This window comes from Melopsittacus undulatus, chromosome 3 (assembly GCF_012275295.1).
Source record: "Melopsittacus undulatus isolate bMelUnd1 chromosome 3, bMelUnd1.mat.Z, whole genome shotgun sequence".
Classification (NCBI taxonomy): Eukaryota; Metazoa; Chordata; class Aves; order Psittaciformes; family Psittaculidae; genus Melopsittacus; species Melopsittacus undulatus.
In genome coordinates, this window is record NC_047529.1 from 25,524,573 (window position 1) to 25,596,661 (window position 72,089).

At 39.9% G+C, this 72,089-nt stretch overlaps 1 protein-coding gene across 6 annotated transcripts; it reads right to left on the reverse strand.

The window, feature by feature from the left end:
• Positions 1-40,739: 40,739 nt before the first annotated feature.
• On the reverse strand, positions 40,740-46,802 carry MYCN (MYCN proto-oncogene, bHLH transcription factor). Of its 6 annotated transcripts, none has more exons than XM_034061167.1 (3): positions 46,678-46,802; positions 43,296-44,146; positions 40,740-42,235 (listed from the first exon to the last, which is right to left on the reverse strand). In XM_034061167.1, exons 2-3 carry the CDS (start codon positions 44,041-44,043, stop codon positions 41,637-41,639), a joined length of 1,347 nt encoding a protein of 448 aa, XP_033917058.1. In that variant the 5' UTR covers positions 44,044-44,146; positions 46,678-46,802; the 3' UTR covers positions 40,740-41,636. The 6 variants fall into 6 exon arrangements, with proteins under 6 accessions (XP_033917058.1, XP_033917059.1, XP_033917061.1 ...); XM_034061168.1 differs by lacking the exon at positions 46,678-46,802 and adding an exon at positions 45,653-45,715; XM_034061170.1 differs by lacking the exon at positions 46,678-46,802 and adding an exon at positions 45,431-45,627.
• Between the last annotated feature and the right edge of the window lie 25,287 nt (positions 46,803-72,089).

Consider the following 72,089-nt stretch of genomic DNA (forward strand, 5'->3'; position numbering starts at 1 on the left):
CATACTTCTTCCCCCTAAAAACACTGCTTAAAAAGGATGAATGCTCATGAGAGGCATTATAAAATTAGGGTGTCACTTCTGAAAGCTCAAAGGACTTGGCTCAGTTCTGCTTCCACTGAAATGAAAGCTAAAACTCTCACTGACATCAAGGAGAGACAACAACCTCTTCAGCAATGGCAAACATCACATGCTTCAAAAACCCAGACTACTGTAACTACACAGAAAAAAAAAAACCAAAAACAAAAAACAAAAAAACCTGTAAAACCAAAGATTTGAGGCATTTCTTTCAACACATACATATTCTTCCATTCACATATATGTCTTGCAAATGGGAATACAGTCACTTATGCTAGTAGCTAAAATAATGCCTATTAGGTCAGCTCAGCAGCTGAAGATTGGGGCAATAACAGGTAAGATCAAAGGGATTAAATAGCCTCTGCGGTCAGAATGACAAAATGCTTACAGCCTCGAATAGGATGTAGTCATTAGACTGAGGAAATGAACGATTTTGCTGAATGGGCACAATGGTAACTGATTTGGAGTGAAACAATGGGCCTTCACCTCATTGTAAGATCAGGAAGATTTGCTAGGTACACAGGAACACTGCAGCTTCGTTTTGAAGTTAATATGGGATGAATAAAACAATGAGAGAAATGATCCAAGCAGGGCAACATTAGAGCAAGAACACTGATGGGGTCAGGGTATTTTGACCTTTAGGGTTAACCAGATCAAAGGGTTTGCTGATTAGCAAAGTTGCTTTTTTTCTGTTTTTAATTACCGTAAAATTGGCATCTCCATGGTTATTCTTTTAGTTACCTTTGCAGGTAGACATTGTCTATATGAAGCAGAAAATATAACTCATGACAAGCTCTTTGTAATTTGAGAAGGTGCATCCACTACAGAAAAGCAAATGTGTGGAATGTGTTTTCTTAAGGATGATGCTAATTCCTCCTATAACATAAATTCCTGATCAAGGGCACACTGCAGTCAATGGAAAAGCTACTGAATAGCTTCAGAGAAGCTAGTGTCACTCTTTGAAAGAAGTTACCTAGCTTATTTTATCAAGTAACTAGGCCTCTTTTGCTGTTTTTACTCCATAACATTTTAAATGTATGAGAAAATAAATTCATTTTTTTGATTGCAAATATGGTGCTATGCAGAAAGGAGAGCTAAAAAGGCACATTTTTACAAATGAACGTAGTGTCCTACCATGTCAACAGATTATATTTCTATAGTCTTTTTTAATTCTGAAGTATCAGAGGTGGACACACATGCATCTCAATCCATACTTAGGAAGAAAAGTGTGGCCCTTAATGACATGCCAGTAGCCACCAAATTATTCATGTTCCTGCCTCTTCAGAGTTGTTTCAATTATCTTACAAGAAGAAATTGCCCCAGTGTAAACTTCAGTTCTCCTTCTCACTCTCACAGGTAAGGCATTTAAAACAAAGAAATAAATCTGTCACTCTGAGTATTACATTGCTTTCTTGGCTTTTTGGAAGCTGTTTCAAGTTAGAACCAGCTGTACAGAAAAAGAGGGAGCAGATTTAGATGCAAAAACCCAGCTACCATTTAGAAACACCTGGGAACCTTGCAGCAATTCCTCCACTGTATTCTTATTTTGTGCAACTTTATCCTGAAACCTTATATCATTTTCTAATGTTTCAGTGAATGACCTAGAACCTCATTCTCTCTACATCTCCAAGTGACCTGTTGTCCTTCAGAAAATCCTATCAGTTAAAGGTCCGAGGTTCTTGCTCCTTGGCTTTCTGATTCAAACCCAGGCTTTTGACACAGAAATCTCAAAAATCTAAACAAATTTAATATGATTTTGTTACCATTTAGTTGATAAACTGTTTTTTATGGTTTTAACGCAGTTGAAAAAAAGAAAAAAGACCTGCCAAGTTCAGATGAGGACTGTATATCTCCCAGATGTTATTCAGCATAATTTTTGTGCACATTTTGTAGACAACTGCATCTGTGCTTGCCTACTGCAACTGAGAAGAACTGAAAAGAGCACTGAGAAAAGGGGCATGATTTATCAAAGGGTAATAATGCATTCAGTTTACTCTTGAAATGGTAGTTAGAACCCCAACATACCTATGCCTTTTATCCAGAAGTTATTGCTATATAGAGGCAGTCTAAATATCTAGTTCAAAAGACAGATCCATTCTACTGACCTGTTGCTTTAATTTCTATACATGCTCACATACAAGCAATGACTATTAATGGTCATGTGCCTGTGTGATTTTTTTTAAAGACTCCTTATTAGAAATGTCTTCTAAATAGATATCTTACTAGTTAGATAGTCTGGCTTATTATAAGTATGGATTTCAAACTGGCATTTCTCTGGGAGAATTACAGGTTTACAGATCAAAATGGAAGTTTGGAGGGAAGTTATGGAATAAAGAATAAGTGAAAATGTAGTAAGTCTTTACTCAGATATTAAATGTTTTTTAGATATTTTATACTTTGTTCAAGAAAATTATTTATCTGGAATACACTTTCATTAGGATGTAAGAAAAGTGAGAGAAACAAAACTTTATCCTGTATGTTAAACATTTCCTAACTGCATTTTAACAAGCAGATATGTATACTTTAAATATCTATCTTTATGAATTCTAGAATAATTTGTGAAAACACAAGTCATCTCCAAGAAAATTTGCTTTTACAGTCTGTTTCCATTGGAAGGATAGACCAAATTCCACATCAACAGATGACACCAAAAGATGTTCTGAACTGTAAAGTGTATATGCACATATTAGAATTACCACAGACTTTCTACATTAACAGAAAAAAAAAAAAAAGGAAAGCAGGTGTTTTTCCAGAGAAGCTAGGAGAGCAAGCACTGAGATGTACAGCAGTGTCTCATAAATGTTAATGCATCTATCCTGAAGTAAGGAAGTTTGTTATTTCTGCTTTAGAGAAAGAACTGAGCATGGAAGTAGAAATACTAATGCTTAACCTTCAGAGGCCACCTTACTGCTTTGAGTGAGGTCAGTTTCACTTAGAGACACCAAACAGAAACTTTCATTTAATTCCATTTCAACTTCACTAATTTAATTTCTAAGCTCTAAGCCTCAATATTCAACTTCTGATTCTAGATTTTACCAGTGACATAAGACTTTCTGAGGAGCTGAGACTTTATTTTTTATTTATATTTTTTTATTTAATCTCTTGTGATAAACATTTACTCAAATAATTTCCACATGAGCTCTGTGATACTTGCTAGAGACACTGCAGTTGACCAAAGCAACTCAGATGTAATGCTGTGGGAGTGTGCTCCTGGACACTCCTCCTACTCACTGCTCTCCTCCTGCTCAGGAGGACAGTGGTTAGGACATTCTTGGAGATCCTGTGATTGCTTTGATTTTGGAAAGCAGCCTTTATGGAAAATATCTGGAACTCCCTCAGACTGGCATAATTTCAGACCTCAGAGACCAAGAAGGCATTCAAAGCAAAACCCAGCTCCTGAAGGGATAATTTATATGGAAATTTTGCAGTGTTTGGTATTTAGGAAGCTGGATTCTATCCATTGCTAACTTATTATTTTTTTCCTAATTTGCCCAGAAGGTTTATGAAAGGCATTATAAATCCTACATTTGAGAAAAGAGATACTGTTGTATTCTCCCACAGTCGTGCAGTGTAAGTATATGGTTCCCAAAACTATCTCTGCAGTTGTACCCATCCATGTTCTCGACAGGATTTATAAGACAGTCCTATACAAAAGGAATAACACGTCCAAAGATCAAGTTAAATGTGTAGCTCAGCCTCCAGCTTGGCATTCACTGTGTTAGATCCTAAATCAGCTGCTGGAACATACCTGGTGAGCAGCTGCAGACTGCTGCTGAGTTATTGGAGACCTCCCACTTGGTTACTCTCTTTCTCTGCTGTATCTACCTCTACACCGTAATTGTACATGAAGTGTCATGAAAGGGGAATTCCAGTGCTGAGAGAGGAGAGGTGGAGGTTTGCTTTGGGAAAGGACTGTATGACTTGTTGTGCAAGGCACAATAGCTTAAAAAAGCACAGTATCTTGAGTACTGATCACATGAAAATCCCTTACACCAGACAAATAAGAAAACTAAAGTATTGGTGGTTTTAGTGCATGTAAATATTGCAGATTATTTTGCCTTTTAAAGCTGCATTATTTTGATGATTTATTGATTCCAGAGGATGAACATACTTACACAGTAACCAAGCGTCATCGCAGGGAATCATAGAATCAGCGAATCATAGAATAGTTAGGGTCGGAAAAAACCTTAAGATCATCTGGTTCCAACCCCCCTGCCATGGGCAGGGACACCTCACACTAAACCATATCACCCAAGGCTTCATCCAACCTGGCCTTGAACACTGCGAGGGATGGAGCATTCACCACCTCCCCGGGCAACCCATTCCAGTGCCTCACCACCCTAACAGTAAAGAATTTCTTCCTTATATCCAATCTAAACCTCTGCTGTTTAAGTTTCAACCCGTTGTCCTAACACTACAGTCCCTAATGAATAGTCTCTCACCATCATCCCTGTAGGCCCCCTTGTTATGACATACAAAATCTGGGTGTTTGAAACAGAAAAATCTCTTCCTTCCCCCTGCAGTCCCACATATGGTTACAGTTTCTACTACTAGCTTTTGGAAACCTAAAGGAAGTAATACTTGAGACAAAAAACAGTGTTAGAGGCAGCAATGCATATCTTAGTCCCTGACTACTGAAAGCACCGTGAAGGAAATGATCACTCCAAGCTCTGTGCTTTGCCTCAGGAGAAGTTGGTGCAGTGTAAAGACTAAAGAAACAGCTACGTAGTCCCAAGGTGAGCCCAAGAGCAGGCAAGGAGGAAGCACCCACCCCTGCAGTAATCAAAACTCTGGAAAAGCCTCTCGGTGCTGCCCTTTTCATCCTGCCCCAGACCTCAGCCTCACATTCTGCCGGAGACAAACAGCCCTAAAAATCAGGCCCCTTTAAAGAGCTCACGCTAAGCAGTCAAAATCAATTAGCACTCTCGAAGTAGGATGAATGATAATGGATACGGAATTGCCTTGCTACTCAGGGGACTAGGATTCAATTCTTACCTCTCTTAGACTTCCTCTGTGACCTTGGGCAAACCTATCTGTTGCTCTTTTCCTCTAACTCATGTTTTATATATTTTTACCTCATAGAGCTTTTGCAAGGTTTTGATTCCTTCGGTTGCAAAGTACTCAAATTCTATACTTCATGAGTCTAAACAGAGATTTGAAAATGTAAGGTCGTGTGATTTTCTTCTCTAGACACACTGAGCTAATTGCAGAATCTTTGGAGCTGTATTACTATTTCTAAAATAATCATTTAAAAAATAAGAAACAGCTAAAGATGCAGTGAAATAAGATGGGCACAATAATTATATTTTCCTCAATAATATCTGATAAGGGACAGGAAGAGAATAAATAGATATTTCCTTTTTCTTTTTATTTGAGACAGGTGAGCAGCTCAGAAAACTAATCCTTTTAATTTCAGAATCAGCAGCTGATTCATAGGTGTTGATTAAATTTCCAGGATGCAAACAGCAAGGATAAAACTGAACCACTCACCTAGGATGGTGAACTGTTTCAAAGGTAAAAATTATAGTTGTACTTGAAAATCCATACAAGATAGGCAGCTTTGAAATTTACCCTCTATTCACATGTGATGTTTGTAAAGGTACCTATGATAGTGGTAGCTATATATTGACACCTACCATAAGTACTGCACAAGGTAGCAACTTTCTGGATTTAGTCATCAGTAAGTCCTGGATGTTTTCTGGAGAATAAAAAAAAAAAATCAAATAAAATAGCATGTTTCATAAATTCATGACAAACTCTTACAGCAATGTTTTCAAATTTAAAGTATCTAAATGTATTAGAAGGTCCCTACACATGTATGTATGCACACATATGTACACTTTCAGATCCACATAAACAAAAAGGAAATGCACTAAAATCAGGGTTTGTATCTTCACGCTTAGTTGAAGGGAAATTTCTTGCTGCTTAACCTTTGGGTTTGTTTTATTTTAAGACAGTTACACTTTTCTTTATGCTTTAAAAATTAGGGTGCTTTTTCTTCCCCCTATCCGTGTTTCATGCAGATGATGAACCCTTTGAAATGTGCTTGCTCTTGTTGCCCACTAGAAGGAGAGGGGTGAATGCCACATATCTAATTGTGTGTCTCCACAGAAACTTTCCTCTAATTCCTGGTTGCTAACCCACATTCTTTAAGTCCTCTGGCCTCTTTCCCAACACTCCTCCTCTGTCTCACAAAGAAAAGAATTTGCTTTTTTTCCCCCCTATCCAAGGTCTTTTCTCATTTCAAAGCAAGCTACTTGAATGACTATTCAGTGTGTGCAGAATGAGGTCTCTCCACAACACTATGCTATAGTAAAAGCCGTGTGTGCTTATAAAGGCTGCTTGAAGGCAGCCCTACCCCACAGTGGCCCAGGCGGCATACACAGCACCCTGACCTAGCCATCTGTATGCAAATCTCCACAGACTAAGTAAACTTTCATAAAAATGTTCTGGCCTCTCTTTCTGTGTGTTTAGCAATTATTAGTGCACATTGGTCCTTTGTGTTATATTATTATGCTTTGTGTGCAGAGGAGACTCCCTGGCACCTGCGCTTGTAGGTGGCAGATGGCAGTTCTTGGCAGCAATACGGAAGTTTTCCTGAATGCAGCTAAGCCACAAACTGGCATCTTTTATTTCTTTAGCGTGTACTGAGGAGAAAGGATTAGTGGTAGATTACCAGTAGCCTATCAAGGTATTTAACAAAAAAAAAAAAAAAAGAGAGAGAGAGAGAGAGAAAAAAAAAAGGGGGGGGGTGAATCTAGTGAATGTTTTGAAAAAGAAACAGGGAGAAAACGAAGAGACTGTATGGCAATAACTTGCATTAAAAATCACCAACAGATAGCTATGTATTGATTCAGTCTCTTACACAGAGACATATACAATTTTACCTTTCTCACAAGGGTAAAAAATTGATGCCTTGCTCCTAAATTCATGTTTATGGAATATTTACTATGTTTTGCCCATGTATTTATGTGAAGTTTAAGATGACTGCTACATTATTGATAAACTGATCATAAAGGATCACAAGGTGTCCAACAATCAGATAACACACAGAGAGTCAAAATGCAGCTGGCTCTGGGGTATGGAACAGCCATTAAATCAGCCACTGCTGCTCAGGATGCTGCATGGCATGGATAGAAAAGAGAAATGTTGGCCAATAACATTTACTTGTGAACGTTTAATGGCATCAGTGGTTTCTGCCTGAAGTTAGGCACTAAGGAACTAAGAAATCAATGAAGTGCATCTAAACCTTCTAGATGCTAAAAAAGGGCATACATTATCAATGAGTATGAGTTAGGAATGGTGGTCCCAGTAAAACAGAAGACAGAATGATTCATACAGAAAGAAATAGCTGGAAGGATGAGGATCTGGCAAGTTGTTCTTGGTCCTCCTCCTAACTCTGTCAGATCCTGAGGTAGAAGGCCAGCTGTAATTTCTAAGAATGGGTGTTTCTATGGCTTATATCATCTTCCTCAGTAACCATGTTTCCAGGACTACAAACAACATCTTAAAGGAGCTTTTTTCTGTATGTTTCATTTTTATAGTATGTTTCCGTGGTAGATGATTTCTGCCTTTTAAACTATTTTTAATAAATGCTATCATTCTCTTTGACTATGTCCAGTGTTTAGACTTCTGAGAAGATCACACAGAAGCAAAATACTCCAGGGAGGAATAGGCTACTATAAACAGAGCAGTTCTCACCATCAGGTGGGCAAAAGTGTGTTTGAACCACAGACCTCAGGGAAAATACTGTATCATTCCAAGGTAAGCCAGGAAGACTGTACCATGGCAGTGCAACCTTAGGTGGCCTTTTTAGAGCAAAGATGTAAGAAAAATACATGGAAAGGAAGCAAGGCACATAAAATAGGGGAAAGGATGGGGAGAAAAAAGAAGGTGCACAAAAGGGGAAGGGAAAATAAAAGATCAAGATATTAAATGACAAAAGTAATAAAACAAAACAAACACATTTACATTTAAGAAAACCCACATCATATAAAACAAAGCAAACAAACAAACAAAAATCACCAAACCCCAAGATGGAAAAAAACATGCAGAGACAAAAAAAGAATGAAGGGAAAACAGAGACAAACACAGACTGATGATGTTGTACCCAAACGTAGAAAAGAATAATGGGACTCACCCAAAAAAACAGTAGGAACTATTGTTGTTAGAATACTATAACCACAGCCACTGTCTACCTTCATAAAAACCTCTGGAGATAGTAAGTCTTAACTGATCTGACCTTTGGAAGGGGCAAGGAAGTCCAATACCTACCAGTATTATCCAGTGCAGAGCACACTCCTGTATGTTATGTGATAAAACCCCACCACTGTTCAGATGTCCTCAAACCTCCTATTCAGGAACACAGGTAACCTTTTTCCATATGGATTTTAATTGTGACTCCATGTGATTAATATTGTTGCTGTATGTTTCATATTACCTTTCTGTAGACATGTAGTGTGGCAAATGCATGGATGGAGCCATCGTAAAGCACAGCACCCATCCTTTTTTTCTGCTACTTCCATCCCTCCACAAACCACAGGGCTCTAATAGTACAGTTTAAATGTTAATTTATCTTTCAAAATATCTGTCTGGCTATGGAAAGTGAGATGGTCTTGAAAACACTGAGGCAATATTCCAGCTATGTTAATTATAGTAAAGGCAAAGAAGTGAGAAAAAAAAATGAAGGTATTTTGCAATTAGACTAAAAGGAGAGAGATTCATAGATTCATCCTCCCTGCTACAGTGAGATATATTGCAAAATAACTTGAACAATTACTTTGATTTCCCATGTACAGGCAATAAAGCATTTTCCAGAAGCTAAATTAAAGCATGTATTTCAGAATGCAGAATTTATTTTAAGGACATCAGGCAGTCGTGTAAAGCCTATAAAAGGAAGCTATCCATCTTGCAGAAAGAAAGTGTTGATTTTATTGCAGTCCAGTTCATTCTTAAAGACACAGACAGGACAGTAACTGCTGACACTGGGTTTTTTAACTCAGAGAAGTACTTACCATTATTTTTGGAATAAAAGTTATTTTGGTTGTATTTTAGAACTAATAAACAGAAGACTCGGTAAGTATACATATATATATGTGTATATATATATATATACATACACACATACATGCTTATAAAAAGGCCTTTTGGTGTAACATTTAAAAGGAATTTAGTTGAAGAACTTTACAAATGACAGCCCTAAGGCACTAGTATAAATTGAAGAGCTTGTGACCCCAGCTAGACCGAGCTACTATGAATGTAACATACTGTAAAGCAGATGTCCAGACTCAGAAGTGCCTCAGGTGAATCATTCTTCCTTAGACATATGGCAGAGACTTTGAGCTTACATCACCTGAAAAATTTCTGAGTTTTGTATTAATAGCAATTGTCCTATGCAGCTGTCAAAAATCACAGCAGTATTGAAAATAGAAGAATTTTCTGTTTCCATTTAATTCCTTTTCAGTGGTAAGAGGGCAAAGTGATTTTACAGAACAGAACTGTGTTCACTAAGGACCAGTGCTCACCATTGTTATATGAGTGTGATGCTCTAAAAGTTAATAAAAAAGCAGACAGACAGTCTCCTTTGGAAGATTCAATAGGCATCTGCCTGTCTCCCATGGATAACAGAGCACCTAGCCCCTTCTGTGGTCTACCAAGCATTTAAACTGTAAGGTGACAATTCAAAGCAAGCTCAAAGACATTCAATGGGTAGTCAAATGTCACTTCAACGTCAAGGTTTTTTTTTTATCCAAAGATAAAGGAACTTAATTCTGCTAGTTCGCCTGGGAAACTGTTCAATATGTTGGTTGACATCAATTTGGTATAATTTCAGAAGATATCTGTAGTTCTGTTGCATGACTGCTTCCTCCTCTGCTTTGACCTATCTGATGAGCCTATAGTTTCTGTAACTTGTAGTTACAGAAGAAGTATCATTTTGCAAAACCACGTGGCACTTACTAAAATTACTATTTGAAACAACATGCCATGTTTGATATCCCACACAGGCCAATCCAAAGGCTCTGTTTTCCCCTTGCTCACCTCCCTCACCTCCTTTGTGTACCAGATTGTGCAGGCATCTGAGCTGAACACTCACTCCTACACAAAGGCAGCGGCTGGTGATGTCATCTGGGGAGATCAGTCAGTTTTGCAGTTTTGACCCCTAATCTGAAATATATGAGGCTGTACTGAAAAGCACATTCGTTTTCCTGAATTAATCCCTGGAAACTACAGGTTGGGCAGCAAGGAGACTCAGAGCAGCCCTGCAGAGAAGGACTTGGGGGTGTTGGTCGAAAAGAAACCGAACATGAGCCTGCTTCAGTGGGCGCATGCAGCCCAGAAAGCCAGCAGGTCAAAGGAGGTGATCCTGCCCCTCTACTCTGCTCTTGTGAGACCTCACTTGGACTATTGTGTGCAGTTCTGGTGTCCTCAGCATAAGAAGGACATGGAGCTGTTGGATTAAATCCAGAGGAGGGCCACGAGGATGATCAGGGGACTGAAGCACCTCCCGTATGAAGACAGGCTGAGAAAGATGGGGCTGTTCAGCCTGGAGAAGAGAAGGCTGCATGGAGACCTCATAGCAGCCTTCCAGTATCTGAAGGAGGCCTACAGGGATGCTGGAGGGGGACTCCTCATCACGGACTGTAGGACAAGGAATAATGAGTTCAACTTAAACAGAGAAAGTTCAAGTTAGACATAAGGAAGAAGCTCATTACTGTGAATGTGGTGAGGTACTGGAATGGGTTGCCCAAGGAAGCTGTGAATCACAGAATCACAGAATCCCAAGGGTTGGAAGGGAATGCTCCATTCCTGGCAGTGTTCAAGGCCAGGTTGGACAGAGCCTTGGGTGATATGGTTTAGTGTGAGGTGTCCCTGCCCATGGAAGGGGGGTTGGAACTAGATGATCTTAAGGTCCTTTCCAACCCTAATTGTTCTATGATTTTATGATTCCAAGCTGCTGGTACTACAGAAACCTGAAGAATACTGGATTGAGTTTTAAAGCCTTAAAAAAACCCTAATTTCAGGTAAAAAATATCATTGCGCTGAGATTATTAAATCACTTGAAATATACCACTACAAATGAAAGTACATTTTTTAAACTGGAAATACATAAATTTACATAAACTGTCTTATATAAACTCCTCATCTTTTGCAATGATTATATTTTTATTGTCCTCCTCTGCACCAGGAGAAATAAAACCCCAAAATCCTTGGACCTGATTATTATAATATTTGTACTCTGGAGCGAAGGAAACATTTTCTTACATCATGCACACTGAGGTCAAACAGCAGCAAAATACTTGAGGGAGAGGACCAGGTAGTGTGGTCTGGTCAAGTCTATGCTATTAAATTTTCTTAGTTTCCAAAACAAGATGGCCACATCCGAACTACCTACTGGGAGTGGTCTTTGGCCTATTTAAACTCCTGAACTTTGCCTGGGTATTTTCTAGGACACTGTTAATTGGCCTTGATCAAAGTTGTGCCAGGGTCTGTTTTTCAGCAGAATAAATTACTGAGTATCAGTAATTGCTCTGGCTCCTGTTAGTCACTAATATAGATATAACCGACAAGAATAGAATAAAGATTGATCTTACCATGCACTTTTGTCTTTTCATGTCATAAGTACATCACATCATGTATTAGATATAAGTGCTCAATAGAATGATGTGAATACCTTTTTAGATAACAGTATAGGTTCATATATATATATATACACACACACACATACATAACAATATGCAGATACAGCTATATTAACTTATATATATGTATTTGTAACAAAAATTTTGGAATTTAATTTCACACTTGGAAGACAATCTCAATCTGTTAGAGGACAGAAAAGATAATATTGGGGCAGAGTATCTTCAGATCATATTGGCCATTGCTGAAGATAAGATCCTGGACTTCATGGACTTTAGATCTTATTAGATCTTATCCCATGCAACAATACTGGTGTTCACAAAGTCTGTCCATGTTCTAGAAAAAATATTTTTGCAAAGAATACATAGAAACATAGAATACCAAATTGGAAGTGACCTCAAGGATCATCTGGTTCAGCCTGGCACAGATCACTTGTCAAGACCATAACGTCACGGTTTCTCTAGGAGGAGGCTGTGGGAAGCTGTATGGAAAGTTTTGGAGAAATCCAGGTAGACAATGCCCACTGCTCACCCCCTATCAACTGAGAAGTTTATTGTGGAAGGCAATCAGGTTTGTCAAGCATGATTTGACCCTGGTGAATCTGTGCTGCCTTTTCCCAATCACATGCTTCATTTGACTACTGATAGACCTCAGGATTCACTCCATAACTTCCTCAGGGACTGAAATAAGACTGATGAGTCTATAATTTCCTGGATCCTCTTTGAGCCCTTCTTGTAGATGGGGGTGACATGTGCTGCCTTCCATTCTTCTGCCTCAGTCTCTATGACTTCTCAATGGTTATGGAGAGCAGCCTCACAATGACATCAGCCAGCTCTCTTAATGCCCTTGGGTGGATATTGTCAGGGCCTGTTGATTTGTAGGGTTCAAGTGCTTGTAATAGTTCATATACCAACTCCTCTTTCACTGACGGTGGATCTGTCTGCATCAACCTGGATTTTTATTCCTATGGCCTGGGGCTTGTCTCCTAAAGACAAGAGGTGAAGAAAGTGTTTAGAATCTCTGTGATGTGCATTGTGTATAATGCTATTCAATAGACTTATGGTACACCAGACTTTCCCAGCAAATTATCTGAAGTGCTCCAGACATGACATCTAAGGTAGCTCTTCTTTTAAACCTAGCCAGGCATCCTCATGAATTAACGTAGCAGTAGCCTCACCCAAATACCATTAAAATCAGTGGAATTTTTCTACGACTTTGTGAGGCTTGGTTCAGGCTCTATCTAATCTCATCCAGTTATTGTCTCATGAGAAAACATGTGCATGCTTCAAAAGACTTCCACGCTTTGCAAAAATAATGGGAGTGGGATGAAAAAATGCAGGAAAAAAATAATGGGAACACTTATCTGCCTAAGCAGCCTTCCAAACTGGCCATTACAGGATAAAAGCCAGTATCTCACAAAAAAAAAAAAAATGAAACCTATCCAAATCTTGATGAATAATCTTTTAGCAGGCTACCAAGATGATTAATTCTGTCATAAAATAGCACTGTCAAATCTTGCTGAACTCAAGAATTCAAAAAGCATTCAGTACCCTACAGAACTGAAGGAAAACAACTTTTGAAGGAAGATACCATCTCAAAAATACTCTTATGGAATCATAAATAGTTTAGGTTGGAAAGGACCTTCAAGATCATCAACTCCAACCATTAACCCAGCACTGCCAAGTCCACCACTAAACCATGTCACTAAGCACCACACTTACACATCTTTTAAATACCTCCAGAGATGGTCACTCCACCACTTCCCTGGGCAGCCTGTTCCAGTGCATTGACAACACTTTTGGCAAAGAAAGTTTTCCCTAATATCCAATCTAAACCATGCATGGCACAGCTTGAGGCCATTTCCTTTGTCCTATCGCTTGTTACTTGGGAGAAGAGACCAATACCCACCCCTCTATAACCTCCTTTCAGGTAGTTTAGGGAGTGATAAGATCTCCCATCAGCTTTCTTTTCTCCAGACTAAACACCAGTTCCCTCAGCCATTCCTCATAAGACTTGTGCTCTAGAACCTTCACCAATTTCATTGCCCTTCTTTGGACAAACTCCAGCACCTCAATGTCTGATAGTGAGGGGTCCAAAACTGAACACAGTATTTGAGGTGTGGCCTCACTAGTGCCAAGTACAGGGGGACAATCACTTCCCTAGTCCTGCTAGCAAGAAAAGGATTATTTTCATTTTCACACATCTGGTTGAATTGGGTGGGGTTTGTCTCATCTTACTGTAAGCACTGGGAAGCTAGACATTATTCACCTTGGAACTCCCTTTTGTTGAAGGTGAGATGAGCATTTCAGAAGAGTTTTCTTGCAGCTCTTGTACACACCTTCCTTGGTACAAGATGAACTGCCTCCTGGGAGTGCCCATCTCTTACCATTGGCTGCTGGGAGACCCTTGAAGTTTTGCTTGGAATATACTTATAACTGAAGTTAATTGAGATGGATACAGCCTAAGAATATTGGTATTTTTCTGCATGTTATGTAAATTACTGCCCACTTTACTATACAGATGTGATGATTTGTGCTCCTGCTTTATAGGTTTGATATTACCATCCATTTCCACCCCACTACCATTTGTGATTTTCACATGGGACCTGGTCCACCTCTATAAAATCAATGAAAGCTGAATCAAGTATTGTATCAAAAACAGAACTCCAGAAACTTTACAGAAGTCCTGTCCTGGGAATCTCCTTCTCTGCCAAGGGATTCCCACTGAATAAATGTATTATTTAAAACAACAAAAACAAAAAGCACAACAACAGAAAAGAAACTGAACCCCACAACCATAAACATCAACTTCCTACAGAATAAGTGAAAATATAATGCTCCAGGATTGCTTATTCAGGAAGAAAATTTTAGCAACTAAAAGCAGTGAATGGTGAGATTTCTGGGGAAAAGGTCACAAAGGAGAATGAAATGAGGAATGTAATAGAAGATTATCCTTAGAGAAAAAGCTGAATTATTCACTTTACCTCCTTTGCAGTGAACATAAGCAAACTTTGTGCTCCTAAATACCCATAGTGTGCAACACACTTAAAAAACCTCCAAGATTACAGGTGAAACCATGATCCTAAGAAACTGAAAGCCTGTAATGAAACTTGATAGGCTAATTAAAATAGCTTCAATTTTTACATAAATCATACTGCATTATATCTTCAAACTTGAGACATATAATATGCAAGAGGTTTTTTAATGTTGCTTAGCATTAATTTATTGGGAGGAATTTACTGTCCTTGAGATAGATTGAGAGCAACAGAAGGATGGTAAAAAAGGGAAGGCTCATATTCATTGGAGGTTTGTGGCATTTAAGTGTTTCAAACAATCATGTTCTAAGGTTGATTTTGCAGGCTGCCTTAGTCACTATCTCCAGTCAAGGCTCTTGTGTAAATGGGGTTTGTTCTACCCCGACAGTGTGCCTATTGTAACTTGGGGCCACCTGTTAGACAGCATGAAGTGTTGCCTAAAAAAATACACAATAAGCAGATTGTTTGTTACACTTGTGCACAGACAACTGTATTAGTGTTCTTCACACCATATGTCTATATAAACAGAGCTTCAGTGAGCTATTCACCAGAGACTCAAACACTGATGAAGAAGCTTCTCTTAAAATATCCAGGGCTTACAAACATTGGTTCACCTGTTAGGCTTATATCAGGATTTCAAATTATTGTCTTCTGCAGAAAGCTTTATGCTAGAAGAGTAGAAAAAAAAACCCCACACAAACAAAAGACCCACCCTAATCAAAAATAAAGTCCACATTTGGTGGTTTTACTAGTTCTGTGCAAAGGGAAGGGCAGGAAAATTGGCTTCACAGAAGCAGTTTGACTACCTTCTCTAGTAAAAATAATATTATATAATTTTGTAATTCATATAATAACTGCTGTTATTGTTGTATTTGTTAATATACCAAATACACCTTCATCTATGTGTCAAGACTAAATCTGAAGTCTCATATGATGAATTTATGAGCTCAGTCTTCTCCGGGGTTCTTGCAGTCTTGGTGAAACTACCTTGATCATCCTCTTTCATTCATTTCACTCTTTCAAAGGCAGAGATTTTGAGGGAGGGCAAGGAATGAAAATGTCTTTTTTTGTTTTGTACAAGGAAAAATATTGCAGTAAAATAAGCAACAGACACCACTGACAGCCATGGTGTAAGAAGAAATGGAATGGAACGGAATGGCATAGAATATTATAACATATTCTGACATAGCATCCCATTGCATTGAATAGCATAGCATTGCAAAAAAGGATAGAAAAGGGTGGAATAGAAATTAAAGAAGATTTTTAACAAGGTCCATGCAGGATAAGCAATTCTATAAACCCAGATCTCAGTAGTTACTGTGTGATGTAATCATAAAGGGCATATCAAGGCCTAACAAGCTTTGCTACAGAGCCTCCTGACAATACTGGAGTGTAGGTGAGGAGGCATGTATTAATGTCCATTCCTCCTCTGGCAGCAGAGAAGAAGAATGGAGCAAAAATCTCTTTGGCTGCCATCCTTCTGCATCAGCTTGCCTCCTGGAGCTGGTGCAGATGTGGGACATAAATTTTTGCAGCAGAAAAGCCCACTGCAGCAAAGTCCTGCTGGAACAAGGACACAGAACCAGAATGTGAAACAAGAATCACCATCTGGTGCCTGCTCTGCTCCTACAGCAGCCTCACTCTATACTATGCTCTCCAACGCTATATTATTACATGATTCTCCAGCCCCTACAAAGACAGGTTTTTACAGAGGCTAGCAGTACTCTTCCCACACCACTAAAACTGATCACCAACATGCAAAACACCTATCACAGAAAACAAAAAAAAAAAAAACAAAAAAAAAGGAAAAAATTCAGAGGGTATTTTTATTCTTCAGTGCAGAATGAAAGAACCACAGCAATTTATTTTCTAATGACTGTTGTAAAAGTTCACTTTACAGCTGAACTCTAAACAGCACAGATCAACTGTTCTAGCTCCAAGTACATATTGGGATTATTTGAAGTCCATTTTTTATGCATGAAGGGTTTACTCTAAAACTGTTAAAGAGTAGCTATGCAAGTTTTGGCTCCATTCAAACCAAAACCATTATGAGCCAATATTCTGTCTTTTGTTGTTGTTGTGGTGGTGTGGGATTTTTTGTTTTGTTTTTAGAAAGGATTGTTTGCTCTAAGGAGCAGCATTAAAGAGACTATTTTTTTTAAAGGTTCTGATTCAAAGTTAGTTATAGAATCATAGAATGGTTTGTGTTGGAAAGAACCTTAAGTTCATCTAGTTTGATCCCCCTGCCATGGGCAGGGATGCCTCATACAGACCAAGCTAACCCACAGTTTTTTTCGTAAATTACCATGAAAACCTTTTCCCTGTGCTGGTTTCTTTCTATTAACACAAAGAATACAGTGCCTTCCAATTTTACACACTATATTGGTCTCTGTTTGAAATAATATTTTATTTCATAATATAGGCATAATTTAAAAAAAAAAGTCCAGCTATTGTGTTTTCAAAGCACCATTCTGTGTAATATTTGTGCTTTATTATAGAAACACTTTTTATACCCAGAGGCATATTAAAGTCTGAAGCTGCACACATTTCATACCCCTTCAAGAAGAAAAGGTTGCATGGAGACCTCATAGCAGCCTTCTAGTATCTGAAGGGGGGCTATAAGGATGCTGTGGAGGGACTCTTCATTAGGGACTGTAGTGACAGGACAAGGGGTAAAGGGTTAAAACTTAAACAGGGGAAGTTTAGATTGGATATAAGGAAGAAATTCTTTACTGTTAGGGTGGTGAGGTACTGAAATGGGTTGCCCAGGGAAGTTGTGAATGCTCCATCCCTGGCGGTGTTCAAGGCTAGGCTGGATGAAGCTTTGCGTGGCATGCTTTAGTGTGAGGTGTCCCTGCCCATGGCAGGGGGGTTGGAACTAGATGATCTTAAGGTCCTTTCCAACCCTAACTATTTTATGATTCCATGATTTTAGATTCTTTCCCAAGTTAAATATCCAAATCAGTTCATGGCTAAGTAAGTCCAGTTTGAAAAGAGTTTTCCTAACTATGCACATGGTAGCACTTTGCATGGGTACTGAAATTAGTTCATAATGGTAATATCTTGATGCCCATAGCTGAGATGTTTTCATGCATTCAACAGTCTACAGCATGGAAAGCTATAACATGAAAGATATTGCTGCATAATAAATGTACAAAGCATAATTATCTCTCAAGTACACTTTTGGCTTACCTACTATAGTTAAGAATAGCAATGAAGATACCAGAACATGACTTCTACTTCAATGCTAGCAACGAGAGAGTTGTTGCTATAAATTTTATAGCAGGGAATGCTGCTTCAAAACAAAGGAGCTCAGACTCCCAGCTAGGAAAATGACAGAGGAGGGGAATGAAGACTGGTAACAGACTAGAGAGGGATTCCTTTTTTCATTACTTTCCCAAGATCCATTCCAACCACACCAACTGAAGAACTTATGGCTCATATTCAGCTTAATAAGATACACCAAAGTCCTGAAAAAAAATGGAGATTAAGACCACCATGGCTATGAAAGCATGCACCTTAATCCCACATACTGCACTTTTTCTGAGCAGCCCTCCCAAGAGAGTCAAGAAGTGGATAGGAGTTTTATTAACCCTGTTTTATAGATCAGTCTAGAAAACTGTGATCATGTCTGCACCAAATCACAGCCAGTCTCAGAAACAGCAGTAAACACAAGCAGGAAGAAGGGGATGCAAAGTGGTGGGCTTGTTCCAAAATAAATCTGAAGGAGGTTATGCAAACATGGAATGCAAATGGATGGCAAATTTGGTCTCAAATCACGCTACAGGATTGACACTTGCACACAGCCACTCAGCCAGTTCATAGGAGAACTCACTGTGAATCCAAATCTCTAGTCACAAGACCAGTCCTAGCATAAAATCCTAAGTAAAAAAAGGGCAAAATGAGTTTCTGTACAGTGGCCAGACTTTGTGAATAGCTCATCTTCCTGGCAGAACAAACAAAAGAGAATTCCCTCCCTTCCAAATTCTGTCCTGGGTTTCAAGAAGTATTTTATTTTGTTATCAAAAGTGTTTTTTTCTATACTTGTGTTTGCTTTATTTTACTATTTTAAAAATCCAATTACATTTAGCATAGAAACTGAAAATAAAAATATTTAGACATTGAAACTGGGTGATCTTAAGGTCCTTTCCAACCCTAACTATTCCATGATTCTATGATTTATTAACAATGTTGAAGTGAATATTTGATTGTTTTTAATATTTTGGTTTTGCTTGATGAGAAGAGGTAGCAGAAAGTTTTCACAGTTTAATCTAACAGCAAGATTAATTTTTTTTACTCCAAAACCACGTTTCTTGATGATTTAAAAAGTGATACATATAATATTTAATAATACTAAGAAACTGTATCTTTCAGCTGCTGAAGAAATTGAATTTCCCAACAGCAATTTTAAAATTTTACCCTGCAATTAATTTCCTTGAAAACAAAGCAGCAATGTCAAAGTGTACAGTGGAATTATAAAACCTGTTTTTATTCAATCCTAAATATGACTGCAGATATATCTAATTCTATCTGTAAATCTTTATGGCCAATGGGGACAAGGAATAATTAAGAAAACCTAGGACAAGTGGCAAGGCAAATATGAGGGGGGCTGGCAAAGGCAGTTAGCACACCTCCTATGACACTGTAGTAGCTGAAATGTCAAGAAAATGGGAAAACCAACATGCTAGAATTAGAGGCAAATGTGTTAGCAGCAGCCAACCCAATTTTGTATTTGGCTAATGAATACATACACATGTTTCAGGCCTGCTGGTGATATTCATGCAAGATGATGAGTAGGAAAATAGGAATTGTTTTTACTGAAAACAAAGATTTTTACTGAAAATCAATTAAAAAGAGAAAAGGAAAAGAAAAACCCAGAAAAGTCAAAATGTATAAGCTTTTCTCATGCATTTATTTTGCTTAAACATTTAATTTTAGCATTTAATCATAGAATCACATAATCACAGAATAGTTAGGGTTGGAAAGGACCTTAAGATCATCTAGTTCCAACCCCCCTGCCATGGGCAGGGACACCTCACTAAAGCATGCCACGCAAAGCTTCATCCAGCCTAGCCTTGAACACCGCCAGGGATGGAGCATTCACAACTTCCCTGGGCAACCCATTTCAGTACCTCACCACCCTAACAGTAAAGAATTTCTTCCTTATATCCAATCTAAACTTCCCCTGTTTAAGTTTTAACCCTTTACCCCTTGTCCTGTCACTACAGTCCCTAATGAAGAGTCCCTCCACAGCATCCTTATAGCCCCCCTTCAGATACTAGAAGGCTGCTATGAGGTCTCCACTTAGCCTTCTCCAGGCTAAACAGCCCCAACTTTCTCAGCCTGTTTTCTTAGGGGAGATGCTCCAGTCCCCTGATCATCCTTGTGGCCTTCCTCTGCACTTGTTCCAACAATTCCATGTCCTTTTTATGTTGAGGACACCAGAACTGCACACAATACTCCAAGTGAGGTCTCACAAGAGCAGAGCAAAGGGGCAGGATCACCTCCTTCAACCTACTGGTCACGCTTCTTTTGATGCAGCCCAGAATACAGTTGGCTTTCTGGGCTGCGAGCGCACACTGAAGCTGGCTCATGTTCATTTTCTCATCAACCAACACCCCCAAGTCCTTCTCTGCAGGGCTGCTCTGAATCTCTTCTCTGCCCAACCTGTAGCTGTGCCTGGGATTGCTCTGACGCAGGTGAAGGACCTTGTACTTGTCATGGTTAAACTTCATGAGGTTGGCATCAGCCCACCTCACATGCATGTCAAGGTCCCTCTGGATGGCATTCTTCCCCTCCAGTCATTATTCCTTCCCTCCAGCCATTTCTTAACCCCTCTTTAAAGGTTTTGACTAAAAAGAAAAAAAATTACTTTTCTAGAAAGGCAAATTTTTTCTGATTTGGCAGAGGTTTTCCGGGATTTTTCTTTACTTAAATGAGATTTTACCAGTACATTACAAGTTCATATCAATCTTTTCAAGTTGCTAAATGACACAGGTTTTCTGTTAGTTAGGTTGTAAATGCCCTGAATCAAAGCCTGTGTTAATGGGAGCTTGACAATATCCCTGGCATGAAAAATATATTGAGAGCTTCCTGGCTTCTCCTTTTATATATACATCCATCATTATTTGTTCACCTTCTTCTGGGATCAAAATTTATTAGTCAAAAGTAAAAACCTAAGCAAATCAAAACAAGAAAATATCAGACCAAGGCTGCATTTTTTTAAACTGCCTAGTTTCTTCTGGGTCATTAGAATGAGTTTTTTAGTGGTGCTGTGGAGGTTTCTGGAAGATACTGGAGCACTGCTAGTAACCTGTGTCTAACATCTGCCCCACATTCAGCAATAGTAAATGAAATGTGTTGCAATAACTGAAATATTACAAGCCTGTGAAGTCTTTTGGGCATTAAATTGGTTTCTTTGGTTTATTTTTGCTTCATTTTTTTTGCCTGCTGATTGCCTAACATACACTGGAGCTCTAAAAATGATGATCTGAATGATGGTATTGATGCAACTAAATAGTTTTCTGCAATCCACATTTAAAGATATATCCTTTACATAACACTACCCTGTGCTGAATGGTATACTGGCTCACCAGTAGGTGAGGTATTTCTGTACAGTGAGAGTTAGTTGTAGTTAAGCAATTATTTTGAGTATTTGCATCAGAAATAGCTCGGCCAGCAGAAGCAGGGGACTGTCCCCTGTAATCATCACTGGTAAGGCCACACCTCAAATACTGTGTTCAGTTCTGGATTCCTCACTACAAGAGAGACATTGAGGTGCTGAGGCATGACCAGCGAAGTGCAGTAAAGCTAGTGAAGGGTCTGGAGGGCAAGCCTGATGAAGAACCACTGAGGGAACTGGGTTTGTTTAGTCTGGAGAAGAGAAGGCTCAGGGAGCACCTCATCATTCTCTATGATTACTTGAAAGGAGGTTGTAGTGAAGTGGGAGTTGGTCTCTTCTCTTAAGAGGCAATTGGGCAAGAGGAAATGGCCTCCAGTTGCACCAGGGAAGGCTTAGATTGGATATTAGGAAAACTTTCTTCACTGATAGAGTTGTCAAGCACTGGAACAGGCTGCCCAGGGAAGTGGTGGAGTGACCATCCCTGGAGGTACTTAAAAGACGTGTAGATGTGGTACTTAAGGACATGTTTAGTGATGGACTTGGCAGTGCTGGGTTAATGGTTGGAGCTGATGATCTTAAAGATCTTTCCAACCTAAAGCTTCTATGATTCTATAACTCTATGTGATGTAGGAGAAATCACAGAAAATTAACATTTTTCTAAAACTAAAGTAATTTATTTCTTAAGGATAAATCCTTAAGACCTCACCTGCCAGATGTACACACACTGCTTTATTCTACTGTATTGCAAAAAAAGACTCAATTTGAATTTTTAGAGGGATTATTGAAACTTTGGATAGTGACATCAAAATTTCCCTACATTTGATTGAAGTGTGAATCATCTTGTCTAACGATCTGCCTGGCAACTGGAGAGTACTGTATGTACCACCAGATTAAGGTGATAAACAAGTGACTACATTCAAAATAGCATTTGAATTCACATTCACATCTAAAAAAACACATTTCTCCCCAGTAGAAGACAAAGGAAGTAGGGTAGGGATACAGCACAGGCAGTAGAAATTAATCCAGGTTTTCAGTTTTTCATTTCCTATTATTCTTGTCACATTTCAAAAGTGTTTAATAACTTGCTACTAGAATTCCTGAAACTTTTAAAAAATGTTATTGCAACCTTTTGATTCTTTCTTGGAATGTTTCTTGGTATAATTTATTATAGTTACAAAAAATGACTATAATTCTCTGTCAGTTTAGGAACAGAGAGATGGGATTAATCATGAATTTTTCATGAGATGTTTTAGTGGAAACTCAAACCTAATAATATCTGTATTTAACTCTACAATTTCTTATTTATATTTTTGACCTATTTCCAACACACTATTTCTGAAAAGTAGTCTTTCTAGGGACAAACTCCATGAAGTGCTACTGATAATTAGGTGATACTGCTATTTTCCATGTTTTGTGTAATATATCAGTTTTACACTAGAAGGCCTTATATTCCTAGACCTGACCATTCACACTGTGAAGGAATATATAGGATAAGGAGTATATTGATCCTAAAGTGGTTGGGTATATTTAAGGATACCTTTGAGCAACCTGGTCTAGTGTGAGGTGTCTCTGCCCATGGCAGAAGGATTGGAACTAGATGATGTTAAGGTCATTTCCAATGCTAACCATTCTTTGATTCAATGATTCTCTGACTCCAAGGCATTTTTACTGACATTCCTATATTTAGCATATTTTAATTTAAGCAATTACACTCTGCCTATCAGGAAGCTTCACTGTCATTTTGCTTACTTTAAACCACACTTCACTATTGCTGGATGGTGCTTGTCTACATTTCAAGAATCAAGAGCCAGCTCCTGGGACAGTGTAAGCATTATTGCTCCATGGAATTATACTAATTTACACTAGCTCAGGATCTGATCCATATTTTCATTCTCTGTGTCTTAATTTAGGCTAAGTTACACCCTATAAATCTATTCTCAGTTGTTATTTTCTGCCTCTCAAGCTTCCAGTAGGAGAGCTTGTATTCAGGTTTCACAGCCAGGCAACAAAAGGCTTCCCCTGGGTACTATGCTACTCTTTTAAAAACTAAAGCACACAGGCTGCCGAGGCAGAGCATTTAAATAGCAACATTCATTACTCCGGCTGAAGGAAAAAAGGTCAGCTCCAGCTGTAATCTCCTGCTGTAAATTTGCTAGAGAAACAACATGCCAGTAAAAGTACACATTAAACAATATCGTTGGCACTGGGACACTCCAGCCCCGCTGGTGATAACGATATCGTGGAACCCGACATTGAGGGAACCCCTTGTGTCAGAGAGATCCCTCAGCACTGCCACAGCACCGCCCAGCCACCCCCAACACACACGCACTACACGGGAGTGTATCTGTGGGCATGCACATGCGATGTCCTCTCTTCGTATGGGGACGACTCCCTGGCGGGCTGGTGGGCCATGGCCCCGCTGACAGAGTTTTCGGCACGTCGCCGGCCGGTTGGCCGGGTGCCTGGCAGTCTCCTTGGACTGACACATTTTGGGCAGAGCAGGAGCCATGTGGCCGATGTTAGTAAACATCAACCCGCACAGCCTGGGTGAGCGGCTGGCGGCGCGCAGGGCTCCGCGGAGCCCGCCAGTGCCCATCCCTCACCCAGCAGCTGCGCCCGTCTCCCGGCAACGGCGCGAACAATGGGCTGGAAATGTAGTCGGCGGCCTGTACGGAGAGGGCCCTATGGAGGGAAAGGGTCTGCTGCCCAGCCTGGGCGCAGCCTGCTGCCCACCCCAGAAAGAGAACACCCTGAAATACACAAAAATGCACACAAAACGGCGTCAGGCTGTGTTATCACCCCAGCATCCCTTCAGGCACATTCCCTCTCGCCCATCCAGGTGTTCAGGCTCCATTTTCATTGTGCCTTCCTGGCCACCCAGGCAGAGGGGCAGGATTAAGGGCTGGATGGCACAATGTTAACGTAAAGGGCGTTAGGTTTCAATAGGAATTTGTTGGGCTTTCTCTCTCCTATCACAATATTAGGCCTGTGTCTGTGTGGCAGAGACCAGACTGCAGTTTGTACCTCGTCGCTCTGGGAGACAGAGGGGCTTCTGGAGACGCTCAGTTTTACAACAAAAAATCCAGCTTTCAGCTTCCAGTTCCTTCTCCCTACAGGCAACAAAAAAAAAAAAAATGGTGTGGATTTAATACGTCTTGAAACCCTCTGGACAAGTAACTGAACTGTCCTGAGGTTGCTCACCTGGAGAAGGCAAAGGCAGCCTCCCTCATGCACTTGCAGCAGGAATAGTTTCACCTACTTGTAAGACCTCTACAGCTGTGCACAAACAAGGAAATCTTTATGAGAGGAGTGGACACAGTTATAAACTTGGCAAAACACAGCAGCAGTGTCTATATGCAAATAAAAAAACCCATCATCTCCTAGTAAGTCCAGTTTTAATTTACTGAAGTATTTTCCTACCAAGCTGAAGTGTTTTCCTACGTCACTGCACCCAGATGACAAACCCTACTTGCCATTCAGACAGCAAGTCTGTATTTGGAGGAAGCTTTATAGAGAAAAGCAGCACTTCCCTGGAATACATTCAAGTCTCCTGTCTCGTATCAGCTACAAAATCTTCAGAAAGCACAGTTTCTTGCAACACAGCCCTTTCTCCATACAAAATTAGGCCTTTGGGACCAATGTCTCTTTTTGTACAAGTCTTCCATGGAATATCTTAGAATTTTTAGGAGTAATTGGTTCTTATTACACAACTGAGAAACAATCATGCTTTCCTCAAAACCTATTGGGAATCTGTTCCCCAGCAGAAATCAGTATCATTGTATAATTATGTTGACTTACCAAGTACCACTAAAGGAATTGCATGTCATAAAGGACAAGTATCATTGTGTGACGATAAAGGACTGTATGGAATTTTTTACTCCTTTTCTGCAGGAGTATGTGTACATGTGTGTGCAAGATGACAAGAGTCTAACCTAAGGCATGGGGAGAGGTAATTAAAAAAAATGTGTCCAAATGCCAGGTATGTCATCTCTATTGGTCATATGTCATGTGTAAGTCCTGTGAAGATCCAAATGAGATTTAGAGGTTTTGAGTTTGATGCAATGCCTGTCCAATGAATATTTATTATGCATGATTTATATAATGTAGTAATGCTCTTAGGAATGTACTGAACTGAAGAAAGTTCACTGTGTGCAGAAAGAGTGTGCTAATTAAGAGATACCATACACATGTCACCACAGGGAAGCTTTCAATTGGGAAAGTAATTCATTGACTGTTTGTGCATTTTGCATCCGAGATCCATTTCTGATAAAAAAAATAAAAAGAAAGAAGGTAAGATGTTACCTTGTCTGACTGCATTCCTGTTGCATAAAAGAACCAAAAAGAATGAGGAAGAGAGTCCTGGAGCAATGCAGGGCAAGAGACAGAGCTCAGAGGCAAAACTGCAGGCTGGATTTTATACCTGGCTCTTCACGTTCACTGGGATCTGTTAATGTTCAAATGCCAGGAGAGCAGGAAAGATGCTTCGACCCTGGAAAACTCTTTTTGGCCCCAGACATGAATATGAGCTGCAATTAAGTTACTCAGTATAAATCCAAAAGTTCCATTAGAAGACATTTAAATTTTGGTGGGTCTGGTTGCTGTAAAAGTCGCTGAAATGCTGAAAGTTCCTTTGTCTGTTAGGGCATGAAAATTTATTGGTTATCTTTATTACAATCATTTCAGTGGGCTGACTTTGGACCTAAATCAAACTAGCACGGCATGGTGCATCATATACAGTTATGCATAGCTGTTTGCATTGATCAGCTAAGTCCCCTTACCTTCCAGTACAAGGTGGCCACATCCAACCTTCTTATCAGGAGTGCTCCATGACCTGTGCTAACCACAAGCTCTCTCTGACCACTGGTTGTGCCAAAACCCTGCCAGGACACGTACTGACCATGTAACAGTGGGGACAATCACAGACCACTGTCAACATATGTGCCCTGGGCCTCTTTCACTTCCTAGCTCATAGATAATCTGACAGATCCAAGCACTAAATCAATATGCTTTGGTGGGAACTGGGACAGACTCAGCTGGTCTTTCCCTGTTGAATTTTTCTAATTACACTCTTAATTCTGCAGGTCTAATTATTTATATTACAGTAACAACATTACCAATAAAAATAAAAAAGGAATGGGATTAAGAAGTTAAAAACCAAACAAAAAATCGTGCATTTCCAAAAATGTATAAAACAGACCTTTCTGTTTGGGGCTCAGTCCTGCTGCTACAGTTTGATCTAGACAGCAAGACTATTGTATCCAGGGCTGAGTCCATGGAAATACATCTGGGCTTCACAGCTCAGCTGAGCAACTGGAGAGACTACAGGTACACTCCCAACTTTAGTACAGAAAATTGATGATGGGTCATAATCTGAAGAAATTTTTTTAAAGCTATTTTGTTTTTTTTGAATGAAAATTGGGGAAGAAAGACAGCAAGAAAGGAGGATGGAAGGTTTGTGCATGGGATTGAGAGCTTCCACTTTAACGCCAGAATAAGATATCTTATTCTTCACTGGCTCTGCACAAGTCATTAGGTCCTTCTGCCTTGCCTGAAGACCTCAGTGCAGCAGGGAGCAGAAAGCTTTGTGGAGCATTTAGTAGTCTGAAATACCAAGGAACCTTGTCTGTGGAAGACTACTCATGACTCCTGTGCAGTCAGTGGAACATCAAAGATTTACTAGGCGCCTAAAGCCTAGTGTGAAAGGCCTTAAAAATATTGTTCTGCTTAGGTAGGGGGATGTACATGTAAAAATTTTTGGTAAACCCTGCACTACATTGCATATTTAGGTGGAGAAAAACAATAAAACTGCCTTCCGCAGAGAAACAGCTCACCACGGTTTAGGTCTTGATTCATAATCCAATGAAGTAAAAAATATTCCTCCTGTTTCACTCGTTTCACAGGTACTTGGCATTATTTTTGTTATTGTCCAATTGTTATTCCTTCTTTTACATCTTTCTACTCTCTTACTCTGGATCATTTGTCAATACATTATATGTGATGTTCCTGGTAACAAAACACAATAAAAATCAAAACACACTGATTTGGCTCTACTAACAATAGAAAACAGATGGGATATTTTTCAGCAAGTTTGAAAAATCAACACATTTCCCTGGTAATATCTAATAATCATAGAATCATAGAATAGTTTGGGTTGGAAAGGACCTCAAGATCATCTAGTCCCAACCCCCCTGCCATGTGGGCAATAAGTGGCATTGTTGTCATTTTATAGTTTATACCAGAAATAGACATTAACTCACTAGCTTTGATGAAGCATCTGTAGCTCTGTGAGGTAAGTCTCAATTTACAAGTCCTGGGCTGTGCATCCTGCACTGAGGGAAGTGAATCCAGATTTTTCCAAGGTTCTACTGCTGCTGTAAAGACTGCAATATTGTTACTTAAGTCATGCAATTTGGAATGACATTTCCAGCTTTTGTTTTCTTATTTAATTTCATTTTACTTTCTTCCTCTGCAAAACTATGCCCAGTATAACAAGAGGATAAAATCGGAAGGCTTACCTAATTACTACTGCATTACACTTCTATGAACAATGCAAATACTGAACATTAGACAAATTACTAATGCAACAATGCAGCAGTTCTTTCTGTGGCACAGGATTTCTCTGGGAATGTTATTTTATTGTATTTCATTTAGTGCTTGTTTGTTTAAGGGGGTAGAACAGACATTGCTGTATTTCAGTTTGATTCAGCAAACATTCTGGCCTCAGTCCAGCAAATCATTTAAGCATGTGCTTAAATGTAATGGAATGAAATTTAAGTTCATAGTACTGCCTATGTATTTAACATACAGTATGGGCTTAAGTGCTTTATACAAAACAGGACCAGGATGATGAAAAAGCATAAAAATAAGGCCCATTGCATTTTTACACACTCAACTTTTAAAACACTAATACTGTTAAAAGGAATATTTTCCACTGCCTATGCTACAAAAACACTGTGTAGTGTGTCCCCCACCCCAACAAAAGCCAACTAACTTTTCCTGATCTGACAATCTGACAGCTCTATCTTGTGTAACTGCTAGTCTGGCCCTTTTAAAAAATATCCCATAAAGTTAAGTGGAAGCTTTGCCTGAGCAAGGTATGCAGAAATGAGTCTCAGGGAGTATATGGAATTTTCTCAGGACTTAGAGCTGTGCCTGTTGTAGCCAAAGGCTAAATTTCTGGTGGAACTCAGTAGTGTTCCTCAGAGTACATTTGCTTTCCATACCAATCTCAGTTTTAGTGGGAAACATAAAACCAACATGAAAGTCATGCTGAAACACACCACAAAGAAAGGTGTGTTCTTAACTTGGGTTACCTAATCCAGGTTAGATAATTTAAGCTGTGGTTGCATAGCAATTTAAACCACTCTAACTACTGGCTGCCAAGGGGGGGTGGAAAGCCAAGGTTGGCTAACAAAGTTCCAGGTTAGATGTGCATCAGCCACAGACCCAGCTTTAACCAGCAGCCAAGGTAGGCAAGGTAACTCGAGCTAACAAATATGAACCTGAAATGCTTAAACAGTGCTTAAAGCCCCCACTGCTTTAACCTGTCTGTGTAACGATATTAATTTTTATGAGGTTTTTGCAATGTAGACAGACCTGTAGAACCTTTTCAAAGACACAGGAAGTCAGTAAACCTGATCGTTGTCCACAATAAAGGAAAACACTGCTCCTTTCTCAGAAGATTTACAATCTGTATGCTGTATTTCCACTGCTCAGGCCCTAAGCTCTTAGCCAATGAAGAAAGAAAAAGAAGCAAACCAAACCTAGGCAGTTTTGTTTTGCAGTTTAGATGCCTAGGGATTTATTTCCTTGTATGTTTGTTTGTTTGTTTCTGCCAAGAGCAGAAACAACCTTCTTGAATTAGTCTGCAGTGAATCAGTCTCTTTACAACAGAAGCATTAAAAACCTATAGGTTTTATTCATTAGTAGAATAATACATATATTTTGCTTGGTAGTGTTTTTTTTTTTAATTACAACCGCATGGAGTTCAGAACAAAGCTACTGTGGCTGCATGGACCTGCTCAAAAATCTCAAAATTCCATTTTAGCTTGTTTCTGCTGCTAGACCTGATTAAGCATACCAGTTAGCTAAAATGTACTAGTTTTTCTGCTGCTCCATCTTTCTTGCCATCTCTAGTCCCTGCTGGCCAAAAAAAAATATGTAAATGGTTATTGTTTTGCATTTCTAGCACATCTCAAAGGGAGGAAACAATTATGCTTTTGATCAAAGAACAGAGCATGAGCTAATCATATATATTCTCTCAACTACCCTCATGCTTCATGCTAGAGAAATTGTCTTTTTCAAACTTGTCACTTGCTTAGTATAGATTTAAAGAACATTGTCATGCATTTTACACAATATAGAAGGATTTGAGTGCCTTTGGCCCAGTTTCTGTAGATTTCACTCATTAATGAAAAAGTGGGAAGAAAGCACAGTCATGCACAAGTGCATATGGACAGATGTTGGCCTTGCTTTTTTTTTAAATAGTGTTACACGAGTCCGTTTATCTGAAGGTTTCTTGGTATTTTGAATTACAAAACTGGGCACAGATTTGCTTCTCTTGCATTCTCTCCTGTTTAAATTTTGTTTCTGAATGCTGACTTCAGCACCAGGTTTCCCTGCACACCAGAGGTGTAGTCTCTGGGGACAGAGGGAAGGGGAAGGGGTTATAAAATGTGGATTTTAAATACATGTTCATATGAAATTGTCCAAGGATCCTATTCCTATCCAGGATGGTGAACAGAAGCAGACAAGCATTATAAGTTCCAAGGCACTCCTCTGTGCCTCCTTGTGCAGAATGTCTATCCCTGAGGCTTACAGGAATGCCCAGAACCAGGAGAAAGGATTTAGCCCAGCACTGAAAGACCATAGTGTTAGGAAATGGAAAACACATTGGAAATGTGTGTTAACCCTAACGGGAAAACCTAAGCAACTCATTTTACTTCCAGCCAACAAAACCTTTGAAAGAACTTGTGCTGCTTTATGTTCAGGTATCTACATTTGGAGCTCCACCTTATGGCTTTGGATAAGGCTTCGGGTTTAATTCAGCATAAGGGTGAAGTGAGGCAATGTTCTAGGTGTTTGTATGCTGGATTTTGCCTTGTTTTGTAAGAGCTATAGAATTTCCTGTCTGAAGATTGTCAGTTCACTTTTATCTTCTCATCTCTAATTACATTTATTATATTCCAGAAGACTAGAAATAAACTGAATTCTATGCTAACCTGAAACTTTAGAGCAGAGGATGTGGATTAGTGCAGAAGATTTGTTTATGTTTGATCTAAGGTAGATCAAAACCAAACAAAATCTGTGGGGCCTAAGAAATTAATCTACTGATCCCAAAATTACCACATGCACTCCAGATCTTCTCTCCTAAACTAGTGCTAAAACATCTTAGCACTGACCTAGAAGAAATTGGCTGGGTTTATAACATTCTTTCACTCCCTTGCAGTTTACTGTAGGTCAGTGAGCTTTACACCAACCTCTCTGGTCCAGTGTGGCCCAGGAAATTACAAATATTTTCAGCTGTGTCAGGTTCTGCATATGTAAGTTAGGAGGTTCAAAGGGAAGTTTAATTGGCACTAATCCTCATCTCCACTTTTGCTCACCTCCTCCTCTTTTCTCACTAAGCCTTCCCACCTCAAAGCCACAGAAGCTTTACAATTTTTCTTATAAAAATATATACATTTAACCCTTTGGCAATCTCTTAATGCCCTTTTATTAAATCCCTCAACTCCCTTTATTAAGGCCAGGGTAATTAAAATGATTATAAACCTTTCTTGAGTGATTATACCCTTTAATCACAGTGCATATTTGCTGAGATGTAGGCAACATTTGTGGTGTATCAAATATAAAAATATTTTGGGCAGAGATGTTTAATAATAATTTTTAAAACTATGATCTTGATTAAGGAGGTTTAGGGCATTAAAAATCATATCTACATGTGGTCACCATGAAACATTGAAGGACTTCAAATACACACATACAATGGCACAGTTATAATCAGGTTTCTCAATTTCTTTCACTCCACCTCAGCTGGAGTAATCTGTCCTAATGCCATTGACTCCTAAGGTGCTACACTGCTTTACAGAAGCTCAGTTTACTCGGAACCAGATCAAATGTACAAGTAAAATCCCTTGTTGGATCATTATTTCTCAGACAATGAAGAAAAATCAAGGACTTTTCTTCTGGAGTGAGCTTGGATCTCCTGTCTGGGACTCCAAAACTGTGCACTCATCCCATAAGCAGCAATACTAAAGTGAATGCATCCCCCTGAAAGTAAATATGATCAGATGTTGCTGCAGTATGGTCATGCACAAAGTAAGTAAGTTTAGGAACCCCTGTCCAGTGTAAAATATAAATATGCACTGAACCTTTATCATTGAGGCTTGGGGTTTAATTGGGATGTTATTAGTTAGAACTTCCCACTCACAAAAGTATGCTTCATTTTCATGTGCATAGGTCATCAAACAGGTCCAAGTGATAGGAAGTCAGTCCTCAGTAGTTACTAATCTTTTCTCAACTATTGGAGGGTCATTTAATCTCTGTGTTCCTTTTATTTCTTCATGCCTGTTAATATACAGCTTGATTTTCAGTTGATACTTCTAAGACCAAGCTCTCAAGTATTCAAAAGCTGAGTCTTCTTTGAGGGAAATACAGAAGTGATAATACATGCATGATAATTATCCGCATGCTGTACTATAGCCTTGGGAAAGAGTGCCTGGAAAGCTGCTCAGCAGAAAACGACCTGGGCATGCGGATAGCCAGCTGAACATAAGCCAGCTTGTGCCCAGGCAGCCAAGAAAGCCAACAACATCCTGGGCCATGTAAGAAACAGTGTAGACAGCAGGGCCAGGGAAGTCATCATGCCCCTGTACTCAGCACAGGTGAGGCCACACCTCAAATACTGTGTTGAGTTCTGGGCCCCTCAATACAAGACAGACATTGAGGTGCTGGTGAGGGTCCAGAAAAGGGCAACAAAGCTGGTATAGGGCCTTGAAAATGAGACTCATAAGGAACAGCTGAGGGAACTGAGGTTGTTTGGTTTGGAGAAGGCACGGGGGGGACCTTATTGCTTTCTACAGCTAACTGAAAGGAGGTTGTAGTGAGGTGGGGGTCAGTCTCTTCTCCCAAGTAATAAGCGATAGAACAAGAGGTAATGGCCTCAAGCTGGGCTGGGGGAGGTTCAGACTGGATATTAGGAAAAATTTCTTCACAGAGAGAGTGGTCAGGCATTAGAACAGGCTGCCCAGGGAAGTGGTGATATCACCATCCCTAGAAGTGTTAAAAAACTGTGTAGATGAGGCCCCCAGTGATACAGCTTAGTGGTGGTCCTGGGGTAATCGTTGGGCTTGATGATTTTAAAGGTCTTTTCCAAGCGAGCTGATTCTATGATTATATGATTATAGGCCAAAGACACTCTTATAAAGTTGTAGAATGACATGGATAAGTATAGAAAGTGTTTATTTACTCTGACACTTGCAACTAGACTGATGCCTGAAATTTTAAAATTAAAGAGATCTGATAAGAAATAAACTAGGTATCCAAGACTTTTTTAATTGCCATTTTTTATTAATAGTGAGGAAAAACGTTATTTTTTTTTAAATAAAGTAGGATAGATGGCTTACTGTGCCTTACTATTGACCACTCTGAATTGCTGTTTATTTTCACTGGTGCTTACATGACTAAAGCATCCAATCACTGTGTATTGTCAACACCAGCAGCAGAAAATAAAAGTATGCTTTTCTTTACCAAAGGAGTTCATAGTAACTTAACTGTTGCTACATTAATAATGAATGCATACGCTTAAATTATTCCAGAAAATAATATTCAGTCTTTAAATGTACTACTGACAAAAGTGAAACAATATTAATTAATAGGCATTATTCTATTTTATTCTAATTGCATGCTTGTGTTTTCATAGTCTTTCAGAAACAAATGCCAGTAAGAAATTAAGAACTCAAAATTGAGAAAGAATATAAAATACAGCACAACTTAACTTGCCATGTCTACAGTTTTCATTCAGAGGTCTTGGAAAGTCTTGAGTTCCTACTTCATACACTCCTACTGAAGTCAACAGACCTATAGCCACTCAGAAAACATTCAGCAGCTCACAGAATGAGACCCTGTCTTCTACACTTAAATACACTGTGACATAATATAACTGTTAGAAAAGGTGAAACTGCAAAGCAAAAAAGATTTGAGTTATTTAAGTGTTTGAATGAAAAGAGGAATTGACATAGAGTGATATGAAACAATTACTGCAGACCCCAGGAGCTGTGAAAAGAAATAGTTTTCAAAAGAACAGAAAGATAAATTTATAAGGACTAATGGAGTAAGGTTATAGAAAAAAAAGTGAAGAGAAACACTGAAATACTTAGAACTATAAAAGGTCCAACAACAAGCTGTATAAGTTAATAGTAGTTTTTCTGAATGTTCATCTACTTTGTTTTTCATCTGGATTTTTTTTTTTATTTTTGGTTCTAGTTTGGTTTGGTTTTGGTTTTTGTTTTTGAATTTTCATTTTTTGGGGTTTTTTATATTGAAAAGAATGTGATATGTGTTATCATTTAACTTAATTTAAAATGCTGTCAGTATATCAATATCTGAAATGTACCAACATGCCCTATAAATGAACTTTGTGGAGGTGTGGAGAAAATAAGGGCATGCCCACCATTCAATATCGTAACACAAAAGATATTTTAGGAAATTTTATTAGTAGTACAAGTAATTTTCTGGCAATGATGAATATTGGTATACATTGATGTTAAACAAGACATGTGAGAGGATAGATGAAGTCCAAAGATAATAGTTATGGAGATGCTGTTATAGAGGATCAAAACTAAAAAAGGATGAGTGTTGCAGAAAAGATGACCTAGATGGAACTGGATTTAAGATTACTTGACTAGTTCAAGAAAAACTTTAAGATGTTTAAGTCAAATAAAATGAGTGGAGGTCAGGACTAGTAGGTCTCAACTTGTAACTTAATGCACTGAAGTCTGAAGTTAGGTGTTAATGTATAGGTGTTTACGTGTTCACTATATACCTGGGCTTCATTTTATAGCCAATAGAGAGATAATCAATACAGTGAACTGCACCTAAAGAAATAATATAGTTCACCCTAAAACAGACACCTACACTGAATCACTCTGCAGACTCCACAGACTATAACAGCACTTAGATATCAAGCTTTCAGTTAGATATCTACAAATTCATAGCAGCCTTCCAGTATTTGAAGGGGGCCTACAGGGATGCTGGTGAGCGACACTTCATTAGGGACTGTAGTGATAGGACAAGGGGTAACGGGTTGAAACTTAAACAGCAGGGTTTAGATTGGATATAAGGAAGAAATTTTTTACTGTTAGGGTGGTGAGGTACTGGAATGGGTTGCCCAGGGAGGTAGTGAATGCTCCATCCCTGGCAGTGTTAAAGGCCAGGTTGGACAGAGCCTTGGGTGATATGGTTTAGTGTGAGGTGTCCCTGCCCATGGCAGGGGGGTTGGAACTAGATGATCTTGAGGTCCTTTCCAACTCTAACTATTCTATGATTCTATGAAACTCATCGCAGGGGGGTTGGACTGGATGACCTTTGAGGGCCCCTTCCAACACAAGCTATTGTGTGATTCTATGAAACAAACATCCAGATTCAGGTGTCTTAAGCTGACCCTCACATCTACAGTGTTGGTACATTTACCTAGTCACCTAAGGCTTCTCTATAATTAACACAGAAAAAAATTGTATTTCTAGGGTGAGATTAATTTGTGTTATTTTAATATTTATTTAAGGATTAAATTAACTGTGCACAAAAAATACCTGCTTTCTTTATCAACTAAAAAGAGTTGGTATCTGGTCTGATGAATCCCCCTTGCCTTTTGCATGGCTACTTAGCTGAGGGACACAAAAAGAAAGAAAAGAAGTACTAAAACAGATCAGCTTAAAAATTACTAAAGCCTTAAGAAAGATAATAGACATTACTGAAGTATATTACATCATTGCCTAGCTTCATTAGCAGCATTAAGGTATGTTTGAAAGAAGTGTTCATAAATTTATGGGTTCACTATGGTATGTCTTGCATTATCTTGTACATCTATGTACCTACTCCACTCATGGAAGAAATAATACAATGGAGCTGAAGCACACTGTGGTTTAACCAGGCTTGTTTGTCCAGAAGTAGAGCTTTTAGAGAAATGTTTCTAATTATAATTATTGAGGATGTGACTCCAGAATGGTGCCTGGGAAACACAACTAATGATTGTAGAAAAAAAATAGGGAAAAAAAAAAGCCTTCAGAAACACTGTTTACAATAATTTTTTTATTAACAGATTACTAGATAAAACTGAGCATGTCTCTTAGGCTTTGTTTTACACAGGAATTTGCTCTTGCTTAAGAGAACATGCAATTAATTCTAAAGGAATCAACCAACCATGTTCCCAGAAGGTCAAGGAAGGTGATTCTCCACCTCTACTCTGCTCTTGTGACACCCCATCTGGAGTACTGCATACAGTTCTGGTGTCCCCAACATAAGAAGGATGTGGACCTGTTTGAGAAGGCCATGAAGATGATCCATGGGCTGGAGCACCTCCCCTGTGAAAACAGGCTGAAGGAGTTGGGCTTGTTCAGCCTGGACAAGGCTCCAGGAGACCTTCGAGCAGCCTTCCAGTATGTAGAGGAGGCCTACAGGAAATCTGGAGAGGGACATTTTACAAGACATGTAGTGGTAGGATAAGGGTGAATGGCTTAAAACTGAAAGAGAGGAGATTTAAACTAGCTATTAGGATGTTCTTCACTGTGAGGGTGGTGAGGCACTGGAACAGGTTGCTCAAAGAAGTTGTGGATGTTCCATCCCTGGAAGTGTTCAAAGTCAGGTTGGATTGGGCTTTGAGCAACCTGGTCTAGAATCATAGAACATTTAGTGTTGGAAAGGACCTCAAAATCATCTACTTCCAACACCCCTGCCATGGGCAGGGACATCTAACACTAAACCATATCACCCAATGCTCTGTCCAACCTGGCCTTGAACACTGCCAGGGATGGAGCATTCACAACATCCTTGGGCAACCTGTTCCAGCACCTCACCACCCTTACAGTAAAGAACATATGAGATGAGTAACACATAGGCCATAATTTAGTTGTAAGTCATAAATTTTAAGTCTGATAAATGTACACACCCGTCCATTTCATCATGGAGTAAAAAAATACTTGGAATCAATAGTATTTAGCTTGTAGGGGCTTTTTTTGTTATTTATGAAGTATTTAGTTGTATCTTATTATGATCATAAATACAGGAAACAAAATACCTTTGTTTGCTTTTTATTCAAAGGACCAAGTGCTCTGTTAAAATATACACTTGGCTTTATTTAGCCAGGTTCATGAATCAACTCATAAGGAATCCCTTGTGCGCATATAGCATGTATGTTGATATATACATACAGCGTTAAGTACAAGGAATCTTCACAGCTCAGAGATCAAGAATTAATTTTATCTTCTCTGAGCTGACTGTTGTTCAGATATACATCTAATTAATCACACTAACAAAAGGTAGGAGCACAAAGCTGGATGAGAATCACAGATCTGCAGGCAGGGGAAACTGTCACATCATGTAACCCAACGGCAAAATGCCTGTTCTGCTGTGGCCAAGCCTCCTTGCAGGATCAGCACAAACAGTTGGGCAGCTAAAACTAGTGTATGGTAGCAGATTGGAAACAGTAGCCCAGCCGAAGTGAAAGCTTGCCTGGGCTCTCATTTCAGGCAGTTGCTGAGGCCAGTTGCTCCATTGCTTACCAATGCTCCAGTGGTCGCCAGAAGTGTTGGAGCAAAAACTTCTGTCCCAGCCCTACCATCAGCTTCTCTTCCATGTTTTTCACCATTATTTTCCTGTGAGGTACCTGGAAGTGCTGCATTTCTCCTGTTTCTACAGCAATCCCGGTTTGTTTTAAAGAGGTCCTTGTGACACCACATACTCCTTTAACTTTGATGTGTTTGGGCTCCTGAGAGAAGAGCCACCACATGTGGTTTAGGCATAGAGAGGAAGAGAAGGAGAAAGAGAAAAAGGAAAGAGGAAATGGACACAAGGAAAATAAAGGAACCCAGGTATAAATCACGAAGCATTTGCTGAGAGTGTGATAACACTGTACCCTAATGGTACATTAGAAAGTCATTAAATTCATGATCTCACACTTAAAACTTTAAACAAAATTAAATCTTCTGATTTAAATCAATCACAAGCTAGAAAATGCAGGCTTAAGAATGGGATCCTTTTACAGGCATTTTATTCGTTTGGTTTATCAGTATACTTATGAGGAGCAAATGTGCCCTCTGCAAATTACTCACATCATGAAATCCCAAGCAGTCCTGCCAGGACCTGGTGATAAGTTGCTATAACAGCAGCCTGGGGTTTGAGAAATGCACTTTCCTTCACACTCACGGCAACAGGTGATCCAGTGGTAATGACATCATTAACACATTTCACCTTTTTAAGCTCTCCCTCTGGTGTTATACCAGTTTATGGAGGAATCATTTAATCTTGGTGTTTCAGGTCCCTTGTGTTCTTAGTGGTATGTTTAAGAAAATAAACAGAAAAGTGGAAGGAGATCATCCTTTGGGATATATGATTTCGGAGGAAACCATCTGATTTCATCAGCAGATTTAGTCTTTTATTAAGAACTTGGAAATTTTTATAACAGACCAGATAAGATTGCAATCAGTCTATTTCAGTTTTCCCTTCAGAAATTGGTAATACTCACTTTTTAATAAGAAGTTATTGGGCACTTGCACATTTTTTAACAGATTATCCAGACAGGTGTTTGCTTTTCTTATGCAAATGTAGGTATTTATAGTAAAAAAAATAAACAAAAAAAAAATGTTCAATTTCCTTGTTTGACTGAGTCCCGTGGACTCTTCATATGCATGCAGAAGGACCCTTTGCTACTGTTGTGGCTACGTCTCTATGTCCTTTTCTATGGACACTTTAGGGTACTGATTCTTCAGAAAATATTACTAAATGAGTTGTTTACCTCTTCTTTTCAAAAGCTATCTTTCCGACAGTCTGTTCTTTTATGGTGTAAATACAAAAGAATTTATTTAACAGTTGTAACAATAACATCCTACAACTGAGATTTTTGTTTACAAAAACATTTGTCCTTGATAACTTGCTCTCCACAGCAACAACATGAAAATTAAGCTATTAACTCCAGAAAGTTATTTAAAAGAAAAAAAAAAAAAGACAACCCCAAGTTACTGGTAGCAGAGCCTATAGCAGCAAACAGTACAGTATGTGGGAACATTTCTGAACCCAGGGGGCCAGATTCCATCTCCATTGGCAGCAGCTGGATGTTTATCACTGAATTCAAAACCATCAGGCCATTGCTCCCAGACTGAAAGAGGCTTTTAGATGGGATTTGTGATGAATATCCAAACAAACCTGAGTATTTGACACCTTTGTTATACTCTAAATACTTGAACACCACAACAATACAAACCAGAACTGGGTTGTCTGCAGAAGATAAAGAAGTAATTGCTGTCTTCAACTACCTAATGGGAGGTCACAGAGAAGATGGGAGACAGACTTCAGGGAGGTTAAACACAAGACAGGAGGCAATGGACAGGGGTTGGAACAAGGGAAATTCCAAACAGCTAGTAGGAAAATTTGTGTCAGTCACGGAGGTCAAAAACCGAAACGTGTTGTCCGAGGAGGCTGTGGAATCCCCACCCTTGGGGATGATCAAACCTTGGCTGTATACCACCCAGAACAACCTGATCTAACCCAGGGAAAGGAATCTACTAATTTTTGCTTTTTTTCTTCAATAAGACTCATGTGACTTACATCTTGTTTGAAAACAGCACAACGGTGCAACAAAACATGCTAATAAAATGGGGTTTAAAAATATTTTTGTTACAGCTAGTAAAATTAAATGTACCCTCTAATTGTCCACACCAATTATCTCTACTTAGGCCTTGTCTGCTACTATTTTTTTTTTACTGTACTGGAAAAGTAGAAGCAGCATGATCAAGTCCACATCAAAAGAACAAAACCAAAAATTCTATTTATGGTATGATTGTGGTCCTCAAGTCTGAATTTAGATTATTAAGAAGAAAATTAACTCTATCCCAGCCAAAACCAGGACAAAGCTACTAAGCCTATTCTAGTCAATTCTTTATATGGCATAAGCTTGTGTAGGCCTACCTGAATCAAAATGGTGTTACACCAATTTGTGCATGGCAAGGATCTGGATTTATTGCACTTATATAGTAGTAAGTACAATTCTGTGTTCTTGGTACAGACACTGGCTGGAGCCCATGAAGACACAGGTTACAGTGTGTCCTATACAGTTCTTCCACCAAGAAGCTACTGGAGGGCATAGACATATGACACATTCACTGCTATGGTGGTTTTGCCCACTCTTGCTACTTCCAAGGCAAATACGAGACATTCTGTACCTCCATCACCAGGCAAGCTACTTCCTTTGTGGCTGAAGTAGGGGCAGATGCTCCAAGCTAGCTCCTTGCAAGCTTATCTTTAAACTAATTACCTCCTACTTGGTCATTAATCCATACTTTTTCAGGTTTAGTGTGAGGAAAAGACAGTGTAAGAAATACCTTTACAGACTACAAAATAAAACAAATTCTTGGTCTCCAGGAGCTTAACAAGATGACCACATGTTTTGAACTGGCATCTCTTGCTCGGTCACATCAAATGCCATCACACCTCTTGAGAGGCAACCACCTGCTAAGTTTCATTGTTCTTTTGACACACACTTCATAGCTCTGCATCTTCCCTGGGATTTTTAGTTTTACTAACTTAGACCAGGCAGTAACAAACAGGACCTTCAGTACAAACAAGACCATTAATTCTCCTATGCAGTGATGGACTGCTTTAAAAATAAACCTTTTATAATGCAAGTAAGAACAGCAGTGAAGATCCTTGTTTACAACAAAGATTTCGTTTTTTGTACTGTATCAAGTGTACCTCTATCATTTACTTCCCCCACCTGTCTATAACACTGAGGACAGTCTCTTACAGCAGAAGGATGCTAGCCATGTTTTGGATCCCTTTCTGCATACAGCAGATATTCCAGAGGTCTTCACAAGATACAGGAGTCTTCCTATTGGCTGTGACATGTTCAGTCCTCTGTGATTATCCTGACATCACAAGAGCCACCTGAAGTATGAAGGAACATCAAAATCATTCTTACTACAACTACTTTATAATCAGAAATGGGAATGTCCTGCCTAGCTGACTTTTCATAGAGCATCATCTATAGTTGGAGAGTTTAAGTGCCCAGGATATGGGACCCTGGTTTTGTATTTCACAAACATTGCGAAGTTAAAGACTTTATTTAGAAGAACTTCATTTAAAAGAAAAATAGTAAATGGCACATCATGTAATTGCTATTTATTTTCATAAACATGAGGTATTTCAAAGTGCTATAAGACGCAGCACTAAATGTACATCGTTGGAAGAAATTAAACACAGAACTTTGCAGTTACCCAGTTCTATGCACCAAACATTAACAAATACATTAACTGGAAGAAACAGGCTAGGAAAAGGCATATATAGTAAATTTCTTTACAAAAGTTTCTTAGTTCAAAAAAGTGATAAAGTAATATCTACTCAAAACTTTCACAACTCATTTTCATACGAAAATATAAGTATCAAATTTAGTTATGTATCAGCATCATACTAAAGTATACAGGCAATGTAAGAATTAGTACAGTACATAACAGAGATTAACAATATATTTGTATACAAAAACATGCTCCTCAAACATTGAGGTATTACAGTACTTAGGTATGAACTTCCAGTCTAATACTGGCAGCAAAAGCCACCTCTCATAACCCAAGACATGTACAAAAGGCAAGTGTGTAGATGGTATTTACAGAAAATTCCCACAGGGGCACAAAATAGCAACCCCTAAAGTAACATCTGTTAGAACATAAGCACCATAAAACTTAGGAATGAACATTTTAAAACTCAACTAGATGTCATCAGCAGCTCCAAATGCTCCCAACAATTAAAAAAAAAAAAATCCCCACCATCTACAGTTCTTGAGGAAAAACAAAGGCAGTCCATTGTTTGGTAGTCTTGCAATAAACTCCTTGCAAGAACATCCATTTGCTCCGTACCCAGATAACATAGTTTGTCGATTACTTCAGGGACTGGATTGAAAGTAAAACCAACATTCTTAACGTCAAAAAACACAATTTTTTTTAAAGAATCAAAAATGTGCAAAGTGGCAACGACTGTCCTGGTCAGCCAAAACAAAACAAAACAAGTTTAGCAAGTCCGCTTGTATTCTATTTTCTTTAGTAATTGTTCTTGTCTGGCTCGCAATTTTTCCTTTTCTAGCAATAACTTCTGCTCCTCTGCCTGAAGGGAATGAACATATTCAGTGGCTTTTTTCAAGATCACAACTTTTGCAGCTTTCTCATTTTTAACCAGTTCTGGAACATGGTCCCTTAGTGTGAGGAAACTTGACCGTAGATCATTACGCCGCTGACGCTCCAGGATGTTATGGTTGCGTCGACGTTCGCTATCCTCTGAATCAGAGTTTCGAGGACTTGAACTCTTAGACTTTGGTGGGATTGTGGGTTTAACTGGACGGGGCACCTCAGTTTTTAACTTTTTCTGTGGTGGAGCCTCTTCACTCTCCACATATGGAGAAGGAGCGGCATAATTATGCTGCTGGTGAATTGGTGCACAACGCTTTAAAATCAGTTCATTCTGCTGTGTCCTGACTGATGGAAAAGTGGTATTTTTAGGACGCACTGTGATAGTAAGGGTGGTAACAGCCTTGTTGGAGGAGGAGCGTCTTTTCTCCACTGTCACAACATCTATTTCTTCTTCTTCATCCTCTTCCTCCTCATCTTCATCATCTTTTGATAACAGAAAATAAACGTTATTCTCACAAAAAAATACTCCAAACAAGTATCAACCCAGATGTATTTATTGACAAAATACGTACAGTAAAAGGAGAAATGAAATAACTTATGGTAAAAACAGGGCGTGCCCACCATCTGTAGTCAGATGTAGATCTGGGGAAGTATGTAATATACATGAATTGTCTGAGGAACGCTGTTTTCTTCAAGTTTATCATGACAATTTGATTCAGTCAAAGTGGAGCTACCACCCACATAATTGCAGCAGCAAAGAGATTTTAGGCAGAATGCATGTATTTCGGATGGACTTGTACAGCTGTGGTACGAAAAAGGCATGCCCCTTTGCCACAACACAGCCCCTGCTTGCTAGAAAAGCAGCCGGAAAACAAAACAATCGCTGGGTTTGTTCGGAGGCAGAAGGTGAAGCTGCTCCAGCCGGGGACCCTTTAAGCCGGCGCTTGGTGCACTGCCAAGAAGACAGCTGTTGGAAATGCTTCCTCACCCAAAGCTGTCAAACCCAACATTAAAGGGACAGTAGGCTTTGAAACCGGGACGGATCACCAAGTTTATGAAGATATGGTCATAGAGACCAGCTAATCAACATACGCGAAAACGCGTTTCAGCCCAAGGGGACTTCTTGGCAGACACGCACACGAGAGATTTGGGGCATTTTAGGGTCTGTCAATGGAAGCACTAATGTCTCACTAGCCTCCTCCAGACTTCCCAAATCCCGCCTGAAGGCACACACATCCCCCGGGTGACAGTGCCAGCCCGCTCTGACCAACAGACCCCCAAGCCCCGGCACCACCGCTGTCGGGTGGGGGTCTGCTCACCACAACGGGCAAGAGGAGGCAAGGCAGCCCCACGGCGCTGCTGCCGCCAGGTCAGGGGCGCGGAACCCGCCCGCCAGGCCCAGCCACTGCTGCCTCTCCTGCTGCCGCCTGCCGGCCGCCCCGCCCGGCCCGGCCCTGCACGAAGGTCGGGGCGCAGCCCGGAGGCAGAGCCACCACTCCCACCCCTCCCCTCTCCGCCCCGGTCGCGTACGGGAGGCGCTTACCCGAGTCGCTGAGGGTGTCGTCCCCGGAGCTGCTGCTGGCTCGGCTCTCCCCGGCGGGGCGCGGAGGGCGGCCGCTCCGCGGAGTCCCGCCACCCACGGCTGCGACCGCCACCGCCGCGGGCCGGCCTGCCGCCGCCTCCCGCTTGTTGACAGGGAAGGGGAAAACCACGGCTGGGTCCACGCACTCGGGCACTGCACTTCCTAGATCCACGCGGCCGCTGGCAGCGGCTGTGGGGCTGCTTGTAGCGGCGGCCCCCGGGGCAGGCGGCGGGGCGGCAGCAGCAGCGGCGGGCGGCTTGCCCTGCAGCTTCTCGCTGACTGCCCTCTCCAGCTTCTCGCGGGCGGAGAAGCCGCTCCACATGCAGTCCTGGATGATGATGGAGTTGAGGTTGTTGGTCACGCTAAGGCCCGTCTCGAAGAAGTCCCCGCCGTCCGAGCCACCCCACAGGTCGGCCTCGGGGGGCAGCAGAAGCAGCTCGGACGCCCAGTCCAGGGGGTCGGAGGGACGGCAGCCACCCAGGGCCGCCCCTCCCCACGGCCCCGGGCCCCCCCCGGGGGGTTGCTCCTGGAGCCCGGCCCGGCTGGGAGACAGCGGAGGGGTGGGCAGCAGCTCAAACTTCTTCCAGATGTCCTCCCCGGGGGGAGCGGAGTCCGGCCCGCAGAAATAAAAATCATCTTCGTCCGGGTAGAAACAGGGCTGCAAAGAGTCGAACTCGAGGTCTGGGTTTTTACTGACCATTCCTGGCATTACGGGTCTCTCCTTGCTGATCCTTGGGTTGGGCAATAGTTTCAGAGACAGATTTTATGGATATTTCCAAAGGAAAGAAGAGCGGTTCTCCCAAGATCTGAAACTAAACCAAAAATACAAAAGCACAAAAAATTAGAACACGAAGGAACAGACAGACATGAATGCGACTCCCTCTTAACCAAAGGAAAAAAAAATAATCCCGTCATTAACAGCAAGAAAGGGGGAGCCTTTTGCAAGTTGAGTTAAAACCGCCTCTCACACACCTTTCCTCCCGGTTTAAGACACTCGGAGCAGGGCAGTCAAGGGAGCGCTCCCGCAAGCGCGGCTTCCCGCCACCCCGTCAGGCTGCAAGCCCGGCCGCGGGGAACAGCTGGGTACCGCGGGGTGCTGAGCCCCTCCGGGCTTCCTGCCGCGCATACCACTCGCCTGCTCTCCCCGAGCTGCTGCAGACGCTCAGAACGGCGGAGTAACTGCAGGCAGATGCGAGGCTTTGATACCGTAATCTCTCCAGAGAGCTCTTTTAATATGCCAGCTAAACTGGAGGAAGTTTACTCCTTTTGTCGTCTGCGGAGCAGTGCAAAGGGGAGAGGGAAGGATGCAAAAAAGGGGGCGGAGGGGCTCTTTGCAACTTCGCAAATCGCCACTTCATTCACTCAAAGCGAGCCAGAGAAATCCGCACAAAACACAAGGCGGGGAGGGGGGGGGGCGGAGGGAAGAGGAGGAGGGGAAATCCAGCAGCAACAGAAATTATCAACCTTATGTAATAATCTCACTCACAAAAATGCATTAAAACCAGCCCGGAGCCACCAACAAAGCCTCCTGAATTGCCAAGAAGGTACGGGAAGTTTTTCTGCCCCTTTTCCCGGTGCAAGACAAGAGCAGCGGGGAGGCTGCAAGGACAACAACTTTGAGCGTTCTGCCGCTCCGTGCACCGGCAGCTCCTGCACAGCCCCAGCTCTCCAGCCCCTCGCCGCCCCTGCACACACGCTGCTTGCCCTTACCTCGGCCGGACCCCCCTCGCTAGCCACGGCCGCTCAACCACAGCTCCATTCCTCCTCTGAGGCCTCAGTTGCATCAGACATTAAAAAAATAAAAATGACTGAAAGTCCGAAAGAGACATTCAGCGTCTCCCTTCCGCTCGGTTACGGTACAGCGAACGGAAAGGGCTCTACTGGGTTCGCAACAGCTGACGCTGAGCCGGAGACCAAAAACGGGAATAAAAAAAAAAAAAAATCCATTAAAAGCCTTATGATGAAATGCACAGAAACGAGCCCGGCTCAGCTGCGCTCCCTGCCCCGCCCCCTGAGCGCCGCCAGTTATTGTACATTTTTCTACTCGTGAAATACATTAAACCGGTCAAAATCCAAAGCAGTAAAGAGGCACCTACAAAACAGAGGCGATCTCAGCGCGACAGCTCCAAAACAAAACACAAATATCCTCCAGGATTTTCTTCTGGTCACTGAATGCCCCATTCGCGCGCCGCAGTGTCCCTGCGCCTCCTTCCCCTTCCCATCCTCCCCAGTCCGGCAACTCGAACGCGATAGGGAATTGTATTTATTTGATTGGGGTTTTGTCCTGCAGCCCAGACCCTGCAGCTTCCTCTTCTTACCTCCTTGGTGATGGTGGTGGGTGTTGCAAAGGGGGGAGGAGAGGTGGGGGGGAGGGGAGAGGGAAGGAAAAAAAAAAGGGCAAAAAAACGCAAGGCAGATGATCTTGTATGTTGCACTTTCCTGAGCGTCAGCCCGCCCGGCCCCCGTGGCTGCCCCGAGCCTCCGCATTCACCCCGTGCTTGCAGACAGATGACTGTCACTGCCGCGCTTTGAAGCTGCTGGATATTATTAACCCTCAAAAAAGGCATTAAAAAAATAAAAAGGGGGGGGGGAAATCAAGCTGACACACCCAGGGACGGGAGCATTAAACACCCCCAGTGCCCAGCGAGCGCGGCTAACCCCGCCCCCTCATTTCCATACAAGCAGGGAGGTGCCTGGCATTTGGCGCCAAAACCCCCATTCGCTCTTTATTGTCGGCGATCACAGCGAGGTCCCGCTCTCTGTGCAAGCCCACCCTGCCCGGGGGGGGGGGGAAAGGACGGGACACGAGGGCGCCCACCCGCCTGCCGCAGGGGGCCAGGGCTAACCCCCGCCCCACTCAGCGCCGGCCCGCGGAGGCCGCCGCGACCGCGCTCCCTTTGTGTCACCCCCGACCCGCGCCGACCCTGCCCCTGAGCCTGGGAGAAAACGTACTCTCTAGGAGAGCGGTGACCCCGCGGCCACCCTCTCCCGCGGAAACACTCGGGGCAATAAAAACACAAAAATAATGGTTAAAAAAGAAAGAGATAAAGGAAGTGGCTGGGCGAGGGAGTCGCTTCCACTCGGGGCTTTGTAAATAAATAACCCTGCAGCCGTCGCCTTCCCTCAGGCGCGCGGGCTTGCACGCCGTGCCCGCGCCCCCCCGTTCCCCCCTCTCCGCCGCCCGGCACGGCACAGCGCGGCCCGTCCCGCGGTACTGCACAGCCACACTGCGGGGCTCTGCCGTTCCGCTGCCGATGGCGACACCTTGCGGAGGGCCGGCGGGAGCGGCGGCACGGCGCTCGCCCTGCGCCCCCACGCATCCCCCCGGCGGCGGGGCACCCACCGCTCTCTCGCCTCCTTTCCCCACCGCGGCGGGGCCGGCCGCCGAACGCGACGCGACAGGACGGGAGCGCGGCGCTGTCCTCGACGGTGCGTGGCGGCGGGTGCGATCCCGATCCGATCAGGGCGCCGCGCGGGGCGGTGCCTACTCGCTCATAGGCTGCAGGTTGAGGCGGGGACTTGGGCGTCGCTCGCAGGAAAGCCAGCAGCGGCGGGCGGCCGCTTTGTGTGCGGCGCGGGGGTGCCGCGGGCGGGGTGCCGCCTCCTGGCCCGCCTCGGCCGGCGGTGGGGGTGAGCCCGCGGCCTTCGAAACTGGCGCCTGAAGAAGGCGCGACCGGTGGTAGCATTAGAAGAGGGGGAGGTGCCTCCCGAGAGAGGTTAAGAGGCTCTCAGGGCGGCAGGGGTCGTCTGCAGGCTCCTTCACCTCGTCCCTTCGCGGGTTTTGGGCCGGCAGTGCCGGAAAGCCCTGTCTCTCACATGTGGTGATCCCCCTTCGCCTCCATGTCACACCTGGGTGGCCAAAATGTGGAGGTTTCTCCAGCCTTCCAGTGTCCTGAGGTGAGGTCCAAGTGCGCTGGTTAGTGTCCAAGGCAGCAGCAGCAGCAGGGTTGGCTGGGCAGCTGGCAGCAGGCTGGCCTGTGGCACGAGGCTGCTGGAGACAGTAGCTGGTGGCAGTAGCTGGCCTCCCTCTGCAGCCCGTGGAGGTTGGGCTGGCTGACCAAACGGAACTGGTTTGAAATCGCCTTAGCCAAAGTAGTGAGCTTCTGCTAGACTGCTCCCACAGCTTGCCCTGCCTACCAGCATGGAGATAACTGGTTGCAGTTTTGCTGAGGAGCAGGAAGGGCAACTGAAAAGCAAATCCTCTGTACCAGCGGTTCCGGACAAGCACAACTCAAGCAGGACACACTGAAAGTGACTTCTAGGTAGTTAAAACTTGGCTGGGGGGTAATAGCTGGCTGTAGTCAGCTGAGGAAGGGGCAGCTCTTGCTGGGGATGCAGCCATCCCCTATGGCAGAAAGCCGGAGAGATTTGTGAGGCCAGGCTTGCCTGAAGTTTGTGATTTGGCCTCCATTTCTTTAATGCACTTTAGATTCAAGACAGGGGAATTCATTGATTAGCTAATGTGTGCTCGGTACTTTGAAGATGTAACATCTTATGAAAGCCCTAAGCTTTATTAATTTCTGTTTGGATTATTTGGCTGGACAAAAAAGACGTGGGTGGCTGGGATTTTTTTCCCCTCACATTTCAGTAGCCTTGAACAGGTTGCAGCTTGTGAAGAGACATGAACAGTTAGTATGTGTCTTGCTGAATGTGTGAACAACTTATTTATACTCATCAATTGAGGACTTTCCTCAAATTAAGCAATTATATAAGATTTGCTCCTTTAAAGTAATCCTTATTGTCTTTCACATTTCCTTTAATGTCTTTATACATGCAAATATTGATATGTCCATACTTTGGACCATGGCTGCTATCTGATTTATTGTTAATTCATTATAAATTCTCAACTAGGTTTTCTCAGCAGCCTCTTCAAAAGTTTTCATTTCATATGTGGAGATAAAGCTATCAACTTCTATGGAAGTTCTGCTGTGGTGGGTCACATCTTTTGTAGTAGCTTGGATGAGAACATTAATGAGGGGTAATATTCAAGGCAAAGTGTTTAAAATAATTTTCAGCCAAACAAAAACCAAAAGGCCCATTAAAGAGGAAGTGGAATGCAGTATGCTGAGAAACATTGCTGTTTATGAGCACTAACTCTTCAGGTAAAAAGATCTGTTAAAACCCCAGATCTATTGCTTTGTCTTGTACAGTTAAGAAGGACATAGAGAACATTGTGCAAAGCTTTGGCAGGACTGCACCAATCCTTGTGTTGACACTTACTTCGGGCTATTTTGTCAGCATTTGTTTGTTTTTTTTTCTCTGATCCCTTCTGTCCCTGAAATGACATATATCAAGAAGCGTCAAGGCAAATGGAAGCCTGAAATTACTTGGGGTTATTATGAATTTGTTATTATGTCATTTCACTGCAAAAAAATAAAATTGGGAATTAACATGTGCTAATACTTAACATATATAACTGGGTCCCAATATATGGGGCTGAAGATGTGCTAATGCTTAACTTATATAACTGGGTCCCAATATACACCAGTTGTGTAGTAAATATTGTTAACAATTTGCTATCTGGAAAAGCAAAAAAAGATATATAAAAGGTTAAAAGATACTTTTGCATATACACTGGTAAGAATCTAACTAGATCCTGTGGTTTTTAATTTGGCCTAACGATGAGCCTGACAAAGCACTGTGCTGAGAACTTGGATGTACACACCTGGACATAATACGTGGGTGAGTTACTGGTGTCCAGGGCTACTGAACTTTTTCCCTTTTGCCTTTATTGATTAATTAAGGAATGCTGTGTAAGGCAAATTTCTGTGGCCACACATATCTCTCTTTTGCCCTTACAGCCTGCAACTACTGAGATCAAAAGAAATGCGACACTATTATTTGATCCTGTGCAGTTGTCTTCCTCAGAGGCACCCAAACTTTAGCACAATTCTGAATTTTCTTTGCTACTCAGAAGTAATGTATATACTCTCACGATTCCATGTTAAATTGTAGAAAAGGTTTATAAAGGCTTTCCTTAATCAGATAGTGAGGAGGTGCATGTTCTGAGTGCACTTGGCAAAAGCATGACAGAATTGGAATGATTTATCCTTGTTCTGTCTCAACCAGCAGAAACGACATGTGAAACTTTCTGCGTAGGACTAGAAAGGATGTAAGTATGAACACTCATAGACCTGGGATTTTTATTTCTTTGTCTTAAACAAGGACCTGATACACTACCTATTAGCAGTAATAACATTTTCAGGTGTATTAAATATTTGGAGGTAGCTGTTAAAGTTAACATAACAGTTACAGAAGCTGCCAGATTCAGAGCAGCAGATTTATTCCAGCATACCTTTCATTAAATTTCTTAGGTAGCTGCACTGCTCACTGCTGTTTAGCTGCTGAGGGTGAATTATCTAAACTATTTCTCTTGACACTCTCCCTGAAGGTAGTGTGGTATTACTTTTACCCTTATTTAGATGACACAGGGTAAGGGAGTCACCCAGTGTCACATGGAAATTGAAGCAGATTTTCCCAGTACATTGACTGTAACAGTCTGAGGTAGCAATTGCTTTCTCACAAGCTCTGGCAGAGTGCATCTTCATCATCCATTAAGATGAAAGAATAGTGCAGCCTCCTAACTGGGTAACTGGCTGAACGCTCCACTGCTAAGTGTTCCTAGATATATCAGAAACCATCTTTCAGTAGAAAAAGCTTTCTTCCTTCTGTGCCTTTTGTGCACATTGTTTCTTCAAAAGCTATTGGTCAGACCAGCATTTGTGTACTAGTCTTCTCCCTCAGCCTCTTTCCTAGTTGCTCAGATAGCACTGGAAGATACTCATTAAAACCAGAAGGAACTAGAAGTGTATTTTTTAGATTTGGCAGAAGCTGATAGCAGTTGCTCAGGAAAACATCCTACTTGCAACAGATTTTTCAAACCCTATATATGGCTAGATAAGCAGCTAAGCATTTGGTATCTTACAGTTGTATTCTAAAGCAAAACAAAACAAAATGACAAGAACTTAAAAAAGTTACAGATAAGATCACTGAGTGAAATGTAATATAAATGAGGAATTTTGAGAGTCTGGTTTCTGATGTCTCTTTTAAGGGAGTCCTTGATCTAATCGAGTATGAGCTTATTAACTTCCATTGGTTGAAATATTAATAGAATCTCTTTTCTCTCTCCAGTTTCCGATTTTAAAGAAAACTGTAAGAGTTTCAGGATTTTTGTATCTTTTCCCCTCAGTAAAGTTTGGTTAAAACTGCCTAGTGATTTCAAAATTCATTCCAGGGAATGACCAGTAACTCTGTTGAATGTACTTCCTTTCCTTAGGGAACTAGGCTGAGAGGAAATAAAGTACCTGAATTAAAAAAATATGAATTTATTAAATTTCATCATTCAAATATTTTCTTATAGAGAAAAATACCTCACTGCACCTCTTAGGCTGCCACATGAGACATTATTAATATAAAATCTGTGATAAATTTGCTTGTACAATATTGTAACCCCCACATATTATTACAGTAATTTCTTCCTCGTAAATATGTACATAGTGCATGGAGAAATATCCTAATTGTAAAGTCACTTATAAGCATTTGTCATTCTTGCAAGTGTTGCTTTATGAGTAGGAAGGTATAACTTTCCTGAATTTAGTCGCTGCAGAAGTTTCTGCTGCTTAGTGAAATGCAGCATCAGTGACATAACAGTAGAGTCAGGTTATATATTATGTTCCTGTTTTTACAAATACCTGTGACACAACGAATACATTTGATATGCATGTGCATTTCAGGACAAAAGCTCTGGCAAAATATTTTTTCTGTAACAGGTGAATAGTTCAGTTAAAAATCACAGACTGGTTTAGGTTGGGACACCTTCCACTAGACCAGGTTGCTTAAAGCCCCCTTCAGCACAGTGAGACTGTTATCTGTATTACCATGCTGCAAATAAACAGTAACTGTCATCTATCAGTAATTTTGAAGGTATAAATGATGCAGATTCATACTGTGTCCTTCAGCTACAGCAAGTATGGTAGATCTTCTTGGATGTCTTTGTAAAATAATCCCACCACAGCTCTTCAGTTTTTCTTTGTAAGTCAAGCGTTTGAATCTATTCAGTCAATAGTGACTCCACTGCTTGTTAAAGCTAGGGAAAAGCTTAGGAAAATTAATTTAGTGAAGCCTGGAGAGTCATCCTTGTATTTTGCAGTTTGTAAGCACAGAAAGGAGTGAACAGCACTGAAGGACAGCTTTCTGCTTCTCCTGAACTTCTGCAGGTAACAGGCAGATGGGAAGATGACTGGTGAGGTCTGACAGCTTCATCAGGTAAGTTTTTGTCCTCGCAGAGGTGAGTGGTAATGCCACACCACCACTTTGCCAGGAAGACTTGTTGATCTCAATTAGTTTAATTCTCTGAAAAGCTTAGTTTAGTTAAGATCTTGTTAATGCCACAGCAAGAAAGATCAGGCAGTGACCACTGGAAGATCTTTTGAAGTTGTTCCCACAGCTTGTAAAATGGGCTACTTACATAGTTTGCCCCTGGTTCTTGCCCAGTTCTTTTTCTATCCGTTTCCCTCTACTTTGTTGTCATATAGTCAATTATTTAGCGGTTTAAGGCATTACAACATTGTATGTTTATATGTGCTTAAATGTTTTAACTTTTTTTAAAAGCAATTAACCATTTGTGCATTTTTATGCAAGCTCACTTTATTAACTTTTTGAAACTTTAGCTCAAAATATTTCACTGTTACAAACTCTTTTAAAGACTCAATTATTGTGAAATATTTTACTAGATAATTCACTGAGACAAATGTGAAATGTGCAGTTAGGAAGGTAAAATTATAACCAGTCACATAAACCTGTCTTCATTAGCTTCCCTTCAAACATCTCCAAATGTTTCCAATAGCGAAAGACATCCTCGAAGAGTGGTTTGAAGCGTGAATTCTTTAGTTTTCAGTTGGAATCTGCTTTATGTTTGAGAGGAAGGCTTTCATTTCCTGCAGCTGAGATTAATTTTTAAATGCAAGCTAACAGGAAGATTAGCCTTTAAGGACTATTAGTGACTGGCTAGAATGGTGTTGGTGACTGGAACATAAAAGGGAAAAACAAGAAAAATACAGACTGAAGTGAGTGAATAAGGGGATGCATCAAACTATATTCTCAGCTGGTGTCAATTGATGCGACTTCCTTCCACTGGGTCTGTGCCAGATGACACCAGCAACAGATCTCTCCTGTCATGATTCCAGCTTTAGTCCTGGGCCACGACTTTTAAGTAGTTTTCTGGATTGTTTAGTTTGTTCTTATTTTATATACAACAGATAGAGCTTTTACTGATAACCTGTGGGACATTCTTCAAAGCTTTGCCATAAGAACTGTTAACAGCAAAGGAAACGCTTAACACTTATTGCAGTAATGAAAATATCTTCAGACACATTAAAGGCCTTTATGGAGTTTTGATGGTTTTATTATTATTGCCATTCCTGCTTTAGTAAATCAGTGTGTCGAAGTTTTGTTTATTTATGTGTCACAGAGATTACTGATGTATCTCTGGATGTAAGCAGAGCTGCATGAAGTGCTGTGCCACAGTCTTTCGATGTCTTACCATTTCCTCCTTCTTCTGCATGACTCCCAGAGAGACCTATCTGTGTCCCTTAGTGTCACTGCTGCTAATTTTCATGGACTTCTTGGCTCCCTTGCTAAATCACAAACTTGACAAAGGTGTTTGCCTCTTGGTAAACAAATGTTTGCTAGAGATGAGAAACCAGACTCAGCAGACCCAGGTTTGCATCTGTTTTGTCAACTCCTACAATCTGTTCGTGTGTTTACCATATTCATATGTTTTTCCAGGCAAAGGCAAAAAAATATGAACCACAGTCTGTAAGTCAAAAAATTGCTTTGAAGTGATCCATGATTAATAGGAGGCTGAAGGAGGTGTCTCGTTCTGATCATTGTACATAGTGATTGTAAAATTGACAGTTTACAGACTTTCAGAAGCAGAGAGTTTTAGTAGCAAGTGCCACAGCAAATGTGGTTTATTATTATTTTTTTTCTCTTCAATGAATAACAAACCGTTTATTAAAGTGGTCATGTTTGACATTGGATTCCTGTTGCTTGCAGAGTTTGTTCTGAATGTTTTAGGGCTCATTGATATTGTAACTTTGGCCTAGTCTGTCCGTGTGCCTTGAAGATTTTGTGTTGCCACATTGCTGAATAATCTGAATACAAACTTTAATATTTAGACCTGTCATCTTTCCTCTATACCTGTCTTTCACAGCAGTTCTGCTGCCTCACTCCTCAGTCCATAGAATGACAGGAAAAAAGAGAAAGCCTGAATGAGAAATATCCAATATGTGGCAAGCCAAAGTGCAGCCATAAAAAAGATGGTACAAGACAGGAGACATCATGTTAGACTTGCAGCCACCCAGAAGAGGGTATGAATGAGAAAAGAAAAAGTTGCATGCAGTTTTGGCTGAAGGATATTATAAAGCATCATAACAGAACACTTTTTCTTTAAAACTTCTTGCCAGTTTTGGTTTTGCTTTTATCAAAATGAATTGTTTGGTGGTCTTTAGTGACTTTGGATTTGGGTAACTTGAAATGTCAAGGTAGAAGAAGCAGTTAAAGACAGAATGTCCTTGCACCCTTTAGTTAAAGGAGTTTAAAAATGTAGCTGTTTAATTCTGAGCTGAGGTAAATGAAAAGTGTATTTAGTGTTTAACGATGTGACTGTTAATTTCTCTTTTAATCCTTATATAGGAGGGACTTCCTTGTTAACTTACTGGGACTTACTGTTAACTGAAATATCCAGAACTGTCACCGTGGTTTGGTAGTGCAGAGCTATATTCACGTGGTCAGACTTTACATGTTAAATGTTTTTTCATCAGTAATCTAATATTTATGAGCCATTACAGTACTGAGGTTTAGCTAGAGGTTTTCTCTACTGATAATATGTATATTTGTTTTTCAGTGACATAATTTAATTGTTAAGAACAATTTCTGTTTAGCAGAACTGAAATGTTCTTGATATCTGCAAATGTAATTCTGTATAATATTACAATAGATGGGCCACATTAGCAAAGGAATACGGAAATGTATATTATTTCAAAAGAGATGAAATCTATATTAAAGGAAGAAAATAATGGTGAAAATTTATTATGTTTTGTTTCTATCCTGACATTGCCCATGTCTTCTAACAACAATTCTCATTACGTCAGTTCCAGGGTGCTAAATATGTAGTGTTTTGGCAAGATCATTGCCTCAAACAGTGTTGTTATTCCCACTCCTTTGACTTATATTCTGGGTGCAGTCAGCTAGATCAGCATTCATCAGTGCAGAAAATCACATTTGTGTGCCAGGGTTTAGACTAGTGTACTTGCTCTTGGAAGTATAGCAGTACAGATAAAAGGTTGGAAGATATCCTCCTTCCAGCACGTCATGGCGTTGAGGACTAGTTTTCTGCCTACTCTGGAAAACATATTACTGAAGTGATTCTTATATGAGCAATTAGGAAACAAACATACTTTGGTAGTTTAATGTATTTACAAGAAGTAACAACAAAATGAATATAGGTAAACATGTCAGTGGGATAAAAGTATTTATATAGAAGCATGTATCTATACATGTTGATGTACACGTGTGTGTGTATGTGTACAGGTGTGTTTTTGTACTCTATTGGAAATGTTTATCTGTTTCAGAAATGTTTAAAAAAAATGGACATTGAGTCCTTGTCTTAACTGTTTTTTCTTATAGGACGCTCTGCAGTATTTGCTTAACTGCTCTTACGCAGAATTTAGAATTGTCTACATGCAGCAGTAGAGCACGAAGCCCATTCGCTGTCTCCTAGACTGGGCTGATAAATCTACAAAGCACACTGCACTGTTGATAGCTCAAGTGCTAAAAGATGTATAAACCGTATTTGCCTGGCCCACGGTTCAGAATAGTAAGATTTTTTTCCTTCACAAGGCGAATAACTTGGGCTCAATGTCACTTTGAAACTGCTGTAGTATGTTTCATTCTGGCACTAGCTTGACCAATACCAGCCAGACAACTGCATCATGCTCCAGTGTGCTGTGTGGATGCACTGTGAGATAAACTGGGATACTGTTTATCTTAATCTGTTAAAAGAAAATAGATATTTAATTTTGTTCCCTGTATAATTTAATTTTTTTACTAATCTTCATACTTACCTTTCCAATCTATGAATTTGTCGAATAGTATGCAGCAGAGTTGGACTGATGTTAGATGATGGTAATTCCAAGGTAGGATGAAATGTAGTGTGTGGAAGAGCATATCCTGGGATTTTAATTCTAGGTTTAGTTTAATCATTTAACCTGTAGCAGAGAATGGTCAAGGTCATGTTAACTTTCATGTTAACTTTCAGTTTTCCTCACTTGTAAAGCAGGAGTACTGATGGTTAACACCTCTGTGAAGTATTTTGAGAACTTCAGGAAAACTGAATGTTGCTAATTAAGCTAGAAAAAAACCTACTAGTTTTTTGGTTTGTGGTATGTTTCTACTTATGTGAAGGGGGAACAGTACTCTGCAATGAAGGTAGAATTGCTCTGCTATGTGAAAACTGAAGCTAAATACTGGAATGAAACAGAGGAATTAATTTCATCTTAAGGGATGGCATCAGTGCAGACATGTACATCCGAGGCAGTCATTATAGGCTGCCTTTCTAGTCAATGGAGAGCACTTGCCATAATCTATTTGACTTTCTTTAGATGTCTGATTTAAGGTGAGATGATTAATGCCTTATGAATAATGCTCATTGTATGATTTAATCTTACCTCCTGTGTAGAGGTACCTCCAGCTGCTCTGTATTGCTTGTGGCTGCTTGTCTTGGACTAAAGCACCACTTTTATAAGGTCCTTTTCTTAAGACTAATCTGGACAAACGATCCAATATCTGTTCTGGTGATGTTATTTTTTTTCCCCTTCTCACTCTTATCTTACATTAACTTTTCAAAATAGCTAATGAAGCATATAAATAGCAATTGAAACTGCTTCTCATAGCATATCGTCACGTTTGAAAATAAGTGCTGAGTGTTGGTCAGCAACTGCTGTAAAAACTGAAAGGTAAATTTGTGATGCTACAGTGAAATGCTGAAGTGGTGATTAGTCTCTTGACAAATAGATGAATCTGGCTTGACCAGCTGTCAGGGTGGTTGTATACACATTTTGTTATATTATTCCGATTGCATTACTTTTGGATTTGAACTGAAGTCAGGGTAATTATGTAGCAAAATGTGTCACTGTTTAAAATGGTTATAAGAATGTGTGCTCTGTTTCTGCACCTCCTTTCTGAAATGCAGTGACATTACTACCTGGTCTGTGAAACATGCCATTGCAGTCATTTATTTGTTAGTTTTAATGTGAATACACGGGTTTTCATTATATTTACAAAAATGTATGTTTCGACCTCTTTGGAATTGGGATATTATTATATACAGAGAGCAACTACATGTTAAGACCTTTTTATTTGTGCAAGCTTGTTCTCAAGAAATTACCACTGAGAGGGTTCCCATAAACGCAAAAATGCTGGCATTTTTTTTCTTGGAGCTGGCTTGGGAATCTGAGTTAAAAGTAAAGGTGCATAATGAAACATGATGTATGTGTACATTCCTTGTCCCATTATGCTGATAGCCCTGTATCTGGCATTTTGGAGAAAATATGAAAAGATAATGAGTAAGCCTTTGTGCATATCCCATGGCTCAGAGAAGAAAAGAGGCTCTTCTGAGACTTGCGTGTCCTTAGCAGTGAATATTGGAAAACCCTCCTCTGCTTGTTCTGCCTTGTGAGAAGTGAGACTTGAAAGAACTTTTACTTCTTTTACTAGTTTGAAAACATATTTGACCTCTGAGAAAGGAAGCCAGGGAAAGCGTTGAATAAGTTGATTTACCATCTCTTGAAATACCTGCTTTACTGGTTCTGTGCCAGAATCTAAAGTGCTGTAGTGCCAGAATCTAAAGTGCTGTAGTGACAGCAGCCAAAAGGGAGTGGGAATTTGGATGGAGATAAAGGGGAAGATTAAAAAAATAAGTCTAAACCTATATTTAACCCAATGGTCTCATTATCTGAAGCTGGCCACTTCCAGGAGCTCTGCAAACTTTTCCTTTAGTGAATGAATTGAGCCCTGTGTTATAATGACAAATATTTCTTCTGGGAAATGCTCATGTTACATTAATGCTACAGTGAAAAAGTACAAACTAAATTAGAAATAAAAGAGATGACTTTTTACATCTGTGATGCATGTGGATAATGGAGGTAAAGATGACCAAGAAAGTGGAAGCTATGTGTCTGAGTTGTTGAAAAGCAGATTTTGGAATGACATCCCAGGAACAGCTGCTGCTGAGTACACAGGACTGGGGGTGATGAAATGTGATCATCAGTGAAATGTCCAATTTTAGTCCAAGAAAAAGGGGGGGACTTATTAGTGTTTGTGATGGATTTACTATAAAACATTGATACTTGAACATGTTTCTAAGATTTTAATTTACATTATCATTGCTGACTTTTAGCTGGTTGATTTCAGTAAACTTCTACTGATTTAAACCAGCTGAGAATTTTTTTCCACAGTCATCACAGTATTATTTACTTGAAGCATGCTCCTGTACTATAAGGTCTCTGAAGCAGAGAACTCCAGAGTCCTAAGAAAAGTGGTTTCAGGTATCTTTGGAAGCAGATGTTTGCCCCTAAGTAGCAGTATACAGCAGCAGCTATCCAGGTTTGAGAATGCGTGTTAGTAGTTAGGCATTGCAGAACTGAATTTAGTTGTTGCCTTTTGGAGACTTTGGGATTGAATGAGCTGTATGCTTCCTATAATTTTGCTTGACTTTCACATCTTTTTTTTTTTCCCACTCCTTCATAGACATGTCTGCTTGGTAGTTAAAGGCTCATAAGGTAAACATATAAGTCTATGTTATGTTTACTTCTCCCAAACATGACCTTTTTATTCTGCTATTAGAGCCCCATGCAGGGTACGGTGGTGAGTGCATCCTCATTATAGATTTTCTGAAGGCTTACCGAAGTTGCAACTGAACCAAGTGGACAAAGATGGACAGAGAAGCCTAAGCAGTGTCTGCAGCAGTTTTGAACAGTCCATAGGGGTATGCATAATGACAATTTGGGAGAGAAAACTGGCACCCATAGCATCGAGCAGTCACAGCAGGAGCAGGCAACTGGTTTTTAATCAAAGAGGGAAGCGAGGCATGGCAAAAGTAAAGGCTTTGGAATGGTATGAGGACTTGAGATTTTGAGTAGGGCTGAAGGCAGAGAGGCTTGGTATAAGAAGCTTTTGAGCAGCTGACTTATTTTAATTAGGAGCAGTGGATTTAAAGTTCAGCACACTGATGCGAAATATTTCCCTTACAGAGCTCTTAGTGAGAATCTGAGTCCTTTCCTTTCGTTATTATTTAAATCTACTGGTATAGACGGTTGTCATCAGAAAGAATGTTTGTTGCTTCTTGTTTATTCGGGTCAGGAAAGATGTTCATGAAATATGTAGTCACATAGTAATTATGTCATCAGATATACTGCTACAGAACTCTCCTCAGTGAAGAGGAATTTCCTTTACACCTGACGATAACATTTTTCAAAATAAAATATGTCAAAGCTTAGAAGTTTGTCTTGGCAGAACATCATACCATTAAAGCAAGATTGAATGTATCCTGTCCAAATCTCTTGCTTCTTGTAATGGTGCCTAAGGCTACAGTCCTCCAGATGTTGATACTACCAGCATTTACATTTTGAATGAAAAAACCCTCTTGTTACCACAGACACTTTACAGTAGAAATTCTATGTTTTTTTATTATTTTTCCCCCCAGGATAGCTTGATGTAATGCAAAAAAAATGTGACGGGAAAGAAAGAAGTAAATTCCACACCCCTTCAACCCCCTTCAGTATAATTTGCCTGTAGCAATAAGACTGAGAAAGGATGGTGCTAAGATTGCACTGTTTGTGCATAAATAGCTAAAAATTGCCTTAATCTGAGGAAGGAAACAGAAGGTACTGCAGTAGAAATGGTAGTGAAAGGACAAGCAAAGCTTCTCCTTACAGTAACACTGGACAGACATCATCAGCATTAAACTTAATGAGCCTTTTTTTGTACTGATCACCTGACACAGCTTTAGCCTTAAAGGGACCTTAAAACAAGTGATAATGGGTATAATTTCCTTGTTTTTGGTAATCAATGCAACTACTACCACAGGGGATCTAGAGATAACCCCATTTTCTCAGTTTTGTTGGACACTAAAGGCAGCTTGTAGTCTGCTTGCTGGAGTGGTGCAGCTTTACAAGGTCTTATGAAATAAAAGGCAGGAGCAAGTGATCAAGGGATAACAAAGGGATGAGATAACAGGACACTGAGAAGAGAAATAAATTTTTCTCAGTGTATATTATTAGGAAAGCCGTATTTAGTTTAGGAAGTCTGATCAGGCTTTAATTGGAATTAGATTACATTATTTTTTTCAAGAAAGTCTGTATCACCACATGTGAATCTGCATTAGGATTGCTTTGTCCTACTCTTGCTCATGGGCTTAGCTATTTTATACGCCTACATGTTTTGCTGGGTTGGTACCTGAGGCTTGAATCTGGTAAAAAGATTCATGATAAAGCTGCATAGACTAATTTTCCAGTCTGTTGCTACTATTTCTGTCCTGTAGACTCTAAATTTGAGCTTATGATTGAGTGTTAGCCTGAAGAAGGAAGGAGTGGAGGATTGCTGATAATTTCAGGATCAGATGTTCATCTCACCATCCTCCAACAAACAGATATTGTCAATAAATTGGTTGGATCATTAGTAACATTTCCAAGGAAAGTCATGAAAACACCAAGCAGAACATGTATACTTGTACGTATATATTTGAATATGTATATTTGTCATGTATATGTGGTTTTGTGGTAGTGAGATACACACGAGAAGAAACAAAGGTGAGAAGTAACGTACTGAGTTTTCCGTACAGGTAACTTGTAAATGATTTTCCCAGCTGCTGTTTTCCCCTACACAGAACTTTTGCATGGGAAGATACTGGGATTGTGATGTGTACAGGGTTGATTTACAGGTTATACTTAGTCAAAATGAGAGGAATCAATCCTCTAAAAATCACTTTAGATCATGATTATATATAGCAGCAGTAATATCATCAGAGAATATATTCACCAAATACACACACACGTATGCTTCATAATGTCATGTATTTTTTGTTTTGTGCTTGCACTTCAAGTAATTTCTATTCAACCATGATATCCTGTGGCATGGATGGATGCTTGTTAGTAGAACAAGTAACGTAATTCCTAAGTTAGAAAGGTCATAGATGGGGCAATGGAACTGGGGACCCAAAGCTGGAAAATGTATTAAGATGATTTAATCAGTCATACTAAATTCCACTGTGGCATATTTCCTTAACAAATTAGTTAAAAGGATTCTGGGTTCTGTCACTGGAAAAGAAAACAATCTTTTATTCTAAAAAGAATATTTTTTTCTTTAATTATTGTGTCTGAAAGTTTGGAGATTTTTTTCATTTTCAAGAGCATTTATTTTTCAAGATAGTTTATGCTCTAATGTTTAAATTTTATATTAGGTTACCTAGCTTTTCCTGTAAATTTTGCCAGACCTTTGTTTGTAGCCTTGATCAAATTACTCACTCCTGTGTCTCACTTTCAGTGTATTCGGATAATAGACTCTTCTGCGCTGTCCCAAACTGTAGTGTGTCTGTCAAGTACATAGCACAATGTGACGTTGATTTAGGGTGGAATTTCTAAGAATTGCTGCAATTCAAAGAAGTAGGAATTATTTGGAGTTAAGCTAAGCTGTGTTATTCAGCATCTTCTCTGGTGAAGAGACATTACTTCAGATATTGAAAGAATGTGCATGCAAACTATTGGCAAGCCAGAATGGTTTTTGGCAGAACAGTATGTTTAGGTGAGCAGTCATAGTCAAGGAGCGAGATTCAGATTCTGATTGTTCCCAAGGGAAGGAATGCAAATGTGAAAGTATAACTCAAGATTCCTCTGAATAGTAGCTGCATTAGTTTCATTTCCTAGATGACCGTGCAGAATTTGTGAGTTATGCAACATTAGCTACTGCTTGAACACTTTGAATCTAAAGTTGGAAACCAGTTTAGAACTGTGTTAGTGTGGCCATTTTTATGCATCCTATGCAACTTGTATGCTGCCTCCTCCTTCCCTACAGAGGAAGGGTAAGACAGGCACCTCAGGAGGGAATATGGTTCCATTGCCATATGGTGATTCTGTAATAATTAACAACAGCACCTTTGTTGAGTTGCACTCATGGTACAGTCAGATTGAAATTCCTTCTCTGTTAGAGTGCTTGCTCTTTCTCACAAGTACTTTGTAGAGCTTTATAGTTTAGAAGCTTCGTAGTGGTGACATTCCACCCTGAAATACAACTGTAGTATAATTTGCTGTGTTGAAGAACTAATGTATGATTCTTTTTTTCTCAAGCAGATATGCCTAATGGCGTTTGCAAAGTTCAGTAATTATCAATATGGTAAGAATAGGAATCCTCTACTTTAAAAGTTGGCCTGTCTCCATCTACACCATTTAAATAGGTATTAATTTAAAGCCAGCTGTTTCTTGCCTTTTGCCTTTCAGTATTGCTCTGTTAGTTTTTCTTTCTTCCTCCTGAGGATTAAATGTGTGTCCTGTGGGCTTATCAGCCTTGACTTTTTGTATGTGATAATGCCCACTGGGATCTCCTAACTCATCAATCAAATGAGAACCGTAGTCTTCAAAAGTGTTTCAGAGAGCCTCTTACTTGAATAGTGCCCATATTTCTATACTAAGAGTATATTATGCCATAAAATAATGTTTATGTTCCTTTAGGCTTAATACCATACCATTTGTAAGCACAAGTGCTGAAGCAGTTTAGAAAGAGATGTTAACTTTATATCCTACCAGGGAAGTATTTTTATTACTGTGTATGCAAAGCAACAGGAAAGCAAAGCTTTGCTTTTATATTTTATTAGCTATCATTATCATGTTTCATGGCCTCTTCTTGTATCAGTAGTTGCAGACATAGAGAAATCTTTCTTTATGAGCGTACTAAAAAGAAATTAGGAAATTAATAGTGTGGCTTCTGAATCTTTAGAAAAAGCATTTGCTTTAGAAAATTAAGAACTGTTTCAGCAGTGTATGTCCCAACAATGAAGCTTGCGAATGCCAGATGTAGAAGAATAGCATTGGTCTTTGGCATTGGATTATAAAAGTAGAATGGAGATGAAAGCAGTTAGCTTAACTTCCATGTAGAGGAATATCACTATTTGTAATGACAGACATTAAAATATGAATCAAGTCCCAGCATAGTCCTGAGATACCCTAAAATCATTAAAATATACCTCAGGTTGTTTTTTATTTGCCCACTGTGTTTATTCTTTGAGGTGCACTTTCGGATTTTCCTGTCATCCTTATGAGATTGAGAAACTGATGCAGAGATTTTTCAAATACTCACAGGCTGCCAGAAGCATGAAGTTTAAGCAGATTACAAAGTATCATGAAATTCCATAGACCTGTGAAAGTTCATAATACTGTGATAAGTGCTGTTCCAGGATACAATTTTTACAGTCTCTGAAGTGGCTTCTGACTCAGTTTGAAAACTGAAGTTCTACAGTGAGATAAGTCATGTACAGTGCAATGTTCTGTTTTGGTAAGGTTTAAGGATATATTTATTTTTCATTTATATTTGGTTTATACCATACAAGACAGCTGAAAAAGTACTGGATAAAAATATTGAGAAATTACTTCCTAAAGGCGCTTGACCACATTAAGTTCATGTTCCATGGAAATTCTAACAGAACAGAATTTTCTATAGAAATAAGTGTTGTCCTTGTTGTGAGAATTCACTGTATAAGAGCATATTTGCTAGTTCTTTATCCAGAATATTTAATGCATTCAGGAAATGGAATGCCTTGAATATAGATTGCCTTGGGTTAAAAAAAAAAAAAGACCACAACTTTACACTGTATTCTGTAGGAATCAGAAGAGGGTTCTGTAGGAACTGGTCTGAAGAGGCATGAAGACCCCTTGCTCATTGCAAATGAGTTATGAAAGTGGAATCTAAATGAAAGCAGCTAAAGATGATACAAATGTGGAACAAGAATTGCCACATTACAGTTGCTGCTTCTAAACATCCAGGTATCATAAGTCAGCTGTAGATTTCTGAAATTAGTCTTAAAAATGTTAATATGTATGTGGGCTCACTGGTTTTGGTTTTGAAAGCATACAAAATCTTCTCCCACTGGATTTTACTGGATTCTGATGTATTTTTTTTGGTGTCATTAGGTGTAGATCAGAGCTTCCAAACCTTAAGATGCTGGAAATGATGTGCAGGTAGATTCATAGTGGTACAGAGCACAGTAAACTTGAGCCCATGCTCATGTTTCCTGTGATCAGAGAGAGAGAGAAAAAAACAGACAAAAACACCCCCATAAGTTGCCTGGTTTTTGTGATGAGTGGTGAAATGACAGAAATAGATTATAGTCATCTGGAAAGAAATCATCCTGTCCAACCTGAGATGATAGCAGGCCTTACTCATGGTGCAGATGTAATTGGTTAATTGGGCATATATATTATTATTAAATTCCCTCTAGCTTAGCTATAAACTTTGAAAGGTTTTCCACTGAAATTAAATGTTTTTTATCATTATACCTCTGTCAAATGTATCATTATACCTTTTCTGAGGCTTGGGTTCAGTCTGCTGTTCTTTACCTAGCAACAGATTTTATTTAAGGGCTGGGCTATGTTGATAATAATGAGGTAGTTAAATGTTATAGAGGAAAAGTTACAGCTGGTTTTTATCCACTTATTGCTGACAATGAGTTTGCAATATACTGGAACAAGCAGAGGAAGCTGTGATTCTAGCAATGAGAGATATTTGACTACCTACCACTATGGGTGGGTATGTAATTCTAGAGAAGGGCAAGAGCCTCTTACACATAGTGGTGGTATCATATCATTTCTTCTTAAGAAGACAAGAAGATTTTATGTTTGGCAAAGTTAGGCTGGAAAGAGATTTAAAATAAGAACTGAGTATCTGCTTCCTGTGCGTTTGTAGTAGACAATTTCCAGCACTACTAAGGTATGTTCACTTCTCAATTTTGGTACAAATCCAGCAAATGTCAGGTCTACTTACTTAACTTTGCTGAGATGAACATTTATAGGGTTGGGCTAGGTTCTGAATGAGCTTGTTCAGGAAGGAGAGATTTGATATGCTTTTAGTTGGTTTGAAGGCATTAATGATTGCAAGGAGTCAACCTACATTGCTAGTCAAACTAGTCTGGGTTTGAAAGATAAGAATTTCTTTGAAAGCTGCATTTGTAATTTCTGTAGAAAAGGTCTTTTGTTCATGATCCTTTCATGAATCGGTGAAAACATAAATAGAGAAGATGTTTTAAACTGGTGATATTTAAGTTTAATTTGTACAAGCAAAGTACCTCACCATGAAGTGTAAATTGAGGAGTCATATGGAATTATCTCTGGAGTTCCTCACGTAGTCCAGAATCCATTATTCTGCTTGCTTCAACACGTTTCATTTGTAGTAGCTGCAGTTCCTCGAAGAGATAACCTATATCAGTTTTGAGTGATAATCGAGCGTTTGATCTCTCCTTTTGCCCAAAAATCCATCTTAAATGAACATTAAATTTTCAGGGAAACTTCACATTTAAAAATAACTGCATTCTTAGTTCAGCTGTTGTCTGTTTATGTCATGATCTCTCTTGATGGCAACGCATCCTATTTTTAGTCGAGTCTCAAGCTTACACACTGCAAGGGATGTCCTCCTCCAGAACCAGTATCAGTGTTATAAAATACAAAGCATTGCTCAGAATGATTGCAGAAGTTGAAATAGACAGAATATTGCTGGAAGAGAGAGAAAGATCTCAAGATCAAATAAGTAAGAAAATGCCCTGCAAAAGAATAATTCAATGCTACTACTCTTTCAGCTTGGCAAGTCGGTTTTAATCAGATTTTCAAAGATAGGGGGGATTTACATGTTCTTTATTTTCAGGGTGCCAGTATGTTTTTGGGCCTAGACTTAAAAAAAAGAACAACCAAGCACTGCAGCTGCAGCTGGAGTCTGTACTTGTTCCATGTAAAATGTGATAGAAAATAAGGTGCACATGTACCAAAATGAACATTCAGAATTAATGATATTTGGATTGTTTTGGCATTCTCCCATAAGAAGAGGGAATTATAATTCTTATTCTCAGAAAGGGGTGTGAGATAATTCATTACCTTTTGTAAATTTCTGAGGTGCTATCATTTTATTGAAAAGCTTAGGAGGAACCCATAATAATACAGTGTTTAAATGGTGTGCACATTAAATATGGGCTAGGGAAACTCAGTTGTGTGCCATATGGAAGAGGACAGAGGAACAAATATTGCATTACCTATGGGAATGTAAGCAGAGGCTTGAACGTTTTTGGTCATATCCTGAAGTATTTACTGCAAGACTATACACCAAACCATGCTGTCTGTATCTTTTGCCTGTGTTTTGCTTTTGCAGATGTTTAGTTGAGTACATGTTTAAGCTAATTTTTAAGCATAGTATAACTTTAAATACAAATTTAGTCATACTAAAATCAATTTATGAACAGATTCATAATCTTAAATAAATAAACACTGCATCACTATATCACTGGATTGGAGGTAAATGTCTAAACTGTTTCCTATTCCTAGTTAGTTATAACCATTCTGTAAGGCATGTTGATCATCACGTTGCCAGGAGATGAGCAAAGGGAAGCAACTGGTTAACAGCTGGTTGCATCTGGTCACAGCCAGCAAAGCACAGCAATAGAATAAACAGTTCAGTTTTCAACAGCTGCATTTGCAGTTACAGCCTACCGATTCAAATAAGTGCAGCTTTCCAAGTATAATTTGCGGACTAGAAACATAAATTATCTTTAGAAACATTTAGAAGTAATGAGAAAAAAATCTTGTTTTACCATCCTCTCCCTCTCTTACCATTGTTGGGTTTAATTCCCTTTTTTGTTTTAAACATTGGAAACACCTACTAATAGACAAATGATTAAGCATTTTAATTCTTCTCTGTGTTTTGCACCTTGATGTATTTCTCTCTGTTTCAGTTTCTAAAGATTCTGTGCTCTCCTGTTTCACTTCTAAGAACACTTGAGTGCTGTTAGATATTTCCTTAAATCCACCAAGGACCTTGCTATAGGTTTTTATTGTCCCTGGAAAATCACCAGATACAAAATTGATGGGTAGCAGTAGAACGCTTTATTAAAGAACAAATTGGATTTGGAACTTAGTTGTGTAATGGATTGCCTGAATATGCTTACTGAAGCCAGCCAGAAAACAGGAGATGGTCATACTATTGTAAGACATCATGCCTGGGGCCAAAAAATGGTCGTATTGTTACTCCATCAAGATGTCAGCAATCTCAAATGCTGAGAATAAAGGAAGTTAAGTTGGACCACAATATTATAATAGTTCTGCAACTAGCTGTTGGTTCAGAATCTCAGGGGAAGTTAATCTGCAAAGAACAGTGAATCGAAGGCTGAAAGTTCATGACAGGTAAAAGAAAGATTGTTTTACATCATGCTGGTGGTAAATAGTTAGAGAAGATGTTCATCACATGTGAATATACTGAGTTGTTCTGAACTCATTAGAAAGCTGTACATGTCGGAGCAAGTGCTGAACAAATTCTTGGTACAAATACTCTTAAAAAAGCAGTGGTCTTGTCTTTTGATCATTCGCAGGACTAATTAATAATATACATTGCATGAGCTGAGTACTTATGCCAACAGTCAGAGATGTCCTAGGGGCAGTTTGTGGGTTGAAAGACATCAGCTGGGAGCAAAACTAGCTCACAAGGGCATAAATGGCTGTTTTTTCTTAGGAACAGTGAATGTTCAGACCAACCAGTGCCCAGCCCAGTCACATTCCTGACTTACTGTCTGATTTACTAGATGGAGCTTGGGTCCCTACTGTAGTTTACCCTGTCTCCAGTCCTGTCTCTGGTCCTGCCTCCTACTGTTCCTGATTGGATGGACCCCTGTCAAGGGTCATTTCCTCACTTTGTCTGGGACTTCTGATGGGATCTGTCACTGTGACCAACCTGGTCCTGCTCAGATACTGCAACACTATGCCCTCTCAGGGTGGTCACTACCCTGCCTCTGCTGTGATTGCTGCCAGCTCCTGCCTCATCTTCCTCATGCACCAGTCCTGTGTTTGCTGCTGCCTGGCAGGCTGTATCCAGTAGAATCCATTGTCTGGATTGTTTTTAATAACATTTGTTTTATAGTTTAAAGTAACTAGCAGGTAGATACATCACAGATATTAAAAGCTGAGTTAACCAATGCTAATATTCACTATTTCTGTTGTTAAAGACTGTGGAAGCCACAGATGTAGCCCAAAGCTTGACCAAAATAGTTTCTGTAGGACAGAATGAAAAAAAAAAATCTATTCTAGCCAATTTGAAATATAAATGTGAAAAAAAATCACAAAACACGAAAGCCTGAATTGCAAGTGATCAATGGACATAGGACTCAAAGAGCATCTGAATTTCCGGATGACATTTAGGATGAACTGTGCATCCTGGGAAAGCATTGATTTGTTAGACGGGTGCAGCAACCCACAGTATCCGTCTGCTTAGTTAAGGGCTCCTCTACATCTCACAGTGCAGTTCAAACTGAATTTGCAGAATTTATTGTGAAATCAGACCAAAGTTACAGGAGAACTGCCTCAGTCTTTATAGCTATGTCAGTTCATGTTAGCTACCTGTCTTGGAAAATAATAGGTTGAGAACAAGAAGAACCATAAGACTACATGTATAATAGATTTCTAAATTAGGACATATGCAATTTAGGTGAGATTTTGGCAGATCAAAAAGCCTTTCAGGTTACCTTTTGATCCAGATACCACTGTAGCTGTGGTTGCTGTTATGTAGTGCCTTTACCTGCACTGCATAAAGAGTTATTTCCAAAGTAGACAGCAGACAGAAAAGTTTGTCTAAGTTACCACAGAGCTTTAACAGTTTCTTCAACCTGTTCTTATCTCCTGGGTAAAAAAAATCTGCTTAATTATATATTTGCTTGGGTGAACAAAAGGCTTTCTTCAAATTCATTAGTACTACTTGCTTAACTGATTCATATTTTATAGTGTTCAGGACTTGTTATTCACTTTTTCTCATAAAATAAACCAACATTTGAGGTCTGATTTCAGAATTCTTTATTTAACTTATTTTGATTATAGTTTCCCTATTGTCTGAATAAGAAAAAGAGGAATAAGCCCAAAGATATGTTGTAAAAAAATCATATTATGGGATGCTAAAATCATCTGAGTCCTTTAATAAGGTTTTCTATTTCATATTGATATGAACCAATACAACAAAAAAAAAATCTTCACTTGCACACACAAACCATATCGCTATGAGTGTTAGGTCCTCATACCTGTCACATTAGTGCATCTTTTCAGTAGGGCATGCAGGATTTTTTGGAGTTTTGTTTACTTATTCATCTGAACTTTGATATGTAAAGAGTGTCATGACTTATCCAGAAGATGCAATGATTTCCTGTGATTGTCACATAGCTGGATAGACAGCTACATGTATTTTTAAAATGAGCAATAAAAAATGAATAATTGAGAATAGACTGTTGAACTTTCCACTCACCTGGATGTATGGCCTGGGTTGACTGAAATCATTCAGATGACTGAAAACATCCCTTAGTGACTCCAGCTACCAGGTATTCTTAATCCATTCCATCTTCAGTTTTAACCTAAAGAAATAGTAGATGTGACATTATTGACCTTATATGCAAAAATTTAACACAAATGTTTTGTGGTTTTGTTGTTTTTGTGTTGTTTTATGTTTTTTTTGTGGTTTGCTTTTGGGTTTGTTTTTTCTTTTGTGGTTTTGTTTGGGTTTTTTTTTTTTGTTTTGTTTGGTTTTTTTTGGGGGGTATTTTATATATAATTACAAATCATCAAATGCAACATCCTCTGGACACAAGCTGGCTTGTACTGAAACAAGACTGTAGGTAGGTTGAGTTGCTCTGCATTTATGTAAGCTTTTTTTGTATGTTTTTTGTATGAAATGTGCTACAGCCTTATAACTTAGCTTTAGGTTGTATGTCTGAAGAAGCTTGAAATCTCACTTCAGCCCAGAATTGAAGAATCAGGGATCTGAGCAGGCTGTGACACAAAGAATGAAAAATAGCAAAAACAGGGACAAAAGAAATTACTGTTTGGTTTCAATATGTAATAGCAGCTAGTATAGAGAACACAAACTGGGATTCTTCAGTCTAGTACCTCTGCAGAGAGAAAGAGGAAAAGTGGTCTGATCTACATGGTTGCTCAGTACACCTAATAACTACTAGAGAAAGGAATGGACCCAAGGTCTTTGATATCAGCCCATCATCACTGTCCAGAGATCACAGAAGTAGTTGCTCACTTTAGAATAAATTTGTTTATTCAAAAAAATAAATAAGCAGTATTTCTAAACCACTATTTCTCCTGATTTGTTGCAATATTCTCAAAAGAACAGACTGGGGAGTGAATGGAGTATTTTGATACAGGAAGACTTACACAACAGCATTCCTCTGTGAGTGAGGACTTCAGCTCAGCTAAATTAAAAGAGAGGTGGAGACATAGTGCATGGTTTCCATGTACTGAAGCAGCATTTAAATGTGTAGTTTTTGCCATCCAAGAGCATGTCCCTATGCCATAACATGTCACTTATTAAATATACACAAATTTTTACCACATGCAATTGCTATTTCTTGGTGTCAGTATCTCATCTGCACAGGTAAGATAAATGAGTGGTAGTGTTTACCCTATGGGTAAATACGAAGATTGTGTTAGTCACCAGGTACAATCCTACTATTTGGGAATGAGGCATGGGACAGTCTCATATAAATTTTTGGTCTACCAAAAAAGCAGACCGATGCAAGGGACATTTCCCAGAGCCATGCCACTTTAATGATAATTAAGTCTAAGCTCACTGTCATCACATAACAACTTCTGATGTCAAACATTGTGACTACTTAAAGAAGAACAGCCTTTCAGAGAATAAATGGTATTGTTAGAAAACATTATTTCTGTTCCCATTACCCTGCTGACCATTGTTTTCTTTCATTCAATGTATAACTCACTGTGTCAGCACTGAATCTGGTCCTTATCCAAACACAGAAGGGTGGAGATTTTTAAATACCAACCATCTGTTTGCTCCTTAAAGGAATGCTGGTCAGCTACGAAAGTCACTGTCAGTGCCAGGTAAAGGATGCAGAGAATGCTTAGGAAAAAAATCCATAAAACATATTCCTTGTTTTCTTATCTCTTCTCACCCAACAAGAAGACACTTAGTATCACCCCTGTAATTATCTTCTGGCAAATTGTTTCATCAGTATTTCCTACCACAGATAGAATGAATTGTCGTTATTCCTCTAACCTCAATTTCTCCTTTGCTGGCTAAATAAATGTGATGTGGCCACAAAAGGTACCTTTACAAAATAGGAACCACTGTCTGCTGTACTGCTATACTGTTGAGCTTCCTAGTTTTTCAGACAGACTTTTGCTAATACTGAGAAAATCATTTAAACAGTGATTATTCAGTGTCTTAGCTGTTCATAAAACATTTTGTTTGTTTTTTCCTCCATTGCTGTGGGGTTTTTGGGAGCAGCAGCAGGAGAAGACAGCAGACAAAAGTATAAGGAGAAAAGAGCAGACAAAATGTAAGATGCATCTGAGCAGCATTCTGGTAGTACTCTGTAAAGCGTTAGAAATCATATTAGTGTCTTGGTTTTTTACTCCAGGAAAAATCCAAATCACAGCTTTGCATTTGATCTTATTTTATTATCTGTGCTATTTTCTACAGCTTATTTGGTGTGTAAATAGCAGTAGTATCTATTTCCACTGTATTACTTCACCTTTTTTGAACATAAAATTGTAAGAAGTCTGAGGTTAGTCTGGGAAAAGGTTTAGTTGCCTAATCTGTGAGTGAGTTTGGATTAAAATTATTAACTTCTCAACGGGTCTTCCCTCAAAGAGCAGACAAGCATTGCAATACGAACTATGAAAACTCTAATTATGCATGGAAAAGCCGGGTGATCCCATGGGGAATGGTGTGCATTGCTCTGCAACAAGTACAGCTGGACTACTTATGGAAAAGGTGTGCTTCTGTCAAGCTGGTAGACACCACATATGCACTTTGGAAGCCAGGGCATGAAAAAGAGAGTGCTGAAACAAACTGGATATAAGAGCTTTCAGCTAATGTAAGTCGGCACAGTGCCATGAAGCTATGCGGGTTTATTAAATGTAAGAGCTGCTGTGTATGTGTAAATTAGGACTGCCACCTGGCTGGTTTCCAGCTGTCTTCCCTGGTTTTATTCTAAACTTGCTGGCTGCTGTTGGAGCTACTGTACAGATCAGTCTGGACAGTCTCAGCAGACTTTTTTGAAAGTTGCTGGCCTTTTCTGTGTTGAAGATGACTGTGTTTTACCTGTATTTCAACAACAAAGTGCTACTGAAGTCACGGAGGAAATTATTCTGAGACTTTATGGTAGTGGTCACCCTGACAAGAAAAAAGAGCCACTTAAAAGAAAAGGTAGTAAAATCAGGTTAGCTTCATTCAATTATAAGTTACATAGATGCATGTAGATAATAAGTTATAATAGAAGCATATTTAGACACTTACTGCACTATAGACCAACAGAAGCTAGTATATAGAAATTTTGCTTTCTAATAATTTTATAAATATGTCTCTTCATTATTTCTTTCTTGGCTTTTGTTTTCTGCCTGGCTCTAGAGATACACCAATTGATAAACTTTCTGTGCTTAATTCAGT

What these genes read in the sequence shown, in the direction of transcription:
- MYCN (XM_034061167.1), bottom strand. Translation starts at nt 44,043, where the DNA reads ATGCCAGGAATGGTCAGTAAAAACCCAGACCTCGAGTTCGACTCTTTG. An exon ending in CGACACCCTCAGCGACTCGG is followed by an intron (nt 42,236 to 43,295) that starts GTAAGCGCCTCC and finishes TGTTATCAAAAG; the next exon opens with ATGATGAAGATGAGGAGGAA.